This window comes from Vigna unguiculata, chromosome 11, assembly GCF_037176805.1.
Source record: "Vigna unguiculata cultivar grain cowpea cultivar isolate G323 ecotype 2 chromosome 11, ASM3717680v1, whole genome shotgun sequence".
Lineage (NCBI taxonomy): Eukaryota > Viridiplantae > Streptophyta > Magnoliopsida > Fabales > Fabaceae > Vigna > Vigna unguiculata.
The window spans coordinates 1,923,769-1,995,857 of NC_140802.1; the positions used below are offsets into that span (position 1 = coordinate 1,923,769).

The following is a 72,089-nucleotide window of genomic DNA, read 5'->3' on the forward strand; positions in this document are numbered from 1 at the left end:
CTCAATAATGATTGCATGATCCTTTCGTACCCTTCTTGTGTACTAGATTTTGGAATACATGTAATTAACATTTCTCCTTAATGAAGTTCTTAATATTACCGTCTGTAAGATTGATAACATGTATTGAAGTAACAAATGGTACTGAATTTTGTTAAAAGTATCTGTTTTCAATTGGTTTTTGCATTTTACCTCCATGATATATATATGATATTTAGTTAAGGGTGTTCATAAGTCATTGTCTTTTTTTCATCAGAATAGATAAAGAATTGATTTCAATGTAAACATTCATTTTTTTTATTTCTAATATTTAATGTGAGATAATAAAAACGAATGTTATTTCTTATTTTTATTTAATGTGAGATGATAAAAAATAATGTTTATATTGAAAGTGATTTTTTTTGTCTATTTTAATATCAAAGTCCAAGAGTATTTATTAACACAAATTCAAACATGTGAATTAACTCAACCAAAAAAATATTCAATTTGATTTTCATCAATCCTGATATCCGTCGATAAAACTGTTAGTAAAATGATCGATTAAATCTGATGAGATTACTTTATATATTAAGGAAGGGGTAGAAGAGAAGAGAAGAAGAGGAGGAAGAAACGCAAAAGCGACAAAGACACAAACAATGGTTATGTGGCAACACGTCCACAATGGTAACAACCATAGTTGAAAGAGGAGGAAAAAGATGAAAAGGGAAGATGAAGAGAAAAAGGAAGAGTTAGTGACAACAATGGATGCAACAACAGTGAAGTGGGAGGAAAGCGAGAAGGAGTGGAGAAACAAAAATAAATGAAAAATAAGAGGAAAAGGAAAAAGAAAAAAAAATACCAAATTATAACATTTACAATTAATTTGATCGATGTCAAAATTTTTCAGTAATTACTATCGAATATTTATGGATGAATTTGTAGTCAATTAATAATCACTAACAAATTTTGCATCCGTCATTAAAATTAATCGATAACTATTTTATTAATAAATTTTTGATCATCAATAAATTAAACAGTCAAATCTTATGAAATTATTTTATATATTAATAGAAGATGAGGAGACGTGAGAGCAACAGAGACCCGGCGACGATAATGATGTGAATAAACAACAGTAACAATCAAGGTCAAAAGAGAAAAACAGAAGAAGAAGAAAGATAATATATATATATATATATATATATATATATATATATATGTATATATGTGTGTGTGTGACGGCATGTTTATGAATAGTTTCAATGACACCAACAGATTTTTATATTGAATTTTCTGATTTCTTATATGGTTGTGTTACCATTTAGTTAAGGGCGATAATATATAAAAACTATGTTTTCTACGCTATACCTATTCAACAATAATAAATGATATTTGTATTTTAAAATATAAAATAAATTAAAATATAAGAAATAGGAAAGTAAAAAATATTAGTTTATTATTAGATGTTATAAAAGTGTAAAAAAATGGAAGGTTCTGTGTTTATAATTTTCTTTTAATTAATTAGTTTGGGGTGATTGAATTTTGTTGATGGAATACAAAAGATATTATTTGATTGAATTTTGTTTAGCAGTGAAAGGATCGGTCCCATTTGTTGATGCCTCGTGAGTAATGAAGTAGGAGGGACTTCACTATCATAGTTAGATGAGTTAAAAAATTTAGTTGACCTTTTTTTAAAATGTTATTTTTTATTTTAATATATATATATATATATATATATATATATATATATATATATTATACTTTTAATTATATATTTTTTAAAAAAATATTTAATTATTTAATTTATATCTCTAATCAAAAGTGTACTTATCAGCACTGTTTAAGTATGAAATCAAACGATTTCAAGAACTTTTTGTGTCGGTTTTCTCTTCTCTCCTTTTCAAACTCTTCTTGAATCTTTTTGTTATGTGAACTCCGAAGATGGGATACTTATAAACATTTCGACATTTAAGTAATGATTCCATATGAGACATATGTATTAAAGCGAGTTACACACGTGAACTACATAAAGCTCATTTAATTAGCAACAAGTATAGAATTTTACTATCTTAACTTTAACTTTTGAAATGTTGTCAAAAATATACTTTAACAAGTTACTTGAAGCTGTCAACGTGCAGTCATAGATTTAAATCATTGTCTACATAATATTGTTGAAAATAATCAACCTAGGAAAAACATTCATTATAACAGTGATATTATTCGATATGTGATGCAAGAATAAATACCTAATTAGTATATAACCTATTTCTTTATTTTAATAAGAAAAATATGGATTTTTCCTTTAGCTACTCTTAAGTTAAGAGCATCTCCAGTCACATATTTAAGTTATTGGGAATGTATTTTGGCCACTAAAATTATTTGGTTTGTTTTATTATGAACAAATTATGAATGAAAGAGAAGCATTCGGTGGACATTTTCATATTAATTTTCAATGGAAAGAATCTCTACCCCACTTCTCATATCACTTATTTTCGAACAGTGACCTTCGGTGCTAATTTTTTTTTCTTTATAAATAAATAATATGTTTGTAGTTTTTAAATTTAGGATTGAAATTTGTTCTTCTTCCAAATTTTGATACATCTTAATCTTCAAATTTTTAGAATAAATAGATATAATTCCTTTAATCCAACGGTTGTTAATTTTTTTTTTACATGTCATGATAAACGATGTTTCAATGATATTTAACAAGAATATATCAAATAATGTAAACAGCTCAAACACTAGTCTGAAACGTCATTTAACATATTAAAAATCATCGCAATTGAATTAGAAAGACTTTAGCTATTCAATTTTCAAGTTTGAAGACTAAACTATATTAAAATTTAGGATAGAAACGAATTTTATTTCAGCATTAAAGTTTAGAAATTAAAAACTTATATTTAACTTTCTTTTACGGACAATAACAAATATAAATCGAAAGAGAATGATAAAATTGTCAACATTCTTATACAAAAGCCAAAAAAAAAAATATAAAAAATAAAAAATAAATTGAAAGAGAGTGTTTGTGTGACAGAAACAGAAAGCTACTCTTCGAATTTTAGTTTTTTGTGCAGTTGATTTCATTGATTGTGTCTAACCTATGTTTTTACAGACATATACATAAAGATTAGAGTGATTGTAATCAAACTTACAACTATAAGTACAAACATCGTCTTCCTATTATCAATCACTCACTATTAACAAAAGAAAATACATTAAAAAATCTTTTTCTTATTTGTAAAAGATTTATTGAAAAGAAGCATTTGAGATCCCTATACATTAAAAAGTATACATAAATTACATAGAAGTTCTAAATCTATCTATGTAATGCGGCTCCACTCAAGGAATTCGTTTGTCGGGTTATAATATATTACATCTGTCATTATATAAGAATAAAGACCTATAATATTTGGGTTAAAAGTGATGTTAAATATTTTAGGGGAAATCTAGAATCATAGAAATGGGATAATTTTCAAGCATAGGAAAGTTGATCCTATAGAAATCTTTAGTTTTGCTCAAGTGGCAGCTTGGGTGTGGATGAAACACAAGATTCCAGCTGTGAAGTTCTCTTATAGTGAATGGTACATATCGCCTATAACTTGCTTAAAATCTCTGTGACATGATAATGTTGTGTGCCTATGTGTAATAGGAAAGAAAGTGTAGGGTCTTCAAGTAAAGGATTGAAGGAGATTCATATATATGATAGAAGGACTTTTTAAAGAGGACGAAGGTAATATAAACCAATATCAAGGCTGGAACTGCAGAAGATAGATTGGAAGGTGTCAATGGTTGCGGTATGCATGGCCGGAAGGCTGCTCATCAGGAATGAATTACAATATATGAGCCAACTGTTCGAGGAGGAGGCTCACAGTGGAGCCACTGTCAATGGAAAATACTTCTTCCTTCTATAAGAAATACCTATGATAGCAATTAAAATGTGGTTCAGCTGGGTTTGTAGGAAGTATTAAGCTTAAATAAAGGGATGATTACATATTGCTCTCCTTTTATGATTGTAAATCAAGTTCTGGTTAAAAATTCTATTTGCTGGAGATGCAAATTTATGATTGAGAATCACAAAGATAGTACATGTAGGTTTGGTTTAGGCTGAAAATTATGTTTTGTTGTACATATAAAACTATGTAAGAGCATCATTTTGTTCATAATTGTTTGTATAAGGGTTAGAACACCCCTTAAGTGCTCTCTTTAATTTAATTTAATTCTTTGTTGATAAAAAAAAAATTTATATGCGTAAAACCAATGTCATATATATAGAATCACAATCTCTCGATGACTATAATTATATATGAAAAATATATAATTCCAACAATATGAATGTTTATAAATTAGACTACCCCAAATATTTCATTTATCAATATGTTATTTTTATCAGTAAAGAATAATAGCTATAATCAAGCATGGGTGTATTTCATGTGCTTATTAAAAGAAAAAGCCTATTTAGATATGGATGACAATAGAAAATTTTCTGTACAATTGACTGAGAATTCCTTCATCATTGATGCCATTATATATTTAAAAAAACACACACAAAAAATATATTGTGCATTCAGAGATATTATGACTTATATTACGATTGTTTTCGATTTATATACTCTATATGTGAGCAGATTTCATTCTGCATTACTTAACCCAGATAATTGTTTTCCACCTTCAACATATCACAAAGAAAGCATTTGATTACTCTACATCTTCAAAACAATTCAGAGAGTGAAGTTATAAATTAAGTGCATTTGTTTTTTTTTTTTTAATATTTTTTCATGTACTGACAAATAATCAATGGTTTTTGGTATAGCTTAGTTAAAAGTCCATAGTTATGTCTAACCTGACTTTATTTAGAAGTTATAAATTAATATCCAACCCTTAAGTTAATACAATTTAATTTTAAAATAACAAATTATTAAGTTAGTTTAATTTTAAAGTGTTAAAGTGATGGATTGCTGCAATTTTTTAATGGCACATGATCAAGATGAAAAGGGAATCACAAAAAATATGAAAAGGAGATACAAATATCATTTAAGCCAAAAATAGAGAAATATATTATTTCTATTCTTGGAATAATACACATAACTGATATACAACATTATTGAAACAATTGCATTTACTGCATATAATAATATTCTAGCACACTGCACAACATGGGTGGGATAGGGTTTTTGCAGAAACGCCATTGATTTCTTAGAACAGGCGTGACCATAATGGAAATAATAGAATGGATAACATTTTCTAAACCATGGTATGGTTTCACAGAATAAAGATTCTATGATCTTATGTGGTGTGGTTTCTCAAATTTGGAGTGAAAGTGGAAACTTATAACTAGGGTTTTTGAAGGCTTAAAAAATCATCACTATGGTTTTCAAGGGATGTGTTTTGGAATAGGTTTGAAAAATGGAATTGGTTTAGGAATGGGTTTAAAAATAGGAATAGGTTTAACAAAAGGAACCGGTTTTGGCACAGGTTTGATAATTGGAAATGGTGTTGGAACTGGCTTGAAAACAGGAATTGGCTTATAAAAAGGTACCGGTTTTGGAATTGGCTTAATCACTGGAATTGGGGTTGGAACTGGTTTGAACACTGGAACTGGCTTATAAATTGGAACTGGCTTATAAACCGGCTTTGGAATTGGCTTATAAACCGGAACTGGAACTGGTTTAGGCTTGTAAACCGGAATTGGATGAGGCTTGTAAACCGGAATTGGATGAGGCTTGTAAACCGGAACTGGTTTAGGATGAGGCTTGTAAACCGGAATTGGATGAGGCTTGTAAACCGGAACTGGTTTAGGATGAGGCTTGTAAACAGGAACTGGAACTGGTTTAGGCTTGTAAACCGGAACTGGTTTAGGATGAGGCTTGTAAACCGGAACTGGAACTGGTTTAGGGTAAGGCTTGTAAACCGGTTTTACAAATGGAATTGGTTTTGGAACCGGTTTAAAAAATGGTTTCTTGAAGAGTGGTTTGTGATGGTGAAAAAGGAACTTTTCGTCTTCATAGTGTTCATTTAGGGTTGTTTTTGTCAGCTCTTCACTTCCAAGATTCCCATTTGTGTTAACTTCAGTCCCTGAAATAATCGATTTAAATGAAAATAAGTTAAATATTCAATGAAGTGTCATGATATAATGAAAAAATAATACATTAAAAAAATCACTCAGGAACTATATGATTAAATTTATATCACAAAGTAAACAAGATCAGTAAGGAAAAAAAAATTGAATTTGTAAACTGTTATGAAAGTAGGACCAGTTTTTCTCTATGATCACATGCATGCTGGTGCAAAATTAAATTGAATGGTTCGTGACAATAATGAATATAATATCAGTTAATGTATTCAGGTAGTTTTAATTTTCATTTACTGAATGTATACATAAAAAAAGAAGCAATTACTTGGTAAAAAAAAGTAATATATCTGATGTTTAGAATATAAAATGTATTTAATTCAACAATATAGGTTCAATTGCATTAAGATTAACATAATAATCAAATACTATAACACTTTTTTCAACAAAAAGAGTTTCTATATTTTGAATTTGTTAACCAGTATAAGTACTGATTAACATTTGTAATACAAAGAAAGTACAAATATTTTTAAATTATTCATGAGAAAATTAAGAATGTATATGATTTATTACAATGCTAACTATTATCGATGTTGTTACCAGGTTTGGTCGATCAATTTTCAAAATGAATTGACTTGATTATTGACGTGTGACCGAATTTTGAATAATTAAGAGAAAAAAGTTTATCTATAAAGACTCTTTGACGATCAAGTCAATAAGAGATTTTGGATAAATATTTGCAGATAGACTTTTCCTCGTGGTGATTCAGAGCTCGGTTACACATCAATGATCATATTAGTCCTCAGCCAAACCCGATAAGAACAATTGATTATTGATGAACTACGTATGATGAATATTATCACAGAAAAGGAAAAACCAGGAACCTGAAACTTCAGCTGTTGCCGCAGCAGTAACAACATAGCAGAAGGTGATAACAAGCCCAAGACGCAAAATTGCGTTTAGCAGAGAATGTTTTCCCATTGAGCCACACCACGTTGTGCCAATGAATGCTGAAAATGGAAAATGGTGTGAAGGCTTGAGTTACACTTGCCCCATACCTGCATTATTTATAATACCTGGTTTGGTTTCACTCTGCATTAAATGATTATTATTTACTACACTTCTTCATATCTGTGATTAACACAATGCAACAAAGTTGTTGATTTGACTTTTATATCTCTTGAGACAAGATCATGAGAAAATGTGGTTGAGAAAGAAAACCCTAATAATAAAGTGACTGATTAGGTTTTCAATCATCAACTATGTACCAATTAATTACGTTGTATAAAGAAATTGACATGGTGCATTAAGTGTTGAACTGCATTTTTGTGTGTGAATAAAGAATTTGGATTCTCTGTTGGATTTTTTTGTGTTGTTTCACTATTGTGTCTCTATAATACACTGATTATCACTTATTTTAATGTTTTAAAATATATTAAAAAAATATTTAAAGTACAAACACAGTGTATTTTTAATGTTCAGCAGATGACAACATCCAAAATATCAATAAAGAATGTGGACTCGTGATTAAACTATAGTACTGTGAAATTTTAGATTTAGTTTGGGAGCATTATTGGTGGTTGGGAGTATGTTCAAGATTGTAGAGTTTAATAACACCGTTTTTGTAGCTGAGAATGTATGATCTGTGTTGGCTCTAATAAATGAGCCTCATAAATTAGGTTGGTTTTTCTTATTGGGGTTTTAGAAGAATATTTTTGCATCTAACTAGGGAAGGTTTAGAATATTTCTTAGCATATGAAAAGAAAAGAGAACAAAATTGATATACGTCTTTTCATGGTAATGAAAAGGAGGACAATTCTTTATGATGAATTAATGTTCCTTCCTCAAATGAAAAAACATTTTTAACTTGGTCATTTATTTCTTTACAAATAGTAAATTTAATGAAAAGAAAATGACAAAAAGGTACAAAATACTGCCTCTCTGATGTCATGTATACGTAAGAATATATACAAGACCCTTTATTAATAAAATATATTTGTTGATATAATAAATATTGAAAATTAGATAATTTTTTCACTCTCTTACTAGGATTGAGGAGTATGAGTAATATTACATAGTCATTATCCTCTATGAATAATATTGATTAATTAATTAGATGAAAACAAGTAAAAAGAGAGATGGTTGATTTTGAAAAGACAATAATAATAGTACAAATTTTTTATCGATTTAATACCAACGATTAAATTAATATACTTTTCAAAGAACTTGAATTAAGTGAGAGAATCTTGGGAAACCAGAAAAAAAAATGTTGAACAAATTAACACAAAAATAGTAATGTTTTTAGAAAATAACATTTCTCTTCTTTCTTCCAGCCTCCTGAATAATATTATATATCCTTTTCTGCATTCGTTTTTTTTTTTTCTTTTTTCATTTTTAGATTGTTCGTACAATATATAACTACTAAAAAATTAACCATTGAAATGGGTGATATTATCATTATGATATTTATATCTAATTGAAGATTAGAAAACATTCATAAGTGTAATAATTTTAAACCAATATTTATACATACATATTTTAAAAAGTGAAATAATTCCCATTAAATAAACTTTTAAGTATGATATGAAATAAGTTTAATGTTTATTCTTAAACTAAGAATATCTACTCTTTAATTTGAATAAGAAATAATTAACAAGAGTTAGTCACTAATATAAGATCCATATATATATATATATATATATATATATATATATATATATATATATATATATATATATATATAACTTAAATGTTAATTTGGTCATTCATTTTAATTGTGAAACTAAATTATTGTTTGAAGTTGAGCTATACCACTTATTTGTTGAAAGTTGAAGAAAGATTAATAAGTGAAACACTAAATAAAAAGAAAGAGACTCAAAGGTAAATCTTCTCTTATTTAATCTTTAATCGAAAAAATTGTGTCGGTACATCTAAAAATCTTGTATCACTTCAAAGTTGAAATCAAGAGTAATTTAAGTATACCTTTTTTTTCTCTTAACTATTCATTACTTTTAAAGCTACAATATTGGAGCTACCAAAATGAATAATACCTTTAAATAAATTTTAAAGCCTTTGTGCATGGTTTGAGGTCCTAACTTTTGTATTAAAATTAAAGATTTCAATTTTAATATCATATTTTCTAATTATGAATGATACTATGAATAAATATATCACTATGAGTGTGTTGTTAGGATGGTGTTTACATTTTTGTAAGCATGTGCAATTTAAAGTTTTTAATATTTTTCGTAAGAGAAATCATTGGTACGTACTCATAAGTTGAAAGTTTCACATCAATTAGAAATTACAATAACAAGTGGTTGTAAACATTGTCTTACAATCTGATTTTGTGAAGTTGAATTAAATTTAAAGTCCACTTCCTAACATAGTATCAAAATCATTGTTAGAGCCTATACTAGTGAGTTTTGTTGGGCATATTGTTCCACATGCTATTGGACCATCCATAATGTCAAGTTCCACGGTCCTCGATGCGACGGGGGTTATGTTAGAAGTTCTACATCGACTATAAATAAGACAAAATTAGAGTATATAAGAGGGTGCAAACCTAACTTTACAAATTGGTTTTGTGGGGTTCAGTTAGACTTAAAATTTACATAATTATAATTTGTGTATGTTTTGTAAAATATAATTTTTTTAATGAATTTGGCATGATGTCCCCATATTTTTTTAGTTTATTTGTTTTTAATAAATTATTATGTGATAATAAATTATCGATAAACTTTGATACGGAATATTTATAAATGATAAAAAAAATATATCAGTGATTAAAATTATTTTATAATATCTTTAACGTGTATGTAAGATATAAGATTGAATCACGTTCGATCTTATATCTAATATAGTATATATATATATATATATATAAATAAAAGCCTAGAGATATACATGAAGAAAATGAAAAAACTTTACTCCTTTCACACTGTTTTGACTGTGAGGTGATAACTTGACCTATAAATGTAACATGGTGTTCTCACAAAGACAACAACTTTACCTGTGCAAAAGCTATTGGATGAGAAAAAGTTGGAAGAAGATGAATGAAATTGAGATTGTGGTATACATTAAAAGTAAGATGAGAAATAGGGAGAAAGATGAAGAAGCATGTGGCATTATGAGAATTCCAGGTTGGAAAGAAAGTGATGTACCATCTCTCTCACCTCAATCACTTCTCATTCAACAAAAAACTGTATGGGAGGTGCATTTCTCATCCAATATTAATAACAACTCGCTTTTTCATCAACACTTTCAAATACTCTTATAAAATAATAATACATTAAATACGTTTTTAGTTCTAAATTTTAATTTATTTTTTTCCAAACTTTATATAATTTCGTTCTCCAATTTTTAAATTAAAGAGATACATTTCTTCTAATTCAATTGTGTAAAAAAAAAAGTTACGTTTTAAAAAAATTGTGATTGACTTTTACACAGACGTCCAATTATAAATCAATTGACATATTTCGATTCAAATATCAATAGTTTAATACATAAAAAAAATTAATATCGTTAAATTAAAAAAAAATTGTATTCATCAATCTTTTAAATTTGAAAATCAATACATATCAAAATTTGTGATAAAAACAAATTTTAACTTCAAATGCAAATTTTAAAATTAAAAATATATTTAATCCTAAATTTAATATAAACTAAATATAAAATAAGTTTATTATATATTAAAATATAAAATAAATTTATAATTTATAAATAAATAAAAATCTTATCTTATGAATTGACTTTTTATATTTTATATTTGATAAATATATTAATTTAATTTTTGAAATAATTTTATTACTTTTAAATTAACTGGGTTTATATATATATATATATATATATATATATATATATATATATATATATATATATATATATATATATATATATATATATATATTGGACACTGCGAAAATTAACATGTCAACTTAATCAATTTTCAGAATAGCTGTCGGAACTAAATTTACATATTAAATTTGGGTATAAAAACACTAAAAATATTTTGAAGATACTAATTTTATTTAACACAGGTCATATTTTTAGAAACTAAAACTTATTTAAACTATTTTTTGTATGTACAATTATAAGTTAAAATTCATAATCTCATGTATTCTGCTTGAAAACCTCTTGTCCTAGGATCAATGCTAGACATTTTTACATACAAAGGATGTATTTGGCAAAACAAAAAAAAGTAGACATATAATATTTCATAAAAAAAGTAGACATGTAATTTTATTAATTATTATACATTTTATTACGTACAAAATATTTTATTTATCAAATGTTTACATAATGTTATTTAAAAAAATGTTTAATTTTTCTTTTGAAATTAAAAGTTTTTTTTTGTCAAAAATACTTTTAAATTCTTTTTTTTTCATTTACATTATTAAAGTGGGTTTTGTCATTTTTAATAAAGCAAATATTTTATCAGACTTGCACGAGGTGGGGTGTACCTAAAATATAGCACTTGTAATTAAATAACAAAATGCATCTCTAATCTTCTTTTTTTCTCATTTCTTAGAAAACTTTAGAGAAAAGGATATGTGAAAGAAATTTCAAAGATGGGACAGAGTTTATAAAGCATTCATATCTACAAACCTAACAGAAAGAAAGGTACAATGATATGAACTCTATGAGATTTGCTAAATTTAAGAATATGGTGGATTTAAAAAAATAATAATTAGATCAAATGATGATACGATAAAAAGAACATTGATATACCCAAAATATTGTAGAAATGAAGATAGGAACAATATATATAAGAGTAAAATGAGTCAATCATTAGTGGAAATAATGAAAATTAAAATAATTTCTTGAACACTCCATCTTCAAAACATTTTTGGAACACCCAATTTAAAAATACATTTTAAATTGTTTAATTCAAATTAATAAAAAATAATAATACAAATGCATCTAAATTGTACAATTCAAAAAACTTTATTTTTGTTGTTCCTGAGTGTTATCCTAAACATTTTTTTATCAATTAATCATTTTTTTTATATCCCATAGAGTTGTGAAAAACATCATGAAAATTCAAGTGAAAAACCTTTAATCGTATAATGTTGCTTATTAGCTTGCTTTACCCTTCGATTGTTATAGTTTTGGATTTTCACAAATGTGACTAAGGCTTTTCTTTCTACAATCTCATAATTGCTATCAGCACCCCATAGTAAAAGCAGAGAGACCAAAATACCCTTTGAATTTAACTTCAGATTTAGTGCGTGTTTGGTTACGTGTTAAATTGACGTAGAATTGGTTTTCTAACGCGAAATCAGTATGTGTTTAATTTCCAAAATTAGATAAAGAGTAAAAAATTTACATTAAATAAAAAACAATTAATTCTTACTTTTGCTTTGGAAAATTAATTCTGCTAGAATCAATTTTTCAACACTGAACCAAACACACCCTTAATTATTTTCATTGCGATATCTTCATCTTTCTGGTACACAATTCATTGTTGTCGCTTCAGATCGTTCCAAAAGTTTTTCAGAATATTCAATCTAAAGTACTAATATTTGGAATGTGTTTTCTAGAGTCAAAACTAACATTCCACAAAATATAATTCAGAAGGAATTTTTTTTTTTCAATAAATACCTTTCGGTGTATATTTTGAAATTGATGATGCAGAAATATCATCAACAGTCATTCAAACAAGAAAGAGTTAAATATTTTTTTTTTTAAATAATATTTTATACGATTTTCATAAAAATACAAAAACTCCATTATCCTACTCATTCGTACTTTTTCAACCTATCAGAGTCTACTTAATCTCATACTAACATTACCGCTATCACTACCTAAACTTGACAAATTAGTTATAGTTTGAACCAACTTCCAAATACAATAGAAAGGGTAGAACAGGTATTTTAGAAGTATTAGGGTGGAGGTAGCAATTATGGAGTTGCAAGAAGAAAAAGCCTTGTTGCCTTTGCTGCCAAGTCCGCCATAAACGTTCATTCTCCCCCCTTCGAAGCAGCCTATTTTTCATCACTGTTGTAATTAATTTTATATATCAGCGTTAAATAATTAAATTTTAAGTAATTAATAATTGCATCTAATTTGAAAAAAAATTATAGGTGAAATGGATTACTAGATATTTGTGTGTTTGTTTAGCATGATTAGTTAACTGAGTGTAAAAACTTAATATAAGGCCTAGAGAAAATTATTTATTAGCCATGACACTTGAATAACTTTTACACTTTATACTACTTACATATAAATAATAATCAACAAATGTTAGGTAGGAGTAATGATTCTGGCAGACAGAAGTAAATGAAAATATAAAAATTAAAAAAAAAATAAGATTAAATATATTTGTAGTTCGTATGCGAAATTGAAATTTGTTTCTCTTACAAACTTTGATACATTTTAGTCTCTAAACTTTAAAATTGAATGGATATAATTCTCCAAACCGTATGGCACATGTTAAATGACGATTCAGGTTTGCATTTGAATTGGAACATGTCAAACTGTATAAACAACTCAAACGTTAGTCTGAAACAACTCAAACAATCTAAAAATATTAACGCAATTAGATTAAGAGGACTATACTTATTCATTTTGAAAAGTTGAAACCAAAATGTATCAAAATTTAAGACAAAGACAAATATCAATTTCTTGTCAAAATTTAGGAACTAAAATCATATTTTAAAAAAAAAAGAAACCTATTTATATCATCAACAATATGTCTTATCATTACCTCAACTCATTGATTACATGCATAAAATGATATTATAAATTTGACTGCTATAACCAAGATAACAACTGCTATCTTATTCACTATACACCAAGTTCTTTCAGTTTCATAGGAGTATCAAACTACAATTACTATAGACAAAAATCAATTCAGAATAACAGATAAATTGTCTTAGTTTCAATCTTGAATTCTGATCATTCTGAAACAACAAAGAGTACAGAGTCTAGACCATCAAATGCAGATTACAAGCAATCCTAGAATAGCATGACGAGAGAGAAGCATGTTTCACTCTCCTTCTGGACCTCTCCCTAACAAAGTCATCAAAAAATCTTTGTAGTCCCCTGAGGTATCCCCTATAACATCATCATCAAGACTGCACTTGAACATGTTAGAATATTCAAATCTTACTTTCAACAAGTCAACTTCGGCTCGAGTTACGATAGCTCTGTTCAGTGAATCTTCATCGGTTCCAAAACCAACAATTGAATCTCTTATAACCTTTTATATGCATAAAATCCAAAAACAATGAGATTAGAATCAATTGCTGCTTTTTAGTATTCTCAAAATGAATGATACAGGAATGGATTAATAAGTCAAGCTGAAGAAATTAGGGTTTACCTTTGCAAAATGTTTCTCAGGGGAATCTATACACAATATTACCAGCTGTAGGAGAGTTTCCAAATCACCATTACCACAACTTTTTATGCCCTGTCAAGAAAATAATCCAAACCCCTTATGGATGCAATACAATAATCCACTATCAGTGAGATTTTCTAAACTATTAATTACCAAGATACTGTCACATCATTGTGGTAAGTAACTAATGTTTTCACTTAAGGTTAAAAAAAAGTTCTTGTTTCAGGTGACAAAAATCAAAATCTTATACAAGAACCGAAAATTTGAAAGCAAAACCTGTTCCAATGTATTCCCATAGAGGTTTTTGTAGCATGCAAAAGTTTCCCGAAGCTGGAAAAGATTCCTGGTGCTAAGTGTCCACACAATATGATCATCATCCAATTTTTTGTTGTTGATAGCTTCATGCAGTTTTGATGCTTCTGACTTGGCAACCTCCAAATTTACAGCAACTTTATCATATCTATATGAGCTTACCAAGCTCACTAAAAGCTGTGAAACAGTATTATGCAATCACTTTTCCAGAGAAAACAAACCATGGAACAAATTGGAAACTGAATCTGATAGTGAAGTTAGTCATTAATACAACATTACTCGAACTTTTGTAATACCGTATGAAAAAGTGAACTTTAAATTTAACTCGACTTCGTAAAATCAGCTTGTAAGGTAAGGTGAGGTTTATACTTATGTATATGTATTATGAATCTCACTTATCTTTAGGCGATGTAGGATCTCTGACAACTTGAGCCTTAAACTAAGAATTACATAACATTTACCTAAAAAACAGCTACTTCTTACTAGATTAGACAAACTCAGGTAAATGTTTTTGTTCTGTGTGTCTACGAAAGTTCCATGTTCTTACCTTTTTGAGAGGTGCAGCAACATTGGCAATAATGTCCTCCTCGAGTGAAGAATCGAAGAGAGAGCAATAAGCCTGCCTCACAGCCACCAAATGGTTAGGATTTGATGCACATGTTATTTCAACCAGAACCTGAAGCTGTTTGATCCCTTTTCTCTTAGCTTTCAATGCACTGTTTGCTAGTCTTGCGTGCCTTTCTGGAGGCTCATAAGTCCACAGAATTATAGCATTCTGTCATGCATCACAAGTGTGAGTCATAGATCACATGATCACTTAAAAAAAATGACATGATTTTGGAATATGATTGAAGTTTAGCAGTGAAGTGAACTTCATCCATGGACAACAAAAAATGAGTCCAGATTTTCTATTTGGTTTCTTAATGTTGTTCTCTGCTGAACACTAACAGTACACCGATGTTGATACTAAAATCAATAAAATCAGTATCTATGAATGTATTTTGCAAACAAAAATAAGAACAGTTCTGAACAAAATACGACAGAGAATCCAAATTCTAAAAAATGTGTCAAAAGCCTTATACAATTGTTAGTGTAAATATGAATGACATACTCTAAAATCACCAGACAATTCTGAATGGAGACGATCAATGAGTGATTCATTGTAAAGCTGCTTATAAGTTTCTGCAATTTCCTTCCTCTGTTGAGCATTCCTGTGTCCCAATACCAGTATCAGTGCTCTCTCATCTGTCCCAAATCCTGCACCAAATTTCCCACAATCATTATAAAGCTTCTAATTTGACATTAACCAAGAAAGAAAAATAGGACTAAATAACAAGAAAAAGCATCCATTGGCAATACCTCCAATGTCCCATTAATCAAATTCCCATCAATACTAAGAAAGCTCAAAACTTTGTCACAGACTCAAACATTCGACTCCATTGGGACGATAAAAAAAACCCACACAATTGCAGACAAAAATCATGTCTGCGGAAAACCCATCAGCCCAGAAATTAAAAACTACAAAACTTGATGTTTTTTTAAACAATTTTGCTTCCTAAATCTTGTATCACTTGGATCATGACAGAATTCGGTTTTTCAAATGTATCTTCAGCTTTAACACTCGTTTTTTCTTTTAATGTTTTGAGACAAAGATAGAGAGAAACCTTGAAAAGCCTTTCTGAGTCTTTCACTGTCTTGGGTAGGAGAAGGAACAAGCTCTGGCAGTTTCAATGAAGCCATTTCCCTGAGACAATGAACTTGGGTTTTTCAGTGCTTACAACAAATCCACGTTAAAAGAAAAAACACTTCACACGTGTTTTTGAATGTTTCAGTTCTTGTTCCCTCCTCAACGAAGCTCGCTAAAATTAAGATTTCGACAAGCCTTAAAGATTTACCATTTTGCCCCTGTCGCTGCTCGGTTTTTCAACTTCGGAAATTCCAATTAAAAGTCCTTTGCTTTTATGAAATTGAATAGCGCACCTTCATTCTCCTGAATTTCTGGGTAGCACCCCACACTTTTCACTTATTTAATTTTTGGACCTGACTGAGAAACTGATCAGGTTGCTATAATTATGATAATTATGACATATGTTACTTCTAAGTGGCATTCTGTGATGTTTCATTTTTAAGAATTCGCTTTCAACAATGTTATAATAAAACATGTTCCTATTAATTAAATATATCCAAAAGTTATGTTTGATTAATTTAATTTTCAAAAAAATACTTTATTAATTTTAAAGCAAATAAATCTACACGCTGCTGACATGAGAAGTTGACATAAAAATACAACTTTTCTCATTTTCATTATTTTGAAAATATCAGAAGATTATCCAAAACAAACGATTTTTTTCAAAAATTTCTTATTTTGACCAGTCTTTAGTTGTAAAATTAGATAACTGAACTTTTTACAGTTAAAAATACCAAATGGAGTTATTTTTCGTTTAACCTTGTCTCTTTAAGTGCAGGGGAAAATTCAGAAAATACTCAAAAATTCAGATGAGTGTGTTTTAGCAATGATAGCAATTTACTTTATAGTAAGAATTGATGTGCTTCTTTGTCTACGAATAAAATAAAATAAAGTTGCATTCATTAATCACACATTTCATAATCATATCACCTACCATCTACCAAAACGTGTGGAACACATCACTCCCTATTCATAAAATCTTAACAACCACATATAAAAGATAATTGTAATATAGTTACACCAAAATAAGATAATTAATTGTAAGGACCAGAAAATGTTTAAGAATAGAAGAAGATGATTGTAAGCAAAACTCAATTGTTTTGTTATTAAAAACTTGAATTATAAATAGAAAACCGATCAAGTTTTATTTTATTAAAATTATTATTTTTCTAGATTTTTTTCTACCTCTTTATTGTTAGTTATTTAAACGTGTGAATAAACAGTCCTATTTTATAGGACTGAGTGGGTCTGTTTAGTTGCTAAGCTCTTGCCTAGATTGTCGCCATGCAGTTTTTACGTTTCTGTTTCATTTTTATTCTGTTTGAGAGTCACGTCTGTAAGGCTTATAAAGCCATCATTCTATGATTTAATAAAGTATGCAATCTCTTCATTTTATCAGAGTGTTATTCATACATTGAGTGTTAACAATTGGTATCAGAGCTCCGCAAGGGGCCTGATCCAGGGAGACTGAAGAGAGCATCAACTGTGAGTTTAAAGCCATGACTACCTCAGATAAATTTGTTCAACCAGCCATTCCAAGGTTTGATGGGCACTATGATTTCTGGTCCATGACTATGAAAAATTTTCTACGCAGCAAAGAACTATGGCAGCTCGTGGAAGATGGAATTCCAACGCTTGGTGCAACGTCCACGGAGGTGCAGAGGAAGAGTGTAGCTAATGCACAATTAAAGGATCTGAAAGTGAAGAACTTCTTGTTCCAAGCTATTGATCGAGAAATTCTTGAAACGATATTGGACAAAAGCACGTCACAAGCAATTTGGAGATCCATGCAACAGAAATATCAGGGATCAACGAGGGTCAAACGTGATCAACTTCAAGATCTTCGACGTGAGTTTGCACTATTGGCGATAAAGGATGGCGAGAAGGTTGATAGCTACCTTGGGCGCACACTCAGCGTGGTAAACAAAATGAAATCTAATGGTGAAGTAATGGATTCCAGCATCGTGGTGAGCAAGATACTTAGATCTTTAACCACAAATTTCAACTATGTAGTGTGCTCTATCGAGGAGTCTAATGACTTGAATACATTGAGTCTTGATGAACTCCATGGCAGTCTGCTCGTTCATGAACAATGAATGCAGAGTTCTCAACCAGAGGAACAAGTTTTGAAAGTTATGCACGATGATAAAGCGGGTCGTGGTCGTGGTTGTGGAAATCGTGGACGTGGGCGAGGTCGTGGCAAACAGCCTTTCAATAAGGCATTAATTGAATGTTTTCAATGCCATAAGCTTGGCCATTTTCAATATGAATGCCCTGGAGTTGAAAAACATGCTCATTACACTGAAGCGGCAATTGAAGACGAAAATGAGATTTTGTTGGTAGCATATGAAGAGGTGACACATCCTGTTCAAATGGAGGATTGGTTTCTGGATTCTGGCTGCAGTAATCATATGACGGGAAATAAGCTTTGGTTCACAAAAATAGATGAAGAAGGACTCCATAAAACTGTCAAGCTTGGTAATGATACTACACTTGAGGTGGCTGCTAAAGGAAGCATTCGGGTTCAGATTAATAATATTAATCACGTTATTTCAGATGTTTATTACGTTCCAGAACTCAAGACCAATTTATTAAGTCTTGGACAACTTCACGAAAAAGGGCTTACCATTTTGATCCAACATGGTGCATGCAAAATATATCATCCAGACAAGGGATTGATCATTCACACTACCATGCGAGGAAACCGAATGTTTTATTTATCAGCTTCAATGTGTCCTCAACATTCTCAATGTTTCCAAGTGGAAGATACGTCAGAACAAGAAACACAATTGTGGCATAGACGATTTGGACATCTCAATTTCAAAGGACTTAATACACTTGCACAGAAGCAAATGGTGATCGGGCTACCCTCACTGAAAATTTCTACTATTGTGTGCACTACATGTCTTGTTGGTAAATAGCACCGTGATGTCATACCAAAGTTAAGTTCTTGGCGCGCATCAACTAAATTACAGTTAGTTCATGCTGATATATGCGGTCCCATCTCACCCGCTTCGAATAGCCGCAAAAGGTACATACTAAGCTTTGTTGATGATTATTCACGTAAAACATGGGTTTATTTTTTGCATGAAAAATCCGAAACCTTCAATACATTCAAGAGCTTCAAAGCCTGTGTTGAAAAGGAAGTTGGGACTCATCTTGTTTGTTTGAGAACCGATAGAGGAGGGGAGTTTCGGGTAAAATGAGACACTTTTTGGGAATAGAAGTAATACAGAATGAAGCATGTATTTTCATTTGCCAAAGGCGATATGCGCTTGCGATCCTAGCACGTTTTAATATGTTAGACAGTAACTCAGTACGAAATCCCATGGTACCGGGAACCATTTTATCCAAGGATGATGCAGGAATTCCGGTAGATATTACAAAGTTTAAACAAGCAGTTGGTAGTCTCATGTACTTGACAGTCACACGACCAGATTTGATGTTTGGAGTCAATTTAATTAGTAGATACATGGCCAATCCCAAGGAGTCTCATTGGGCAGCAACAAAACGACTTCTCAGATATTTAAAAGGCACTATTGAACACGGTCTCTTCTATCAAAAGGGAAGGAAGATGAGTTTCGCAGCCTATAGTGACAGCAACTATGCAGGGGATTTGGATGATAGGAGAAGTACTACTGGATCAGTGTTCATGATTAGACCTGCAGCTGTATCTTGGGCCTAAAAAAAACAGCCTATGGTAAGCCTATCTACCACCGAGGCTGAATATATTGCTGCAGCATATTGTGCATGTCAATGTATTTGGCTCAAACGAATTTTAGACCATCTTGGAGTAGAAGGAAATGAAGCTACAGAGATCTTCTGTGACAATAGTTCTACCATACAACTGTCTAAGAATCTTGTTTTTCATGGTAGGAGTAAGCATATTGCAGTAAGGTTCCACTTTCTCAGAGATTTAGTCAATGATCAAATTATCACACTGAAGTACCGCAATACAAATGAGCAGGTGGTTGACATTATGACAAAAGCTTTGAAGCTTGACCAATATGAAAAACTTAGACGTATGCTTGGAGTACTTGCAATCAATGAAATAAGCTAAAGCTTAAGGGAGGGATTGTTAGTTATTTAAACGTGTGAATAAACAGTCCTATTTTTTAGGACTGAGTGGGTCTGTTTAGTTGTTAAGCTCTCGCCTAGATTGTCGTCATGTAGTTTTTACATTTCTGTTTCATTTTTATTCTGTTTGAGAGTCACGTCTGTAAGGCTTACAAAGCCATCATTCTATGATTTAATAAAGTATGCAATCTCTTCATTTTATCAGAGTGTTATTCATACATTGAGCGTTAACATTTATAACTCTAATCATTTTAGCCATTTATTTGAATATGAAAGTGCACAGTAGAAGCTTTGGTGTAAATGACATTATTCTATCCTATCAAAATTTGAATTAAAATAACTTCATATTTTACTTATTTTAGAGTGAATTTGTGAGATGCTTGTATGTGTGAGAAAAATTCTTAAATGTGTCTCTTTTGGGTTCAAGATGAATCTCTACATGTTAGTGATCATCAGAACATCGTTTAAAGTGAATTCGTGAAATGTTTGCATGTGTGAGAAAATTTCTTAAATATGTCTCGTTTGGTTTATGCATGTTAGTGATCACAAAACATCACTAAGATAATTAACAAATTATTAATTAATTGAACACATTTTCTTCTAGATAACTAGGTGAATTGTGCACATTTTTTTTATTTAAAAAAAAAATTAATGACCTTGGCAATTGTAGACCAACTTTATTCCGGTTCATAATTATCTCAGCGTAGCTTTGGATTATCTTACACAAATTCACACTTGTTTGTTGACTAAGTTAAAATGTTCAATCAAATTCATATGAACACCTTCAATTACTTGGACAAATAAATGAGGTTCACTTTTATAGAGACAGTGACGTGGATGAATAATTTATAAGGTATAATTTCTGACCACGTTTTCCTCAACATAATTATAAAGGACACGGGTTCCATGTTGAACACTCTAAAAAATATTAACATATGTTACATGTCACCAAAATATTAGAAAAAAATTGAATATGTTTACATAATAATTATCTTTTAAGATTTTATACCTTGGTTGTGTTTATATGTGTATGAAACCAACCACAAGTTAAAGGATAGAGTCATATTCAAGTTTGTGTCCTTAAGGATGATTTTGAATTTGAATATTGCATATGAAAGATTATGATTGAGGATGGAGATTCTATTAAAAAAAATCTTTCAATTTTTTGGATCAATAAATATTTGGTTCAATAAAAGAAAAGATGGAATCAAAAAGAGTGTTTATTTTTAGATTTAAATCTTAAATTTCATGCAAAATGTTATAGTAAACTTACAAAAGCAAAATGAGTGAAAACTATTAATTGGTGAAATTAAATAATGTAGTTGTTATAAATAAATAAATAAAAAGTCTCTGTGAAAATTTTACTTATCTTGTGGCCTTAGGGTCAATTTTTGAGTTCGTCAATAAAAATGAATAAGTGCATTCTCATTGTTTTTAATTATTGAAAAGAGTGGAAATAATCACTACTAAAAAAATTCATATTTTTTGTTAATTTTGTTTTGAAAATTTTTTGGTAGGAAATACTTGTAAGTTTTATAAATTTGTAGGAAATAATTACTCACGAAGTAATTACTTGTCAATTATAATTCTTAGAAAAATAACAAAAAAAAATATTTTTTTCAATTTATTTTAATAAATTTACAAGAAAATCTCATGTAATATAAAAATTTCTAGTAATGAATTAGTATGAATAATTCTTCCTAAAAAAATATAGTATTCAATATTAAGAATATCAAGATACTTATAAGTGGATAACATGGTAGTATTTAATTGAAATTTTAAAAGATCTTTTAGAATCATTGATATTTAGAATAAGATATTTCAATGATTATTTTATTGTTTAGATGTTGATGATATTTGTGTGACTTTTTATTCCATAAAACATTTTCTAACTTAAAAGTAACAATAATAGAGTTACTTCTTTCCAGTTTCAAATTTTTTTTTTACTCATAAATAAGTGCTTTTAGCAGTTCATTTCTGAGATATTGTTTTTATGATTATTCAGTCAATAAAAAAACAATGTTTTTCTTTTTCTTATACTTATTTAGGTTTTATATGTTATGTTTTTTTTATCTTACTACATTTTTTTTTAATTTTCCCTTTAATCACAAGATCGAATTTTTTTAACATGATTTAAACTTTTTAATGTTCAACAAGATGAAATTTTAGTTATTAAGAGTTTTATGAAAATCAACAAACAACAAAGAAAAACTAATAAATAAAAGACAATTATTAGACTAGGGTTATAAAAATTCTTATCAAATATTTATGTGAAAATAATATATATATATATATATATATATATATATAAAGTAAACTAATAGATCCATTTTATAATCACTTTAAACCTTCTGTTTTAAAATAAAATATTTAAACTAGTAATTAAAACTTTCAGTCTATATTAATCAAATTTGTTTATGTTTTATATTATTTAATTTTTGTGTTCGAAATTTCTTTGAAATTTATGAAAACAAACAAGTGTTAAATGGCTGGTTGATATTTTGAAAGCTTGGTCTACATGTCCCATCAGGTACAAAGAGTTGACATGAAAACAACAAACAATTATGTCCATTCATGTTTGGAAAATTTAAATCCATGTTTCTCACATGGATTCTTTAATATATCATTTTCCAACCTACCAATTCTCACTTGATTTCATTCAAGAATGCATCTAACAAAGATTGTGCTTATCCTAGACTCACAATTATAGAGATTCACATTTTTCTCACATAGGAAAAAAAATTAACAATTGAATTTTATATTTATCTCAATTTTATAAAATTAATTTAAAAATGAAATTTATATTTATTTATATATTATAAATTTATTTTATTTTTATTGTTAGAAGTGGGCTTTTAAAGCCTAACTCAACTCCAAAAAATCAACTTGTAAGGTGAAGTTTGCACCTCACTTATATACTATAAAATTGTCTTATCTTTAGTTGATGTGGGATTTCCATTATACCCCTCGTGTAGAGGTATATATATATATATATATATCGTGCGTGGGGTTACAAATTAATGGATAGTCTGTTAGCGGTCCAATAGCAGGTGAAACAAAATATCCAAAAAATCTCGTTAGGATATGTTTTTTTGTTTTGAACAATAGCTCTGATATCATGTTAGAATCATAGATTAGACATTAATGATAATTTAATAATAAATGATACGATAAAATTAACAAATAATAAATTTTATCAAAATTATTAAAAAATTAATTTGAAGTCTAATATAATTTTATAAAATAAGTTTTTAAAATAAGATCTACACAAAATATATATATATATATATATATATATATATATATATATATTTATATATTGGTTTTCTTCTGATATACTTTAGTGGATGTCATATGTAATAGTTAAATTAAGGATTGTAAGCAACTTATCATATAAAGTTCTGGGTTGCACTTCTCCAAGGTCAAATTGAATTAAATATTTGATCATGAACTTAACTTGTTTGCATACGTTGAAAATTATTGTATATGTCATATTACATAAATTTCAACAAGCAAATGTTCCTAAACCATAATGAGTTTCTGAAAAAAAAAATGTCGGTGGGATAATAAAGCTCTTTCAGATTCTACTCTTGCATGCTTGATATTTGGATTATTTATTTTTATCATGTGAAAATAAAATTTTGAACCTTGTAACTAAAAGTTATATATATGAACTCATTTTTAGATTTTTCTTTTCATTTTATTTTAATTATATTTTAACTATAAAATCGACTATTTGTAAAATTTGATATGTTCAATTTAATAATTAATCCAAACACACGAAATCTTGAAAAATAATTTTTTTTTCTGATAAGAACAGAATGAAAGGTAAAAGGAAAAACACCTTGATCAAGGAAAAAAAACTATAAAAGTAAGTCTATTCAATGGTTCCCTTATATAAAATTCAGTTCAATTATTCCATTGACATCAATGATTGCATTATATTTAAATATTAGCATTCTAAGTGGTCATAATAGAAATTAAATCATCTCAGTGGCTTAGTTGTATACAGCAAAAAATGAAGGGCATGTCTGCAACTACTTCAATAACTTCAATAACATAAAAAATAATTAATATTTTTTCTCTCTCACCCCTTCTCTCTCTCTCTCTAACTTTACATTGTTGAACTGGCTTTATCTATAACTGAAGTCTAAATTTATTGTATTAATTTTGAGTTATGAATTTTACCAATATTTACTGTTATCTCAATTTACAATAACATTTCAACTTCATTAAAATCATTACAGTTTCAGAATAAACTCCACATTAGCATAATTTCACACTCTTATTTACTAATTCCACTGCCACATAATTATTAAGTTTATGAATAAAAAAAATACAATTATTAAGTTCAGAAACAAACAGTATATATATAAAGGATAAATGAGTCTTTTTAAGTACTCTGTTTGGTACACACATGTAATTCTCTGTTATTTAACATTTTCAAGGGTTCATCCATTGGTCAAAGGTGGTAAGAACACAAGAAGCTTCACTTGATTTTTTGTCAATTGCGTTTTAAATGACGAAAATACCCTTGGAGGGTCCTATAAAGTGACCGTCTTTAACTCTATCATCTTCAAACTTCACACACAGAACAATCACAATGGCTTTCCATCAAGAGTTAGAAGCAATAACCCAAGCTTTCTCAGGTTCTTTCATTCTCTTCGACCACCCCTAACCTCGTACCATGTTCCTTCACTTTTAATATTATCAAACATGCATGTCCTTATCAAACATGCTGAATTAATCAAAAGGGTTTATTAAAGTTTAGTTTTTTCTTTGTTAAAATGCTTCTACTTAGTGTTTTTCTGCTGTGGGTACCAGCACTGAATCAGAAATTGATCTTGTTTACTGATAATTTTATACAATGTGCTGATTTGGTGTGACAGAAGTTAATGATTTTGTTTAACCAAGATTGTTTCTGAGGAACATTTTTGGGGAAAACCATGTGGTTGATGATTAGTGGTGTGGGTGGTGATTTCAGGGCATGGAGTGGATGAGAAATCGTTGGTAACATTACTGGGAAAATGGGATCATCTGGAGAGAGAATCTTTCAGGAAGAAGACACCACATTTGTTCACAGAGGATCATGAACGCCATTTTCAGAGGTGGGATGATCACCATGTTCGTCTTCTCAAACATGAATTCGTGCGTTTTAAGGTACATTTTTCCTCTTAGGTTACTCTGTTCTGTGTGTATATGATGTTATGTTTATGGTTACTCTGTTCTCTAATGTCAAAAGTGAATTTCCTTTGAGAGTTGAATATCCTTGGAAACTGTGAAATGTGCTTCATGGCCAGATGTTGATGTTACTTTTTTTTAATTTATTTGATGATAAAATCAAAGCTGAATTGTGCTCATAAGAGTATTTGTTGATGATATAAGGGCATATAAAGAGTGTTAATTTGAGATCATTAGTTTATGTTTCAATTTGATCATATACTAAAGAAGTTTGTTCAAACTTATTTATATATATATATATATATATATATATATATATATATATATATATATATGAGATTTTATGAAAAGTAAAATTTGATTTTTGATATTGTAGTGATAAAAAGAACTTTGCATTTTAAAGCCAGTCATAAATATAATTACATTTTTTTTTCAATAGTAAATATAAATTCTCAAGAAAATAGGAGTATGTTTTCCTTGTAGATTCTTTTCTTTTTCCAAAGTTCAAACAAAAACAATGGCACTAATTATTTTTAATTTTGTTATATTTCCAGTAAAAAAAACATAGACAAATTGACTCTAGATTATTTTTATAATCATGAACTCAATAAATATGTGCAACAAGAAATATTCACATTTTCCATAAAATAAATTTCCCATCTTGTATTTTATTTATTTTATCATTAATGTATATTTTGTCGTCGTTAGATTAAGGAATTCATGGAAGAAAAACTCTTAATTATTATTATTACGGTTAAATTCTTTTTTTCAATATAAAAGAAGAAAAACCATGGCAATTTCTGGCTGATATAACTTGGCTATGTTCATTTTTAACACTTCCAAAAAACAAGATCCAAACATGAAAATACAAAGAACAAAAGTTGGAAGAATTGATCTGATATGTGGTCCCTAATGTGAGTGGTTTAACCAGAATGCTGTGGTGTTGTGGTCCATGCACCCTTGGGAAAGAGATGCTCGTTTAGTAAGAGAGGCCCTAAAGAAGGGCCAAAATGCATATGGAGTTTTGGTTGAGGTTGCATGCACTAGATCCTCAGATGAGCTATTAGGAGCTAGGAAGGCCTATCACTCCCTCTTTGACCATTCCATCGAAGAAGATGTTGCCTCTCACATCCATGGCACTGAAAGAAAGGTGAGGTACACTGCACCGTCTTATCAGATAAAGGGTTAAATATGTTTCTCGTTCATGAACTGTTATAAAAAGTTTACTGAGTCAAACTAACCCCTACTATTTGTGTTAACAGCTATTGATTTCTCTACTAAGTGCCTATAGATATGAAGGATCCAAGGTTAAGGATGACACTGCAAAATCTGAGGCTAAAATCCTCTCCAATGCAATCAAGAATGCTCATAAGAAACCTATTAATGAGGATGATGAAGTGATAAGGATATTGGCAACAAGAAGCAAGCTACATCTTCAGACAGTTTATAAGCACTACAAAGAGATTTCTGGAAAAAACCTTGATGAGGTAGGTATTCACAATATCTAAAATTTTCTCAGATTACACCTTATATCTCAATACAACAAAGGGATTATGTCCAATCTTATAAAACTTCAAAAAATATCAATTTGAGCTAGAATGAACACTACTAATGTACTAATACTGTTAGGCTTTAAACCCACTTCTAACATGGTATCAAAGTCAGGTTAGAGCTTATCCTAGCAAACCCGCTAACGGACCACCCATTAATTTTTAGTCTCACGCACGAGATGAATATACCTCGGCGTGAGGGGGTGTGTTATAAGTCCCATACCGATTAGAGATAAGACAAATTCATAATACATAAGTGAGGTGCAAACCTCACCTTATAAGTCAGTTTTGTGGGGTTGAGTTAGGCTTTAAACCCACTTCTAACAAATACATTTGAGTTCTCTCATGGTATCTTCATATGATTCTATAGTTTTGAGATTCTGTTGTATACTTCAAATCAAACATGATGAGATTCTACTTCTGACAAAACCTTCACTGCTTGTGGCTAGGATCTTGATGATTTAAGACTTAAAGAGACTGTGCAATGCCTTTGCATCCCACAAATATACTTCAGCAAGGTTAGATGAAGTTATGGTATTTGTTCTTACAATTGTTTCCCTTTTTCCATGATGAAATTTGTTGTAACTTGCATTCTTTCTCTGTCTCCTTCAGGTTTTGAATGCAGCATTGAGAATTGATGTGGATAAGAATACTAAGAAATCTCTTACTCGTGTGATTGTTACTAGAGCTGACATTGATATGAAGGAAATAAAAACACAGTACCAAAACCTTTATGGAGTTTCTTTGCCTCAGAAAGTTGAAGAGGTTGCTAGAGGAAACTACAAGGATTTCTTGCTAAACTTGATTGTCAGAGGAGGCTGAATGAAGAAGTTAAGAGGAGAAGAAAACCTTGGAAGATGAAATTGGTTTTGATTTCTATACCATGTATTGTTTTTTCCTCCCAATTTTCCTTTGCTTGTTGCTGCTCATTTTCACTGCATGATGCTTCTTCATCTTGTGTTATTATTATTGTCACATGAGAAAAAAAGTGAAAGGTGTAATCAAATAAAATCATCATGGTATTTCTTCCAAGACAAATATCCTTTTTGGTATCATGTTACAATTTTTGTTGTGCTTTATGCTAGGGTTTGTTTTTTATGTCCCTCAAACTTATTATTGTTTATGCTTTAACTCTTTCCAGAGGTATTAAATGTAGATATCTTTTAGGCTTTCCTTTAAACAGTGGCACAACAAAATAAACAAAAGGCAAAAGACAAAACTTGTTGAAAACTCCTCATTTTGCATCTACAAAAAAGAAATCATAATGTTGTAAAAAAGTTTAATTACTTTTTTTTCTTGCTTTTGTTCAAAAATGTTTTAATTTAGTTCGATTTACTTTGTTGATGTAATTAACATAATCTTAATGTCAATTTTGATGAAAAATTATGGGTTAAATATGTTTTTGGTCTCTCAAGTTTTAATGAAATTTAGAATTAGTCCATTTTTAAAATTTTGTTAAAAATGTAGTCTTTCATCTTTAAAAATGCGGGAATTTAATCTTTTTAACCAAATTTTATTAAATTTATCTGACGTTTCAAGCGTATTTCACGATAGTATTTGAATTGTTTACACCGTTTGACAAATTTTCGCTTCAATGTTAACTCAAATATTATTAGAAAATGCGTTTAAAATGTCAAATAAACTTACAAAATTTGGCAAGAAAGACTTAATCCACGTATTTTTAAATATGAATGACTAAATTGGTATAAAGTTTCGAAGAGGGACTAATTTCAAAATTCACTGAAACTTGAAAGACCAAAAACAAATTTAACCCAAAAATTATAGATTCATTTCAAAAAATTTAGCTAAAATGACTATATTGTATCAATTTTTAAAAAATCAAGACCAAATTGAAATTAAAAAAAATTGGAGGACTAACTTAACATTTTTGAATGAAAAGAAGACCAAAAGAATAATTAAACCTATACAAAAATACAGAACATGTGTAGAAAAGGTATAATGTTTTGATCTACTTAATGTCAACAAACTCTAGTTATATTGTTACTTTAGTAATTTTTTTTTTCTTGACACAATTTTTAAAAGATAAAAAAGTAGAGAAGATGCACTATCTCCTTGCATCACATCTCTAAGTATTTTAAGTGTGCAATTGTATTGAGTGTTAAAAACATTGTCTTTTACATGGCAATAGGAACCTCTCAATAGAGATTCTTATAAAAAGTTTAACACAACCTTTGACACTCTTTAAAACACATCCAATGTTGTAATACTTGTCATACTAAAACAAACACTACAACTTGAACTTTATACTGAGTTTTGATTTTTCATCTTCAGATCTAAAATTCTGCTAATGATTACAAAACATAACCATTAACAACATAATAAACTTCTGACATTTAGTAACCGATAAAAGAGACAAAACTTCTAATACATTAAAAGTACCCATTAAAGTTGTCCACTTAAGTGTACCTAAAATGTAGATCTTATGTGAGTCGTGAGTCATAAGTCGATTTATGATAATTGTGGATTTAATGAGTTTTGAGTTATGAATCAATTTATATTCAAGAAATGTGAGTCAATTTTTACCAATTTTTTTAAGATAATTAATTTATGGGTTTTTCTTTTTTATATTCATTATTTTATTTAACTTGACATTCAATCCGCACTTAACTTCTAATTAATATAGTTGGAGTAATTTTGTAACATTCTATTTTTTCGCTTTTCCAGTATTAATAATTACACAAATAAAATAAACATATCTTAAGAAGTTACTTAAAAGTAAAAGCAACACTTTATTTACATTTCAAATAAATAAAAATTCAAGTCTTACATAAGGTACTTTATTAATTTGACAAAATTAAAATAAATAAAAAAACAGTCAATTTTCTAAGACTTCCCGAGCATTAACTGATTTTTAAATCTCATTTTTCACATCTTCTCCACCACCTATATGCTTCCATATAAATTATGATCACTACAGGTTAAACAATAGTTGTCACAACAACAATTTTCACCACATTATAAGTTTGAAAATACTTTTCAATGAAAATCATAAACTTAAACAACACATATAAATACATATGTTGTCTCTAGACAAAGATCACAATCTACATGTTCCTAATTGCAACTCATTCACTCACTTACCAATCATATATGAAATCCATAGTCTTACCAACGAAGTTCACTCTCCACTAGTCTTTTGAAGATGTTTAGAGTGAAGTTCATCAATTGTATCACCATGTAAAGTTACAAAAAATCCAAGAGACACACACACCCATACATCAATATATAAAATAGTAATTTTATTAATTTGTCAATTAAAAAATAATTAATAAAAAATTTTGAAAATATTTAGATGATTAATAATGCTTTTTAATGTTTGAAAGTGATTAGGTCATTTTTTTTAGTTCTTTTCAATATTTATGATAGTTGAGCTATGCTCAAAGTATGACCTATTTTATTATAACTAATTTCTAAATTTGTCATTTTAAATTATCTTTAAAAGAATCTTTAAACATCTCTCAATCTTTACCTACTTAAAAATGATAAATAAATTCATTTTTCTCATAAATAAATTTTGTCTAATTTTGACCGAAAATTCTCACATATTAACAGAATATATATATATATATATATATATATATATATATATATATATATATATATATATATATATATATATATATATATTTATATATTGTCTCATTCTCATTTTCAAACTCAATAACTCAATGTCACTTTTAAATTATTAAAACTCCTTTAATTTTTTTAGTTAATTTACAAAATTTATATTAACTTTCTTATAATATTTGGTTTTGTGACTTAATTTTAAAATACATTCTAGCTCTTTTCAATAATTATTTAATTTTTATTTAATATTTTTATCTAATATTTATATAATTATTTGACATTGAAAATAAAATAAAGTATATATTTTTTATATTAAATATTTTATTTTATTTTATATTTTTTGTAAAAAATATTTAATTAATATTTACAATAAGAAAATAATCGGTACGAATGTGATACAGTCCGGCCCACCATTTTACCATATGCAACCAAATTTTTCGGTTTCTTATCCACTTTTTTATTTTTTCATTTCAGTTTTTTCTCCACCGACCATTCTACTCAACCAAATCGTACAAGAGAAATAGAATGGTGGGTGAGTAATTGAAAAAGAAATAGAAAACTTTATGGGTTGATTGTAATTAAAAAAAATTAAAAACTGTAAAATTCATATTTTGTTTTATTTTCATTTTTCTTACTTTTCTTTCATTACTCGTTTTTTTTTTCATCCATTCTTTCCTAACATTGTCAGCCTTTGTCTCTTTTACTAGAGAAGAAATAAATAAATAAATGTGATACAAATAAGTTGATAACTGAAAATAGATAAGACAAAAAAAAAATTGAAGGTGTTTGATTGAAGAGACAGATAGATGAGGAAATGGATAAGTATAAAAAGTAGAAACAAATAAGAATAATTCAATAAATTTCACCATTTTATTAAAATTATTTTTCACCTTTCTCTTTTCATCAATTACACCATATATTTGTGTTCTTTTCTTTGCTTTTCCCTCCATTAATCTAAAAAAGGTTTTGAAATTTTGGTAGTGTTGTGATGAATCATGAAGTGTACATTGGTAAAGCACCAATAATTGTACTTTATGGTTGAAAGTGTTTGATGCATAATTCTTCTCTGTTCTGAACTATAGCACTGATTTTTGTTTCTTTCATTTGTAGTTTTACACAGAGACCTTCCTTGTGTGGCTTCTTATATAGTAACTTTCTTAGCCAAAATTTCAATGTGAAGTTTGTAGTTCAAACTAGCTACAGAGAACTCATGATTTTTTTTCCCATGTAGCACACTTTTTCCAAAATATTTCCCGGATAGCATATTGTGCACAATACTTACATTCATAGCACAGTTTTATTTTACGTTGAGAATTCGGTTTTCGGGCAACTGAATTCTAAATTCAATTTTGCAATTTTTTTTCTTATACCAGTCTGAATTCGGTTCCCAGGAACCCGAATTCTGTACTGGTTTTTTTTTTTTTTTTAAATGATGGAAACATAAAGTTTTTTTAAAATAAATATAATTAATTTTTATTTTTGTTATCAATAAAATAGAAATAATTAAATAAATTATTTTAAATAATAGAATTATAAATGTGTTATTAGTTATTAGAAAAAAAAATAATTTTATTTGTTTTTGAATTTGTTGATTTCAAAATTGATATAATTATTTTTTTTTAAAAATAGATAAGAGTAAAAAAAATTAAAAAAATCGAATTAGTAATGTTTTATTAGTTATTTGAGGTGTTATTTGAAAAAATAGTAAAATAAAGAATAATTTATTGTGTTTATGAATTTGTAAATTAAAAAAATGAATTTGTATTGTATAGTAAGTGATTTTATGTGTAATTTCAAAATATAAAATTCAATTTAATTTTAAATTTTGTTTCATAATTTGTGAAGTATGAATTTTTTTTTAATATGTGTTAACAAAAATTGGAATTATAAGCTTCTTTTAATTTTGGATAATTGTTAAAAATTTTATATTTTAAACATTGTAAATTTGTCTAAATTAATTTAGAAATGAAGGAAATAATTAAAATAATTTAAAACGATTTTATTATTGTATATGAAATTAATTTTTTATATGTTTTTGGTTTATGTAAAATAAGTAAGAATAAAAGATAATAAGAAAAGATGTGCCATTGAATTGAATGAAGTTTATATTTATTGAAAACAAATCAAAGTACAACATAAACTAAGTGGTTTGATGCAGATCATGAAAGTGCAGAGTTATTAGGACAATGATTTCTTGTGTGCCCTTCAGTTCTACAATAGGAACACTTTCTTGATTGTCTTCCTTCCTTAATGTCCATCTCAGTCCTAATTCTACTTGATTTAGGACGACCCTTCTCAGTCCTTTTTGTGGCAGGATGAGGCCAAACCTGTGGCCCTTGGTATGGTGGCCAATATTCTTCATGTCTTAACTCGCCAAATAAATTGTCATATACTTTGACGATGACATCCAGCCTGTAATGTGGACTTATGTACATGCTAAATTCGTGATGTGCATGCTTGCAAGCTGCAATAACATGTGAACATGGTAGATGTAGTTTTTGAAACTTTCCACAATCGCACCACCTTTCATCTAACCTGACTACAAATTTTCCTACCGAACGAACTCTCTGGGATTGACCATCTCCTCCATTCTAAATCTTATGGTATTTCTATCAAATTCAAAGACGTGGTGTGTGTTGGACTTGGAGTCTGCATCTTGTAGGAAGTTCGTCGCATATTCAGAATACACATGACCAGCACTAAGCATTGCAGTTATTTGTCTACCTCTTTTGGTAAAGTATGTGTTGCACCTGGTGTACGTGGCCAATACTATGGATGAAATTGGCAAATTTCTTGTCTTCTTCAAGATAGAATTTATTGCTTCAGCCAAATTTGTTGTTACGTGACCCCACCTTCTTCCTTGATCATATGCAAGACACCATTGTTCCCTTGGGCCACTTCAACACACAATGGAGTACATGTCATGGTATACTTCAAACTCATTTTTATATTTGTCAGTTCCAAATGTTAAATGATCCTAAAATGCATCGTCAATCAACATCGACAAATGTCCCTCCACCACCACAAACTACGCATGACTTAAACACTCCTCCTCCACCACAAGGTATGGAGGGAACAAGGAATTCAGTTTCACCAAACTCAGAACTAGGCATACCAAGTATGTTTGCAACTTATGATGAAACTCCACCTTCTGCACAACCGTGGTTGCATACATATTCCCAAAGTCCAAATTTCTTTGAAGGTCCGCATCAGCCACAACAAGACTCAGTTTACTACGTCCACAATCCTTACACACAAGCATCATCATCTGCTGCAAATGATGATCATGAACCTGATGAGGAACATGAACGACAATCTTCACTGGTTGAAGAACCTAGACCTGAAGTGCATAGGAGGAACCCCACCAGAAACATGCGTCGACCTCGGTGTGGAACTAGACACCATTATGGTGATTAAAAGGACAAATATGTACTTTAATATTGTATTACATATGTATTAGGTCGTCTTTATGTGTTTGTAAGAGTTTGCCATGTTTAACACAAATTCGCATATCAGTAATGCAAGAACTTAATCATTCCAAATGCTTCATTGCTAAATAATGAACAACAACTTCTTTAGATAAAGTGAACAAGTTCAACCATCTTAAAGTACAATGTTAAAACATATAAAAGAAAACTAAATATGAACAAAGTTGTCACACTTCTCAAGGCATGAAAGTGCCACTATTGAAGTTCATGTGCAAAACATTGCACTTGGGTTACCATTTACTAAGTCACGGGTTGACACATAGGGAATGAATTCATATGTTGTTAATTAAATTACAAAAATTTTATTCCTTAACTCACCAACATATACTCCCCACTGGTAATGACGGGAGTGAAGATTGAAATAAGTTTTGTACATCCTTTTACACATGTTCAAAATGTATACCACAGGTTAGCACTTATGTAACAATGGGTAACCAAAAATACTGCAAACTGGTAGTGAAGAAGAAATATATACACCTTTATTTTCCTTTTCCAAACAACAAATAGGGGCAAACTAGACTCACTTGAAGGAATATGAGTATGAAGATTTAACTTTATCATATGAACTCAAGGCATAAAAGTGCCACTATTGAAGTTATTGAAGAAAGAAAAAATTCATGTGCAAAACATTGCATCTGGGTTACCATTTATTAAGTCACGGGTTGGCACATAGGGAATGAATTCATATCTTGTTAATTAAATTACAAAAATTTTATTCCTTGACTCACCAACATATACTCCCCACTGATAATGAAGAGAGTGAAGATTGAAATAAGTTTTGTACATCCTTTCACACATGTTCAAAATGTATACCATAGGTTAGCACTTATGTAGCCATGGGTAACCAAAAATATTGCACAGTGGTTTCACACATCCTTTCACACTTTCTGTTTTTTACCTTCCAATTTGCATTTCCACCTTTTGTTTTTTCTCTTTTTGCTTGCTTCCAAAGAAAACCAACGTGAAAATTGAAAAAAATTAAAAAAAAAGAAAGTGATAATAAAACGTCAAGTTGTGAGTGAAGTTCTCAATAAATGGATGTTAATATATCATTTTCCTTAAACTTAATACCTACTATAAATTCTAACAATAAATTTTACATTATTTATTTTTGTGTAAAAATAAATATTTTATCAATAAAATTCTTATAAACAAATCAAAATATAAATATATAAATAAAAAATAATTCGTACTTCAAACAAATTTTTTAATTTAAAATATTTAATAAACATTAAAAAATAAATAATACAACATCACATTAAACATTATATATTAAATAATTTATTTAATTATTTCTATTTTATTAATAACAAAAATAAAAATTAATTATATTTATTTTTAAAAAACTTTATGTTTTCATCATTTAAAAAAAAACCAGTACAGAATTCGGGTCCCTAGGGATTGAATTCAGACTGGTATAAGAAAAAAAAATTGCAAAATTGAATTTAGAATTCAGTTGCCCGGAAACTGAATTCTCAACGGAAAATAAAACTGTGCTATGCATATAAATATTGTGCACAGTATACTATCCAGGGAATATTTTGGAAAAAGTGTGCTACATGGGAAAAAAAATCAGAAAGAAAGAGATATAAGCTAATTTTGGGGGAACAATCTTTCTTTTATTTTTTCTTTCTTCTTCCCGCAATTGTGAAATTTGTCACGGGCACAACACATGGGCACCATCACTCATAATCAGAGACCATACATAACTTCTCATCATTACACTCTAACGCCTTTTCAGTTTTCTCTCCTTATTACGTACCAGAACACAGATCCAGGATCCACTCCATTTTCACTCTTCATACACTCCACCATCAAGGTTCGTCTTCTCCACACCGCCTAACCCTTGCCGGAGTGGCTACTTCCCGACAAAAGCCACCGGGCGCCGCCCTTGCCTTAGCCTGTTCGCTTCTCCTCTTGGCGTCGCTATAAAGCGTCGGAGCTCGGGCTTGCCTCTACCGTTTCCAGCGTCAATGAGAACAATCTGCCTCCGTTCTCAGGTAAGCCTAATCCTCTCCTGGCCTTGCTCTCTATCCCCTGTTTTAATACCTTTATCTTTATAGTCTGGTCTCTATCAGATTCGCTGCTTACCATTTTGTTTCATAATTGTTCGAATTTGGTGTTTTTGGATAGATGTGATTTTAGTTGGTACATGTTTTTATGATTCTGAGTTTTATTTGGAATCGGAGGAAGCCTATTTTGAATGTTGGTGACGTGACCAGTTTCCAATGGAAGGATGCTTTTGTAAAATTAATTAAGGATCTTTAAGAGTTATGATTCTCACTCCATAAAACATAATAGAGCACTAACCTTGATCCATGAGAGATCCTGTGAATATGCGTTCTTCAAATTTGTAATCTTGTGTGCTCTTCAACCACCGTTTCTCAATCTATCTCTTTCCCTTTCTTTCTCTTCTCACACGTTTTTGATGGGTTACCGTGAAAAGAACCTTATGGCCAGAGACAGAACCCCAAAATCCTTTTATACCAACGTCCATCAAGTTGGTTTTATTTTATCTTTATCTTTATTTTATTTTATTATCACTTCCCATAATAATAACCAATAAGTCTTTATATTTTTTTATTAAATCACAGTTGGGTCCATCATAATATTTCAAATGAGTCACTAATAGAATTAATTGATTAATTTGTCAATTAATTCTAACATTCTCCCACTTGACTCATAACATTATGTGATTTAATACATAAACATAATGCACAATAAAAGACCTTGCATAAATTGGTTCCATCATTATTCATAATTAAAGATACAGAAATAATAAGAGTCATGGCGGTCACACATCATTTGAGATATGATCCCTTCCATGTACTACTATATCATCCCTTTCTTCTTAACATGACCTTAAAAAATGAGAAGTCCATAATGGGTTCAAACATAATATCATTTTACAAAGCAATAACATAACATAATTTGTTTTCTTCATCATAATTTGCATGCATAAACATAAAGAAGAAAACACAGATTTCAGAAATTTATACATTAAGGAGCTCAGAGTGTCACATAAATATTAAAAAACATTAACATTCAACATTTAACATTCACTAGTAGACATAATGCCCATATTCTTTACACGACCAGCATACAATTTGGGCAGTAACCCTTTTGTTAAAGGGTCAGCAATCATAAGATTTGTGCTAATATGTTTTATTGACACTTTACATTTCTGAACTTCTTCTTTAACGGCAAAGTATTTCAACTCCATATGTTTAGCACCTTTAGAATACTTGTCGTTTTTAGAAAAGAAGACTGTTGCGGAATTATCACAATAAATTTTCAGCGGCTTGGAAATACTGTCGACTACTCCAAGTCCTGAAATAAAGTTCCGCAACCAATTAGCCTGAACTGTGGCCTCAAACCATGCCACAAATTCAGCTTCCATGGTGGATGCAGCAATGACAGACTGCTTTGCACTTTTCCATGAAATCACTCCTCTGGCTAAAAGATACACATAACCAAATGTAGACTTTCTTGTATCCACACGGCCGGCAAAGTCTGAATCTGTATAACCTATCACCTCAAGGTGATCAGATTTTCTATAAGTAAGCATGTGATTCTTTATTCCTTGTAAGTATCTTAAAACTTTCTTTGCAGCTTTCCAATGCTCCAGACCTGGATTACTTTGGTATCTACCAAGCATACCAACTGCAAAGCTAATATCTGGCCTCGTACAGGTTTGAGCATACATCAAACTCCCAACAACAGATGCATAAGGGATATTTTCCATCTGTTTCCGTTCCAAATCATTCTTTGGACATTGCATGAGACTAAACTTGTATCCTTTTCTGTATTGGAACAGGAGATGCTGAACATTTATCCATTCTGAATCTCTTTAAAACTTTATTAATATATGCATTCTGAGACAAACCTAACAGTCCTTGTGATCTGTCACGAAATATTTCTATTCCTATCACATAGTATGCCTCACCCATATCTTTCATTTCAAAGTTATTAGAGAGAAACCTTAGTCTCAATTAATAGACCAAGATCACTAGTCGCAAGCAAGATATCATCAACATACAGAATCAGAAATATAAACTTACTCCCACTGACCTTCAGATATATACACCGATCAACGGTGTTTTCCTTAAATCCAAAGGACATAATAGTATCATTGAACTTAAGATACCATTGTCGAGAAGCTTGTTTAAGTCCATATATCGATCTCTTAAGTTTACACACCATGTGCTCCTTTCCTTCTTCAGCGAACCCCACTGGTTGGTCCATATAGACATCTTCTTCTAAATCCCCATTCAGAAAAACAGTTTTAACATCCATTTGATGCAACTCAAGATCATAATAAGCTACTAATGCCATGATAATTCTAAAAGAATCTTTCTTAGAAACAGGCAAAAATGTTTCCTTATAGTCAATGTCATCCTTTTGAGTAAAACCTTTGGCAACAAGACGGGCCTTGTAACGTTCAATATTGCCTTGAGAGTCACGCTTAGTCTTAAAGACCCATTTACACCCAACTCTCTTGCATCCTTCTGGCAATTCCACAAGGTCCCATACGTCATTATGTGCCATTGATTTAAGCTCATCTTTCATGGCATCTAACCACTTATTAGAATTATCATCATTAATGGCTTCTGAAAAAGAAATTGGATCATTATCAATGCTTAAGTCATTTTCTGGCTCTTGTAGATAAACCACATAGTCATTCGAAATAGCAGACTTTCTATCTCTGTGAGATCTTCTTAATATTATTTCTTGTGGTTGTTCTACTATCGGTTCATTATTAACCTCGGGATCATTAATTTGTTGTTCTTCTTGATTGTTGTGAGTTTCTACAACATGTGGAACAACTACTCTTGATAAAGAAGTACTAGTTATAGGAACTTGTACTCTAACTTCCTTAATCTCCACATTTCGTGAAGTTTCACTCTCACTGGTTTCACCATTTTCAATGAACCGAGCATTTCCAGTTTCAACGATTCTTGTACTATGGGTAGGACAGTAAAACATATACCCTTTTGATTTTTCTGGATAACCAATGAAAAATCCACTAATTGTTCTTTCATCCAGTTTCTTTTCTTGCGGATTATATATTCTTACTTCTACCTAACAACCTCAAACATGCAAGTGTCTCAAATTGGGTTTCCTATTCGTCCATAACTCAAAAGGAGTCTTTTGAACAACTTTACTAGGAACTCTGTTCAACAAATACATGGCAGTTTTTAAAGCATACATCCACAATGATACAGGTAAACATGAATTACTTAACATACTCCTAACCATATCTATTAAGGTTCGATTACGCCTTTCTGATACACCATTTTGTTGTGGTGTGCCTGACATTGTGTATTGAACACAAATACCACGTTTCTCAAGAAACTTAGCGAACAGATCAGGGTGTTGTCCACTTTTATCATATCTTCCATAATACTCACCACCTCTATCAGACCTTATGATTTTCACCTTTCTGTCTAATTACCTTTCTACTTCATTTATATAAACTTCCAAGGCATTTACTGACTGAGATTTCTCATGCAGTAGATAGACATGTCCATAACGCGAAAAATCATCAATAAAGGTGATGAAGTACTTTTCTTTATTGAAAGAATTTATATCAAACAGACCACATATATCGGTGTGTATGATTTCAAGAAGCTGAGTACTTCTCGTGACTCCTTTCTTTGTGTGTTTAGTTTGTTTGCCTTTAATACAATCCACACACACATTCAGATCAGTAAAATCTAAATCCGGAAGGATTTCATTCTTTACTAATCTTTGCATTCTTTCTTTGGAAATATGTCCCAAACATTTATGCCACAAGTAAGCAGATCGTTCATCCATTAAACTACGTTTAGTGCCAACATTGTGATGCAAAGTCATAAGTTTATGGTTCGGGTTGTAAGAAATCCCTGCATCACATTAGAAACATGAGTCGTACATCCAGAATCAATCCACCACGTATTATGGGGAACTTCAGTTAAGTTTGATTCAAAACATACGTAAGCATTATGCTCACCTTTCTTTTCGAACCAAGCCTTATGCTTTATGCAGTCCTTCTGGAAATGTCCAGACTTCCCGCAGAAATGACATTTGTCATTTTTCTTCTGGATTTTGGTTGAGGACTCGTCAATCTTCAGTGGTCCTTTACCCTTTCCATGTTTCTTAGCAACTTTCTTTCCAACAGCTCCTTGATTCTTCACATACTGAATATAGTGGCTTCCTAAGTTCTTCAGTCGGGTCTCCTCCTGAACTAGCATACTGTGCAACTCATGCACATTCCACTTGTCTTTCATGGTGTTATAGTTCATTCTGAACTCAGACGGTAATGAGTTCAGAATGAACTGCACGAGAAAACCTTCATCCACTGCCATTCCTAAAGACTTAAGTTTTGCTCGATATTTGTCATCTCGATCACATGCTCATGCATAGTACGCGAACCGTCAAACTTCATAGTGGTCAACGTACTCATCAGTGTCCCAGCGAGAGACTTATCAGTAGTTTGGGAGCGCTCTTCCACAAATTTCATAAATTCTTTTACGTCATCAGTTTTGGGAAGAGCTGACTTTATATTGCTTGCTATGTTCATTCTCATAAACATTAAGCTAAGTCTGTTTGATCTTGCCCAAGCTTTGTAATGGGCTTTCTCTTCATTGCTACTAGCATCCATGATAGCAGCCGACTTTTCAACTAGAAGAGCTAGATCAAGATCCAACACACCTAAGTGAAATTGGACTTGCTCACTCCAGTCAGGGAAATTCAACCCATTAAAGACTGGAACAGACGAAGCATGCAAGTGTAAAGATACCGGAACAGAGACTGCAATTAACACATGCCTAACATCAATGCTTTGAGTCATAAAACTAAACGTAAAAAAAAAACAGATTCAGATATAAACAATCCTTCTATGCATACTAATGTTCTCCTTTGGGAGATCCACTAATACACAAACATAAACATAATGATGTTAATCACATTATAACATTATTGATAATTAAAATATGCATCAACTAGAATCACCTACTACCTTTGGGTATATAAATAAAACTAGTGACATATACAAAATTATCTACAATCATGTTCATTAATTATGAGAACAATTAATCAACCTTTGGGCGATCCTTAAATGTCTTATAATTAATGAATTTTAATTAACCCATAAATTTAATTATTCATAATTTAGCAACCATACTATGCGTAATTAAAATAAAAAACATTAATAATTTGAAATCATATAAACTTTAAAATTTTGGCCACTTTGGTGACTAACAAAATTTATCATACTTAATTTCAAATAAATAAATACACATTTAATTGCTATAAACTTTATATAGCATCTTCATTAATTTTAATTTAACAATAACAAACATAAATATTATTGTAAATTAAAATAAATTATTAATTATTTATATAAATAAAATAATTAATATTATTTATATAAATAAAATAAATATTATTGCAACTTAACTGATGCACGATGCACACATTGGCAGTTCATTCCATTCACATTCCACACATTATCCATTCACGTTCACACATTATTCCATTTATTATATTTGATTCCAAAAGAAAAAACAATTGATGCATTCACGTAAAAACGATATCATGTGACTCCACGCATGCACTATTCAAATCATGGAAAAAGATAAATCTCCTTTGACATACGCACGTAATGGAGAAGCTTGATCCAAAAACAGTGACAACGTTTTAACACGCTGCTTTATCCTATGAAAAAGAGAAACAATTATAATTTACATGAACGCAAAAAACAATTAAACCCTTAAATCTTTAATTAGGGTTTATAACATTAGGGGAAAACATCATAAGGGATCACATAATAGGAGAATCATAAATCCTACAATCTTGCTTTGATACCACATGTAAAATTAATTAAGGATCTTTAAGAGTTATGATTCTCACTCCATAAAACATAATAGAGCACTAACCTTGATCCATGAGAGATCCTATGAATATGGTTTAGGGTTCTTCAAATTTGTAATCTTGTGTGCTCTTCAACTAACGTTTCCCAATCTATCTCTTTGTCTTTTTTTCTCTTCTCACACGTTCTTGATGGGTTACCGTGAAAATAACCTTATGGCTAGAGACAGAACCCCAAAATCCTTTTATACCAACGTCCATCAAGTTGGTTTTATTTTATCTTTATCTTTATTTTATTTTATTATCACTTCGCATAATAATAACCAATAAGTCTTTATATTTTTTATTAAATCACAGTTGGGTCCATCATAATATTTCAAATGAGTCACTAATAGAATTAATTCGTCAATTAATCCTAACATTCTTATTAATATAAATTATTATAAACTTTCTTTACTTATTATCTTTGTCACGTATTCAATTAATTAAATTAATTTTAAATATTAAATTAATGAAATAAAACTCCAACAAACATATATCATTAAAACATTAATGAGATTACAACTGTAACAACCAATATATTTCTGAATATTATTCATCATGAAATTTATTGTCAAATAAGAAAATTTTGTTTTTCAGAGTCACTAGTACTAGAAATTATATTTTTCACAAATTCTCAACGGAAAATAAAATTATGCTATGCATGTAAATATTTTGCACAGTATGCTATCCAGAAAATATTTTGGAAAAAATGTGCTGCATGGGAAAAAAATTCGAGAACTCATCAGTTGGAAAGTTCAAAACCAATTTTTGCAAAAAAGGGCATTCTCATGATATATTTTATTTTTTAGTCTGTTCATAATTTATAGCCACCAAACAGCTCTCACATCACCACTCATAGCACAAATCTATGTTCTCGTGCAGAAATATACTTAAGGGAAGAGCAAGGAGAAAAACAAACTAAAGAAAAACCAACACTGGAAACACCAAATTACACAAGTATGAGTTGGGGTGTTCTAAACTCATGATCACAAATGCCCTCAAAAAAAAAACTTAGTCCTCTTTCCCCAACAGAGTGAGAAGGAACTTCTTGTAATCCCCTGAAGTTTCCTTGGCAATAGCATGCTCAAGAAGAACACTGTTTCTCTTGTAGTAAACCTCTGAGATTATCTTCAGATCCTTCTCAGCCCTACTCACAATCACACGGGTGACTGCATCTTCATCAGTTCCAACCTTCTTGATAGCATTTCTCACCACCTAAGCATTGCAAAAACAAAAATCAAGGTGAAACATCAAGTTAACAATTTCAAAAGTGAGTTCATGTTTCATGACATCAATCAATATGTTATAGGAGCATCTAAAAGACTAATGTTGTGATCAAAGTGATCAAAGTCCAGAGTTCAGGTTCTCTACTGAATTTTTTGTTATCTTCTGTGTGGAGAGACAACACCAAAAATCCTGGATAGGACTATTATCTTGATGCAAGCCAAAATTCAATGATGGAAATACAGTGAGATTGGATAGGAATTAGAGAAAAAAATTGAGTTCAACCATCAAACCTTTTCATAGTACTTGAAATGATCATTGATGGAACGGATGGTGGTGTACAATGCCTGCTCAAAATCATTAGATCCTTCATCCACCAGTTTCTGCAAACATAAGAAATATCAGATATAGGGTCATAAAGTAAAGCATTTAAACTTTTACTTGTTTCTCTTTTGAATGGCATATGTAGAAAACTATGATAATTTTGGTGATATGTTAGTGTTTCCATTTTGTGTACCTTAGAGATGGAAGTGCCATGGATCTCTCTGTAGCGGTTGAAAGTTGCAATCAGTTGAGTCTTGCTCCTTGTAGTCAAGACCCTGATGGCCTCTTCATAGGAACCCTTCTTCTCTTTCACAGCATCATGAAGAATTTCAGCCTCACTTTGTGCCAATTTTGGATTGATCTCATCACCAACATATCTAAATGATGTCACCAACCCCACTAGAAGCTGCTCAATATCAGCCACAAAAACTCAAATCATAAGCACCATAACATTCTGTTTTTTTTATAAAGTCAGAAACTTATACTTACAATTACATATGATATCTGATTAAAATAGAAATTGGTTAAAAAAAAATAATCTTTTCTATCTTTTCACACTCATCAATTAGGAAAATTCATCCAAAGGGACTATGATGAATATCTGGTGTATCTGAAAAACTAGCAGCTCACACAATCAATCAATCCTCATTGTCCAAATGAACTTTTCCAAAAGTAAAGTGAAGAAAAAACTCAGATCATATGCACCATAACATTCCCTTTACTTATAATTCAGAAACCTTACCTAACTACTTCTGATCAAACCCTTGTTTCCACATGTCTAACAAAAAAACCCATCATGCAACTGAAGCAAAATTGGCATCTGATTTGGCTACTTAGCCTTCAATCTTAAATGTGATCAGATTGTAAACATTGAACAAAAAGTGATCTCTTAAGAAATCGATCAAAAGACCCTTGCTTTTTCAAGACAGAGTGGATCAAACATGTATTCAATGCAGAAGAACTTGCCTGGCGTGTATGGCCAGTGGTGTGTGCTGCAAGATCTTCTTCCAAAGAGTGCTTGTAGCGGTTGAGATAAGCACGTCTAACAGCCAAAAGCTCTTCTGGGGAAGAGATAGTGGCAATTTCCACAATGACATTGTAGTTTTTGCCACTCTTGATAACAACATTGGCCAAAACAGCATCACGATCTGCAGGTTCTAGAATCCATCGGTACACAGCTTTCTGTTCAGTAAGATTAACACAGAACACAGTTCAATTAGCACACAAGAATTTCAAAAGAAACATGCAAAACTAACAAGAACTTGTGAAGGTACCTCAAAGTCTCCTTTGATCTCAGACTCTAAGCGCTTCACAAGATCCTCCTGGTAAATTTCCTCGTACGCTCTTCTGATTTGTTGTCTCTGATGAACAGTTCTATGACCCAGTATTGTTATTATAAGGTTCTCATCAGTACCCCATCCTACAAAATTGAAATCAGTCGATCACAATCATTCCAAACACCCATTCATAGATACACAGAAATACATCAGGTTCACCACTCTCAAGGCAACACTGAAATTACATGGTTAATCAATATTACGATCACAGTTTTCTCATCCTACAAAGATAAAAATCACTTGAGATCGTTCATTTTTAAAGACCCTTTTCAAGCATTTACACAGACATATCAGATTCAACACCTGAGATGCAAAAAAAAAAATTGTACTTTATAGTTTAAACTGGTTAATCAAGATTGCAAATTTGTCACAGATTTTCATTAGATGAACTATTCAAAATCAACCAAGTTCATGAATAAGTATGATCCAAACAACAAAGGGGATCGTGATGATGGTGTGATAAGCCACCTTCAAAAGCCTTTCTGAGAGCTTCAGCATCTTCTTGGGGAGAGTGGTTGCTGGGAGCAATAAGGGTAGCCATTAATGAGAGTGTGTGTGTTTTCTCTAAAGTGCTCACTATGATGATGTGATGAAGAAAGCTATGCTCACATACTTTCTATTTATAACAAGGTATGTAGACAAATACCTTATACATGTATATAACTTTTACTGTAATTTTTCTATTGGGATGAGTAAAAATCTATCTAGTACCAATCCAAGGCTTGAAATCCGATAAGGTTTCTGGCTTTTTTCAGACAATAATTTATTAACTTTGATTTTCTTTCCTTTCTCTTTCACACTATTTTCAAACTTCAAGCCATTCTGGCATTAAGTAATCAACTGCAGAAATAGTTTATTTATTGGTGAAAATTTTGTGCCGACCCATCTGTGATCAAATCAATGCCACATGGAAGGTTGAAATTTGATTCAAAGAATAAAGCAGAATTGTAATCATGGGAATGATGTGGCGCATCTAGAATTTTCTGAGATGTAATCAAGTTCTTAATTTGCTGTTACTACTATTTGGGAAATAAAATAAACACCATTCATAATTGATTACTACCTTTTCTTAATCCTTAATTGTTCTTAATTTCAACACTTAACAATGGGATTACTGAAAGGTTATTACTGAAAAATAAAAAACATGAAATTATTGAATAATATTTAGAAGCATGGCATGGGTAAGAATGGAATGATTGAACAGTGCAATGAATCTGGTCAAGATTATGCTTTGATTCATACACAATTTTCATTCTCACATGCAAAACGAGCTTTTGCAGATTGCTTTTATTTAAAATATTATATATAATATTTTAGGAGTCTCATTTTATAAATTACTTAATATTCAAAACTAAATATAACTTTTTTTTAGTCAATAGCTTTTTATTTTTTTTCTGACCGTACATAGAAAGTTAGGTCCAAAAAGGAAAATATTACCCAACTATATTTTAAAAAAAAGAGTTCTCTAATTTTTTTTTCTACAAAAGGATATATTGTACCAAATTATTTTAAGAAAAATGCTGTTGGAAGCCACGAGTTTTTGCTTCATCTTTAATTATTAACTCATTTCATTTGCTCACAATGAAAAATAAAAAATAAAAACCTTAAAATTAATACAAATTCCTAAGTAATTCACAATATAAAGTTACTCTTTTCTTCAATTTTCTCCTTCCTGGCCGTCAAAAGACTAAATAAATTCTTAGTAAAGAAAACTTCATAGATTTTAAAATTATAGGCTAATTTTATTGGTTAAATATTATTATTTTACAAATTTTATTACCTAAATATGAATCTGTTTATTACTTTTTAGGAATTGTCAATTATCTAAAGCCGTACTTCTGTCTCAATATTTTTTAAATAAAAACAACTGCTAAAATCATGTCATCAGTGGCGGAACTTGAAGAAAATATTTAGGGGTGCCAAACTATATTTTTTATATATAATTTTCTTAATTAAAAAAAAATTATTTCTTCTTAAACCATGCAATTCAAATTTTTCAATTTTTAATCTTTCTAATTTATTGAATTCACATGAATGAGTATTCTAATTTTTATTTCAATTGAAGACTATTCAACTAATTCATTACATGCAGTTGAAAATACAAAACATCAATGGGTTATACTAATTTGAGAAAATATAATTAGGCTTCATGCCAATTTCATACAAAAAATTCCTAAAATCATAATTAGGGTTCATACTAATTTGGGGAAACTTAATTTGGGAGAAATATCGTAATAGAAGAATCATAATCTAACATACATATATCATACTAGGATACTTATTCATGAGATCGTGTGAGTATGCATTATTTATCTTCTATATTTTCCAATTTCTTTTTCCTAATTTGTCTTTGTTTTATTTCACACTTTTTTGATGACTTATTTTGAAAAACCTTATAACCAGATATAGAACTTTAATTTCTTTAATCCAATTATTAATCCATCAAATTAATTTTTATTTTACTTTTTAAACACTAAAAATAATATATATATATATATATATATATATATAACTTAATAAAAATAATATAATAATATAAAATTTAAATATATATATATATATATATATATATATATAATAAAATTAAAAAGTTTGGGGAAGCCATGGCTCTCCCTAATCCCTAAATAGGTCCGCCAATGCATGTCATGTTACTAAAATTTATAACAGAACAATATTATTTCAATTTTTTTTTCACATGTCAACACTTCGTTGAGTATTTAAAAGATTAATAAAAGTATATAATTTAAAAAAATGTGATACTAAAATAAAAGAAAAGCAACTAGTAAATTCCTAAAAAATAATAAATATTAAAATATAGAACTAAACTCAGATTGAATGGATAACTATTAAAAATATTAGAATATCTCTAATTGCAAGATTTTGTAAAATTTTCTTCACAATCAAGTCTTATTTTACATTAAAATGAATTTTACTACATTACATTATTTTTAAAACTTTTGTTCAGGTCTTATTTTAACGGTAAGATTTTATTGGAACAACATTTCTACAATATTTCAATTTGCAATTCAATATTCTAAAATTTTAAAAATTAATTTAATTATATAACTAAATATTTTCTGTTCTTAAAATGGGCAATATGAAAATAAGACCAAAATTAAGATCCAAAGTATCTCATATCAACAAGTTTCATAATATTTAACTCTTAAATTTAAGAATATTGCCATTAAAATTCTTTGATGATGATAACATACAACTCATAACCTAATCTGGCATGACGTGGCAATTAAAAAAAGTTAAATAATTTTAAAAAAATGAAAATGGTACGTTACGTTCTTATTGAAAACGAACACTTCATCTTATAGATCCAAATAAAGAAATAAAAAGAAAAATAGTTACAATCATGCATTGTTTAAACTTGTCACATGGTAGGTATATTCTAATTAAGAATGTTTTGGTTTGTTCAACTAATCTTGTTCGAATTTTCAAGAAGCTCTTTTTACTTTCTTTTCTTTATTTAATCATTTTTTTTTCATTTTGTATTAATTATTTTCCTGACATGACTTGTTTAAATCGAAGATCAATGTATCAGACATTATTATAAAGGGAAAAGAATGTAAAATCTACTTAATTTGAAACGTTAATATATTTTAAAAGAGAATAAAAAAATCAACTTTTCATAGTGACTCATACCGTGGAATCTTGAGCTGTCTGTTTTTTATTTTCTTTTTACTTTTTTTAAACTATTTGTTTACTCGGGACTCCTTCATGTTCAAGGAGACATTTTGTCCACAAATTTAATTAGCTTAATTGATTAATTAAGAAAACACTTGAATTGAACAATAACACGTGAAACTTAATTATTTAGCGTAGGATGAAATTATACAAATTAATGGGTTAAATAATTTTTTTATCTCTTAGTCCATTTCGAAACTTTAGACCAATTTAGTTCTTCATCTTTCGAAATAAGTTAATTTAGTCATTTAAATCAAATTTTGTTAAGTTTATTTGATATTTCAAACACATCTCATGATAGTATTTGACTTAACATTAAAGCAAACATGTATCAAACATTATAAACAATTCAAATACAATTCTAAATATTACAAAACATCAATAAACCTAATAAAATTTAATTAAAATGACTAAATCCACGTATTTCGAGAGATGAATGATTAAATTTATCCAAAGTTTAGAGATGAACTAATTCCACGATTCACTTAAAATTAAGGAACCAAAAACATATTTAACTCGAAATTAAATTATGGATCTTTTGAGTGAGATATAATACCAATAAGATATCAGTTTATAAATCATTTCTAACTTGAATTCTTAAAACAATAAATATATGATTTTGTTTACATAATATTAAACTTTTTAATTTTATTCTATATAAGACTTAAATTTATATTTAAATTTTTTTAATATTTCAATTCAAATACAATTACAATTAAAAGTTACATGAAAAGTAATAAAGCAAATGTACATGCAAAAAATTAGAGAAAAAAAATATGAATAATACCTTGGAAGGAGTTGTGAAGAGTCTCAGCATCTTGAGAAGGTGAAGTTAAGAATGAAACATGAAGAGTAGCCATTGTAGATGACTAGATTTGTTCATGTTTGTGATTAATTTAATAAAGTTAAGAAAATTTTGTTGATGGATTTGTTAACTATGGTTAAAGGTGATGGTGATGTTATGATTTATAGGTATATGGTAATTTTGGAATTAATATCATGGTTTTGAAATTTGGGTGTTACTTTTTATGAGTAAATTAATTATTTTATGCGTTAAAGAATGAGCAACTTTTGGTTTCAAAAGTTAAAAAAACTGATGAAATATTTCGGAGTTGTTAGTTTTTGTCCCTTGTGAATGGAAATGAAATGGAGGATTCTCATCGCTTGTACAGGGATTTGGAGCAAAAACACAAGTGAGTATTTCTGTCTTAAAAAAAATAAAAAAATAAAAACAATTATGTATTTATACGTGACACATAATTAATATCATATTAATGTATTATTAAAAGAAATGATCCGATTGTAACGAAATTTTTAAAATAAAAACTCAATTAAATCAAATAAAAAATGAAAGATCTATTTAAAATTTTGAAACAAAAATTAGAACATTTAAAATGATTTAACCATAAAAATATTAATTTTAAATCATTCATAAGTTATTTTTTACTATAAATATAAAAATTATAAGAAAAAACTTACAAATTAGAAACCATACAAAAAGAACATATGTGAAAACAAGGACTAAATATACTTCCTAACCATGTAATGAAGGAGTTTTCACTTTTTCTATGATTCGGTATAAACTCAAGTACCCGTACAAACAAAAAAAAAATAGCATTTATTCTTATTTATTGTCATCGCACAGTCAAAACGACCTTCTGGTGCCGACGTTTCCAAAGATACTCTATAGCATAAATAATGGGTTTTTGTAATAAAAACAATTGATTTATTTTTTGCTAAAATGTCATTCAAAATAAACATAAAATTCATACAAGAACATCTATAAATCAATTTGAATGTGATAAATGAAAACTCACGATTAAAATAAAAAACATGTATTACACGAGCGGGACAGGACAAGAACCAAAGACACGTAAATAATAGTAAAAGAAAAGAAGATAAGGTTTGAGGCTCATAATAATTTAATATTGTCTATAAAAACAAAACATAAAATAAGTAATAATATAACTTTTTTTACAAAATACTACGATACTTTTCTCTTTAATTGAAAAGGAAAAAAGAATAAAACTCTATACTAAAAATAGAAAATATAATTACAAAGAGAACCGTTAAAAGAGAAATTAGTTATTTTTTTCTCAAATATTAAAGCAATAAAAAAAGATTTTGGTGTATTTTTAATAAGTTATTAATAAAGTAGAAAAAAAAAAGTCACCAGTTCAAAATACAAATTTTTATGTCATTCTTCGTTTTTGAATTTTGAAAAAAAAAACACGTAAATAGAATTAAAAGTTTTTAAAAAATCCGATATTTACATATGAAATGGTAATAAAGGAGTTTCTGTGTCTAAACAAAACAAAAAATGTGCATATCATTACTAAAACTTCATATTTATTTAAAAATAGAAGAAAAAAAATGCATGAGTGTGTTGAAAAAGAGATTAGCATAATTTTCTCAAAATTTATTATAGTACTCAAACATCACAAACAGAGATCTTACACAGAAGTTTACACTGACATAACAAAGACAACAGATACATAACTGATAAAAGCACACTCAGAATTGGGAAATTAACCAAATCATGCACAATAAACCAACAACAATAGCAGATACAAGAAATGTTTCAATGTTGTTGTCGAGTGCAATCACTTCAAACATCCTTCCCCAACAAAGTGAGGATGAATTTCTTGTAGTCCCCTGAGATTTCTTTGGCCACTGCATCCTCAAGATGAACACTGTTTCTCTTGTAATAAAGCTCTGCAATGTTCCTCAGATCCTTCTCTGCTCTTGAAACCACCACACGGGTGAGTGCATCCTCATCAGTTCCAACCCTTTTCATTGCATTGCGCAGAACCTACACATCATGGCCAAAAATTAATGAAGTTTAGGATTGTTAAGATACAAGATTTCAATTAAAACTTGTTAAGAATTTAAAGGGTGTAAGAAGTCTCATCGGATAGAAATAAGTAAGATGACTAATATATAAGTAAAATGACTCATAAACTCATTTTTTAAGGTTTTGAGTTAAAAATGATGTCTTAATCTCTTATAGAGACTTGTTTTACGACTTATTAGTATCGAATCTCCTGGTGTTCTCTATTTGGGAAAACCTCACTCTAGTAAGATACCGAGGGAGGTGTTCCAAGAGAGACTTACACTTGGCTCCCCTCTTGAAAAAACCTCATAAAACAATGTAAAATTGCAAGCAAGAAAATAACATGGTTCCTTTTAAAATGATGACTGGTATACTTAATGCAGGTATAAAGATGGAATCTGACCTTTTCATAGTACTTTTTGTGGTCATTGATGCATCTAATAGCAGTGTGCAATGCCTTCCTGAAATCATCGGATGCATCATCCAACAATTTCTGTGACAAGTACATAAATGTTCATACACATGTTAACTATTTATCCAAAGATGTATATTGAGCAATCAAGAAAGAAAAGTGTTTTGTATTGTACCTTAGTTATGGAAGCGCCATGATCATCTCTGTAGCGGTTGAAAGTTGCAAGAAGTTGAGTCTTGCTCCTTGTGGTAAGGATCCTGATGGCTTCTTCATGGTTTCCCTTCTTCTCTTTGATAGATGAATGAAGAATATCAGATTCAGTTTTTGCCAATCTTGCATTGATCTCATCACCACCATACCTATATGAGGTCACCAACCCAACCAACAGCTGCATAAACCAACCAACCACAAACTTAAAAGTCAAAACCATTAGCATGCACCTAACATTTCATTAAGCATGTACTTTTGACCACCAAAGTTTTCAAAATGGTCCAAATTTGGGATAGTGAATCATATCCACAGTGTTGACATGAACAAACAGATTATGATACTATGTTAAGAAGTGGACTATAAACCTAACTCAACCTTACAAAATCAACTTATAAGGTGAGATTTGTATCTATTTATACTATGCAATCATATGAAATCATATACAATCATCTTATCTTTAATCGATGTGAGATTATTCACCTGTCGAAGATCACCAGAGGTATAAGTAGCTACATCTTCTTCCAAAGATCGTTTGTAGCGGTGGTGATAGGCACGTCTAGCTGCCAAAAGCTCTTCAGATGAAAGCACACAAGCAATCTCCACAATCACATGATAGCCCTTGCTTCCATCCTTGATTGCCACATTGGCCAAAACAGCATCACGATCTGCAGGTTCCAGCATCCAACGGTACACTGATCTCTGTTTTGTTGTTTTGTTCAGACCCATGATTCAAAATCATTAGTACTCTTGAGACTTTATGTCACAAAATCATGTGATGTTTTACTAAATTCTGCTTTAGATCCCTCCATTTTCAGTCAAAACCAGCTTTAGTTTGATCTCAATATGTTCAAATTCAAACAAGACCATGATTTCAATCATCCAATTTTTTCAGTAATTGCAAAGCCATGATTCAAACACAACTCAACACTAATTGATAGGTATGAACACTAAGATCAATTGTAAGAGAAACTAAGGGACTCAAAACAAATTTTATAGTATTTTTTAAAGAAAAAGCCATGTTTTTACAATGGTTACCTCAAAGTCACCAGTTAGTTCAGACTCTAGGCGTTTGATGAGGTCTTCTTGGTACATTTCTTCATAAACCTTTCTGATTTGTTGCCTCTGATAAACATTTCTGTGACCCAATATTGCAATAACAGTTTTTTCATCAGTTCCCCATCCTGCACAGTTCAAAACCATAGATTTTAAATACTGTATTTGTCAAAAGTTACACCATATTGATGATCAATTTTTTTAAAAAAATGGTGGAAGGTTTGAGACAAAAATGTTTTTCCATCACAGAATCCTTGATGGATGTTCACCATGGCAAGAAAACGATAACAAATTGGTAAATCAGAGAACTTTTTTTTTTTTTTTTAATTCAAGGAAAATGGGAAGAGAAATTATGCACATATATATATATTTATGAACCTTTGAAAGCTTTGTTAAGAGCCTCTGCATCTGCACCAGGTGAAAAAGTGATGGGGGCAATGAGGGTAGCCATTGTTGATTATGATTTCCTCAGAAAGGGGTTTGGTATGTTAGATAGAGTTTGGTTTCCAACTCTATATTTATAGTGTAATTAATACAATTTTTACAGCTCTGAACTCTGCCTTTTACAGTGTCCAAATTTATTTTATTTTATTTTCATTTCAGTGACAATATCAATAATTCAAATTATTAATCTTCCAGAAAAGTTTACCTACTTTTGTTAAAAGTTTTACAAAATTTACCCAGAAAAGTTTGTTTAGAACAATGCCAAGAGGCTGTCACTGTCTATATGAAGCTTCTTGTGATACAATGAATAACCTATAGCTACACAGCTATTATGTACAATGCTTTTACAGAGTCTAATTTGGTAAAGAGCAATGCCATAATCTTCAATTGTGCGGTATTTTTTGACCTTATAGCAGAGGGAAATCGAAGAATCGTGTTGCAACATTATTCGAATTTATTGGTATTAAGTACCATACCAATTCGTTGAAATTGGATGGAATATAAACTTCTTGTACTTTAAAATAGTAAAAAAAAAAAACTAAAAACAGCACTTTTTAAATTTTATTAAAAAGGTAAAAGAACTTATTATTATATTATAATATAAAGTTAACTTAATGGTAAAGACTAAACGGAATCCATGACAAACATATGAGACTACAAGATTGATTTAAAGATAATAGATCTAAGATAGGTTGGGAGTTCAGTTCTCTTGGTATCAAAATATTAAGACAAATTTCAATTCAAAACTAATACAATAAATTCATACATTTTGTTCATATATAATTAGAGACGTCACACGAGCCGGACCGCAAGCTCGTCACAAAAAGGACGGGCCGTATTAAAATCTCTAACCCGCCAACATACTGTAGTATGGTCTGCTTAGCCTGCTTAACTGGCGGACCAAAGGCAAACCTGTCCATCCTGTTTCGCTAATTCATTTTTTTTATATTTAAAAGTTTTAAAAAATTATATTATATATATATATAATTTATAAACAAAAATTTAAAAAAAAAACAAAAAAAAGGTGACGGATCAGTTCGCCGACTCGTCAACCTCTTTAGGCGGGATGGATTGAATTGTCCAACCCGTTTCTTAGCGGCGAGCTAGTCCAACCTGATCCGTTTTTTGCATACCAAAAACAGGATAAGTCAAAATAGACTGAATTGACCCATTTTGTCATCCCTGTATATAATACTCAACTTTATCATATTTTCATATTTGAGACTTGTAATCGCTTCGAATTTTAACCGTATCTCTATCATTCTCTATAGACACATCTAAATCCAAAGAAGACAAGCACTTTTTTTTCTGGTTTAATTTTAATGTAAGAAAAACATTTGTGTTGAATAAGATGAATGATACCTTTGACAGCCTTATGTAGAGCCTCAGCGTCTTCAAGTGTTGATGTGTGATTGGGAACAGAAAGGGTAGCCATAGAAGCTCTCGAAATTGAGCTCTTAATTTCTGCACTCTGAAATTGACAAAGATATGTTGAACTATTATTATGTGTGATGTTATAGTTTGGTTTCTTCGCAGCCCCAAATGAATTAACATTTATATTGCGTTTGATTCCTAGTTGTTATCGCCTTAACACGGTCATTAAATCTCAACGTTAATTTTCATGAGATAATTATTCATTAATTAAGTGCATTAAATATTAAGTAATTAAGAGCACTAACTTTGCCATTAGGAAATAGATTTTAAAGTTTAGAAACTGCCATCAAACGGTGCAATGAAACTTATTAAGGTAGAATTTGACTCTTTAAGAAACTGCCATTTTTATGAATACTTTACAGAGTCTGCACTTTTCATATGAACACGAGGCACGCACAAAGAGCGAGTGAACACTGTCCTCTTCCACATTCCTAACTTATATTATATTATCTTGCGGAAACATATATCCTAATGAGTTGGTAGGTTCGCATTCTTTTATCTTAAAAAATATAAGAGTTAAATATGTTTTTATCCTCAAGTTTTAGTAAAATTTGAAATTAGTTTATTTCTAAAATTTTTGATCAATTTAGTCATTCAATTTTTAAAATACGTGAATTTAGTTATTTTAACTAAATTTTGTTAAGTTTATCTGACATTTCAAGCACATATCATGATAGTATTTGAATCGTTTACCCTGTTTGATATATTTTCGCTTCAATATTAACTCAAATATTATCATAAAATACGTCTAAAATGTCATAAACTTAACAAAATTTGATAAGAATGACTAAATTCACGCATTTCTAAAAATAAATGACTAAATTGGTATAAAGTTTCGAAAATGGACTAATTACAAAATTCAGTTAAACTTGAGAGACAAAAACATATTTAACCCAAAATATAATTTTAAAAATAAAATATAGATAACTTGAGGAGCTGTGTTGTTATTTTTTTATTTGAAGAGTTATGTTTTTTTTTGCTTTTTAATTCAAGAGACTCCACGGTTATATATATTTTATCGAATAATGTATTTGTTTCAATTTAATAAACTATTTATCTAGTTAAATATACTAAAAACAGTTATAAAAATCTTAGGACTTGTGTGTTTTTTTAATAAAAGATATGGAATAGATATAATTAAATTTAAATTATGTTTATGTTTAAGTATTGATTTGCGTTTAAGTAGGGGTAGTGTGCAAAACAAATTGAAATATACGATTAAGGTTAAGGGTGATATAATGAACCATGATAATATGATTGAGTTGGAATTTTTAACTCTTCAGTTCCATTTTTATTATCTACATTTAATTCGTTAAATTAACATATTAAAAGCGAAATATGATAATTTTTTTAAACTAAAGTTAAAATATGTGTGCGTGAGTTTGATATCAATGGATATTTTGCATATATGTGATTGATTGAGATTGGTAATGATTTTTGTTAGTATCAATGATTTTAGTATTTGAATTTATTGATCAATTGTGGATGTTTGTTTGTTTGATCTTGTGCTAATTGGGAAAAAATGGAGATTTGAGTCATTGATCAAATTGGTACCAACTATTATGATTTAAAAACTGTTTTGGACCAATACCTAAAAGAGGAGTATCGATTTGAGCCATGAAACATGTCCAGATTGCCCAAAAATCACAAAATGCATTTGTTGATATCTGATATGGCTCTGAGCGGCAAGTTTCACAGCTAAGCGCAACATTTTGGAAGTTGATTGGCGTTGAGTGTCGCCCAAGTGGCGTTGAACGCTAGTGACCACTACAAGTGTGGCAGCATTTTGGCTCTTGGAAGTTGAGCGATGACTAGGGATGGCAACGGGTCGGGTCGGGCACGGATAATGCCTACTCGCAACTCGACCCGCCAAAAAAAAATTCGCTCGCTACCCGTCGGGTATCCATTTAAAAAATACTCGCGGATATTTTTAAAATTCGCGGGTACCTATGGATACCCGATACCTGCAAATATTTAAAAAAATATATATCTTATAAATTTTTAATATAAAATTATAAAAATTAAATTTTAATTATAATTATAATTAAATTTGACATAATAAAATATACTGTTAATTTTAATTTTAATTAAATTTAACTTAATAAAATATAAATTAAATTTTAATTTTAATTTTTTGCGGGTAACGAATCTGCGGGTACGGATAGTATGATACCGTACCCGACCCGTTTATAAGCGGGTATTAAAATACCCGCTACCCGTTGCTCGCGGATAATAAATACCCGCGGGTAGTAACTATCCACCACGGATTTTATCCGTGGATATCTGCGGGCACGAGTATTTTTGTCATCCCTAGCGATGACATGCTAGTGTTGAACGCCAATTTTTGCGAGGCAAATGGCGTTGAACCTAAATGCCCTATTTTTCCTATTCTTTATTCTTTGCTATTTTTGTATGTTTTGTGATTGATGTGAAGCATGCTTATGGTTTTCATTATGATAAATTTAAGAGAATATGTTGTTGTGAGCATGTATGACGAGGTTTGAAGAATTTCAAGGGAAATTCTTAGTGATGGTATTGGTAGTGTATGCCTTGATATAGGAGATATCTAGAAGGAGGTATCCTGAACTCTAATAATCATTCACACTTAAATAGAGTCTAATGAGTTATGTGGTGAGAGTAATAAGAGATCTTAGTCTTTAGACTTATTTGGTCCTAGGTGTGAAAGAGGATTTACCTTGTGTGGTTAGGTGATAAACCCTTGAGGCTATGAACTATGCGGAGTCTAAGAACCATCATAAGTGCACACCCCTAGTGAATTTTATATCAATGGCATGCATTTGGATAATTGAGTTAGCGTCAACTATGATTAGTAATATTTAATATGCTTTAATTGTATAGGATAACTCTTATATATAATAGCTTACCATTTTGTGTGCTTGTGTTATTTGTCTTTTTCTTTTGTAATGATCATCTACTTGGTGAAAGCGAATGAATATGCATTTTTAGAGATACCTATGGAGGAGGAGGAACCATCATCTAGAGTAGTAGAAGATTTCAGGGAGATCTAGTAGTGGTTAGTCTTCAAATAGTGTTTTATTGGTTTTAGATAGTGTCTATAAATGTTATATTTTTATAGTCTTATATTTTATAAGATTGTATTAATATTTATACTTTGGATTACATGTTTTTGAATATTATGATGAAGTGTCCTATTTTATTAGTTTTAAGCTGCTAAAATGGGGTGTTCAATTTTCATGTAAAGTTAATGAAAAAAAAAACATATTGAACCCTTTAAATTAAAATAATGATCTTTCTAATTTTACCCATTAAATAACCATTTTCTAAAATTTTACCATTTTTTTTTACGATTGTTTTGTTTTTCTAATTTTACCATTTTTTCAGAACTAAACTAACTATTTATAATAAAAAATATTTATAAAATAAATAAATTGTCTTTTTATTATAATCATTATTTATATATTTTTTTAATTATAACTTTATTATTTTTTATTATGGTGAACACCCGTACGCATAGATGCGTTTTCCCTATTATTAACATACAAGAAATGGTGGCTTATTTGAGTCAATCTTATTAAGTGGATCAAAATCATACTTTTTTTTTGAATTAGGTCAAGGTGGATCAAATTAATTCATTTTATCACTCATAATTTTTATACTTTTAAAATTTCACACTATTATATTTTTAAAGTTTAATTAAGATTTAAATTCTTAATAAATTTAAGTTATTTTAATTGAATATCTATTAAATTTTCTTGATATGTCAAGTACTTAAAATATTTTTTACTTTTCAACTAAGCAATTTATTTTGTTTACATTTAAACAATGTAATTTATTTTTTTATTTTGTTTTCACATTCTTTCTCCATTTCTAATCATTGTTTTTTATTTTAAATCCTTTTTACATTATTTTAAAACGTTTAAGAAAAAAAAATCATCAATCTTACCCGGTGAATTGATATAAATGACCTTACATATTATAATTTTCAATTTTCGTAAAATAAAATTAATTAATTCCTTCCTTGGTAAAAGAAAAGTAATTAAATCCCTGCAACTATTTCTGACCACGTTTTTGTTTGTTAAGTTGGTAAACTTTAGATATATAAAAAAATATATTGAAAGTTTTAGACTTAGTAATCGAACCAAGACTCCATGGCCCAATGGATAAGGCGCTGGTCTACGGAACCAGAGATTCTGGGTTCGATCCCCAGTGGAGTCGTTTTGAATTTTTATTTTCTGCTTTTTAATATAATATTATTTCTTATTGTTGAGTTCACGTTAATTCTAACTCTTGTAAAAATTTATTATGTTTGTATACTCTTTGTATTTTCTAATACTTAGTCATTTTGATTTCTTACCAAAGATAAATATGTATTTTATTAATATATAATCTACAAAACTAATGTTTTTTTTTAATGAAAACTAAAAGTAATATTATTTTAAAGTCTTGAAAAAAACGAAATATGTTCTATTATAAAAATGAAAACTACGGCTATAATTTCATAAAGGGTTAACGAAAAAGATGGGAGTAATTAAATACATTAATTTTATCTGGAAAAAACGTTATATATTATTTACACTATCATCCATATTAAATTATATATATATATAGATATAAGTTTTTTAGTATTTATATTTGTAACACTTCAGGTTAATGAAATTATCATACTAATTTAAAGTATTCCATAATTAGTATTGAACAATATCCCTGTACATGTTTAACCTAAGTATTATAGTATTCCATGTTCATAACAACTTTAAATAAAACAAAAACCTTTATCAAGTAAAGAAGAATTATGTAATTAAAAAATAAAAATAGAAAATAAAAGTAGTTTATAAAGGTTTGCACTCTATTACGAATGATGTCTCTCACTTGCATTATCTCCAACTTTTGTTTTGGCAAAAAGAAACACACTTACAAATCAGGATAAGCTGATATATTTAATATATTTAAAAGTAAATAATTCATAATTATTTAAAAAGAATTTATATATCAAACATTCAAAATCAAATCATATATTATAAACACAAATATTTAAATAAATTATCAGCTCTGCCTCTAGAGAATTTTTTTTGTGTTAATAGAACTCTGTGATTATGCACCTGTTATGAATCCAGATAGAGTTAGGTACGTTTTACCTAGGTCCTACCTAACCTTAAAATGGATCTAAGTCCATTCCATATAACATGGTTAGTTCACTATGACATGCTAGAAAGGTTGTCTTTCAAACCAATTTTCATTATAGAAACCTTCATGAACTTACACCATCTAAGTATCTTATTTTATGCGAGTTAGAACACTTAATAGAGTCTGTATAATCCCCTGTAGAATCCTTATTCGAGGTACCACAACATATTGTACAATTTTCAATTGGGTCGGCCTTGCTTGAACGGTCTTGAAACAATATTTTCACCCCTCATTTGACGATAAAGTTCCCCTTAAAAAAAGATATTGTAATTATACATTTCAATTAGAAAAAAAAGAAGAAGAAGAAAATACTATGTAGAGAACTGAGATCTAAACCTAAATAGCTAAAGTAATGCCGATTACGAAGTGATTGAACCTCAATTAGACCTAATTGATAGTCTAGATAAAATTTCATCACGAATTAAATAGATAGTCTAGATAAGGTATTTATGGCTTTTAAAAATAACATCTATTACAACCTAATTGAAAACAAACTTGAACATTAGAGTGAGTCATGCAGGTATTCTTTAAAAAACTGAAAAGACTAAAAAGATAACAAAGCATAAAACTTCTAAAAAAACGTAAATTTAAAAAAACCAATAATTATTGAGAGACAATCGACTTTATAGAAATAAAACCTATAAATCAAAACATCACAATTTGCTTAATTGAACAATTTAAAAACATCCTATTCTTATTCATGCAAATAAAGTAAGAACTTTAAAAAAAATCAACTTTAGAAGAATTCGAACTTATTCAAATCAAAGTTCTAATTCTTCTATCTTGATCTATATACAATTACATTATAAACTGTGGAGTCTAATCATGAAAAATAATAAATAATCAGTCCATAATTTTAAAGAGAATATACAACAATTTAGAATTCATACTAAAATACTAAAATGACATTTTAAAATTTATTAATATCTCGTTTTTGTTCTTCATCTATTTAAACTTTATTTTCTTAAATCTAAATAAACTGGTTCACACAAAAAATACACTAAATAACAATACATCCTTCATTGAAAAAAATATAAAAGTAAAAAAGATATACATAAAGTAGATGTATATTCACGAGACCCGTTTTATTTTAACTTTGCTTCAACATCCTTTATGATCACAGTCAAGTTTATCCGATTTTTTTTTCCTTCAAATAATTGATTTTATTTAAGTGTGAACCAAACTAGATTTCTACAAATGAAGTTTATATAAAATTTGAAAAGATAATGATAAAATTTGAAATCCAAAAAATGATTTTTAAATCTATTTTTACTAACAATAACCCATACACCCCGTTCAACTTCTTTTATGAGCAATTTTTTTTTTTTATAAAATAACTTCCTTTTGTTTGATACTCAAAAAGGGAAAAGAGTGAGTGAATTTTGTTAGCTTAGTAAAAAGAGAAAAAAAGGATTTAGAAAAACAATACAATTCAATGTACTATTTTACATATGTTTTTATCAATCTACTTTTTTACATTTTATCAGATCAATTAAATTGCATAATTAAATAATACGTCAAATAATTTTATTTTATTTTTTCTACTTTATATTAGATTTATCTTTTTCTTCTTTTTCAACTCAACCAAAAAAAATCTTCTTTTCTCAAAGGTGCTAAGTAAAAAAATCCTAATTCCATATTGAATTTTGTAAGTTTTGTTTTGACCATAGAATCAGACCAAGAGCTAGTTGATAAACACGAACCTGTGGGCCCCACGAAAGCAACCTCTGATGCTATCTAAGCCACTATATAGGCCTTCACTGGGGCCCACTGCGGCCCACTACGGCCCACTGGGTCCCACATTCGAACGGAAACACAAAAGTAAACAACCAGTAAGGATTCGGCATTTGATAGACTCGCTCAGAGCCACTACTTTAGATACGCACGCTCACACGTGTCAAGTCGCGCCTCACCTCACGCGCGCTCTCTCTCTCACTCGCTCCGTCGCCGTTTCACTCAAAACACACTTTCTCTGAAGTCTTGAAACTGTTCTCTCTAATTTCTCTCTTTCAGCCTATCTTTGCGCCGCGCGTCATGTGAAGCACGATTTGAATCCTCCGCAACGACGTCGTTTCGTTTCGTTTTTTCATGGTCGTGTCCTTGTTGTTATTGTTGTTGTTCTGCTGCTTCTCTCTGTGTGAAAGTCTTCTGAGTTTGTTTTTTCTCGGCGATGAGTAGAGTAATTCATTCTGTGGCGTTCGATTACGTGTTTCGCTTGTACAATTTCTGTATCTCGCATGTAAGAAATGTTTGATTGGAACGACGAAGAGGTTAGTCTTGTTTTCAAATTCTTTTCTTCAACTTTTTGTTATCATTACTATTATTAGATCCTAGTTTGTTAGATGCTTGTTGTTAATAATTTTAATAAGTGTTGTGTATAAGTTTTTTTTTTTTTTTGTTTAAAATAAATTGAGGTGTATTTTGGTGGTTTGAGATTTGAGTTCGGAACGATTATAAGAAATTGTGATTAAGGTGAGGATGTTGTATTTTCTTATTGCCTTTTCTTTACCCTTTTTGGGGTGAAATGCTTGCAATAAAGTACAATATTTCTTGGAAATTGAATATTGTTGGGAACTTTGACCAACGGTTGGTGTAATTAGTTGTGCTTTTGTGTTCGAGGTTCAAATGTGAGCAACAAGGAAGGAGGAAAGACTTTGTTGCCTTCTTGATTTGTTTAATCCTATTTTAGAAGTGTAGGCTTCTTAAATATGGATTTGGTTACTAGGTTTTGAAAGACTGTGTTAGTGTTAGTGCTTCGTTTGTCCTTGCTTTGGTTTTAGGCTTGATATCAAAGTATTTCAATACGGAATTTAGGAGAAGTGGATTGTGGATTGTGATAGTTTATGCCATGCGGTGGAAATTGGTTGATGGTCTGAAATTTGGTGAAGGGATGAGGAGTGGACTGTGGACTCGATCTAATAAGCAGTGTTTTGGAAAAAAGTTGAGTGGAGTGCGGAAGGAACTTGTGGTTGCATTCTGGTTGAATTCTGAGAGATCCTATCATAATTGTTCTGGACCTTAATTTACCGTTTGGTTCAAAGGAGGGGAAGGATGTTAATGGAGAGGAGGGATGAGAAGGAGAAGGGAGGCGAGGGATTTTGATTAGACATTTTTGTTTGGTTAAAAGAAGAGGAGGGGACTAGAAATTACATTGTTCTTGTTTGGTTCACAAGGGAGGGAAGGGGAGGTAATAACGATAAAAACAGAAAAAAAGGAGAATAAAAGATAGAGTAGGAAGTGAAAGGAAAACCGGAAAAAGATGGCGGCTAAAACTGAAATAAAAAAATAGAGAGGTAATAACAATAAATATATAGAAGAGATAAAGAAGAGATTGTGAAGACAACAGAAGGGCAAATGAAGAAGATTTGAGAAAAAAACAAAACAGATAGAAAAACTAAAGAAGAGGTTTTGCCAGAGTTAGAATCACTGTTGGGTGGTGCAGGTGAGAATATGAGTGGTAATTGTCCCAACAGAGATAGTGGGAGAAGAAAACACAGAAGATTGGTGAAGGTTTTGAAAACCTATTGAAAATTCTTTGAAAAGAAATTTAAAGGATAAAAAGACGGTCCATGTCAATCATGGATTCCATAAACTGCCATGGCGCAATGGCAATAACACCCGCAAAATGTGAAATGACAGAAAGCACTCTTATAGTGTTTGCACAGTATTTACTTTATTTTGTCCATGAATTTCTCAGCTGCCAGTATCTGAAGTATTTTATTTTTCTTGTTGAGTTTCCTCATTGATATTTATTGTATATTTTATTCTAAAATGGATTGTTTTCAGCTTGCTAACATAGTATGGGGTGAGGCGAGCGAGAGTGATGATCATATAGTGCCTTATGAAGAGGCAAGTGAAGATCTTCATGATGAGAAAAAATGGAATCAGGAAGCTTCTCCCAGTAAACTGATTGAGCAGAAGAGGAGGACCGAGACTAAAACTGACTTTTATCAAGAAAAGTTGGGAAGCAGTTCCAAATTTGATATTGTTGAGGGTCAATCTGCCTCAGAATCTGGCACAAACTCATGGCCTGACTTGTCTTTATCCAGTGCAGCTAAAACTGATCAGGGTTCCTGGGGTGCTGAAGTATCGAAAAATTTAGGTGAAATTAGCGAATTTGTTTCAGCAAAGAGGTGGTAAAATTACTTATTATTGGAATTACGAGTAGACTAGATAGCATATCTATCAGTGTATTTGTTTGTGTGCAATTGTATCTCTTCATGTCCCACCATCATTAAATGAAAAACAGTAAAGTATTTTGTTATAGTTTATCATTTCTAATTATATTTATTTATAGGTGTGACAGAAGAGACTACGCAGTTAGAAAAGGACGTAGAAAAGCAAGGTGAATTTGCCAACTTTGCTTGGGATAACATAGGAAGCTTTGATGACCTAGATCGAATTTTCAGGTAAAGTATATTACCTGTACTATTCTTATGTGGTACATATATTTTGAGGTAATTGTTAATATGATTTTAGTTAGATTTTTTCTGAACTTGATCAGTAATTATAGCGGATAAAATTTCACTTTACTCTTTTTGAAAACTTGTTTTTGCAAATTAAGGTACACGACAACTTTCTCAATGATCAGTCGGAGTATAAGTGCCCTTAAACTTGTTTCTGTCAAATTTAGATGAAGCCATGTGTATGCATAATTGTAACAGCAATAACTGTTAATAGGTAACATTCAAAATGAAAGGAGGAATTCTAGCAATAGTAAATTGGGATTAAGCTGCACTAAATAGGCACTGGGACCCACAGATTAGTAAGTCCTAGATGAAATTTATCCAACGATAAAGAGTGTTAGGGTTTATTAGAGAGCTTGTGTTGTTAACGTTTCTAAAATTCACAAAGTGATGATATTATGATGTCAAATTTATGAAAATCTCTTGTTCTTCACTTATTAAAACTTACAACTTAGACCTTATGCTGTCAACTTTTAACGTTGTCCATAGGTATTCTACAATTCCTGGGATTAATTATATTGTACTCATGATGAATAACATTAACGTAAGTGCTAAGATTCCACTTTAGCACTATATATTATTGAACTTCATCACATCTGTTTTTGCGTCTGTTTAGTACTCAGTTTTTTGAGCTTTTGTTGTTTGCAATAGTATACGTCTGACTGAATATTCTCGCAAGTGATGATTTTGCAGCAATGATGACCCTATATTTGGCCCTGTAAGTCTTGAGAATTCTGCTGAGTTGTGGTCTTCCAAAGACACGAGTAACTGTTCAGTACCCATACACTTGGAAGCACCGAACCAAGCAAGTGCTTTAAGGAACAGCTCCGAGCCTTTGGAAGTTAAAACAGAATATGTTCAACAGAATGGTCAATCATTTTCCCCTTCATTTAAGAGGATTGGCGATTCTTCATCTCATGACGTTCAAAATGCTCCCGGAAACACATTCAATATAGGATATTCTAGAGATAGAATTACTCCTGCTGAAAAGGAGCAACAGGTATGTCAAATCATATTGGAGAATGACTAGTGATGTAAAACGGAAACAAAGAGCCAAAAGAAATCTTAATAATGAAAAATATATTTTGATATCATTATTAAGCTGATGTCCATGCGATAAATAACACGTCTTTTATGGGGTAGACAGAGACCCTAAATCTTTAAAGTTTAGGAAGTGAGGCAACCTAAACTTAAGCCTCAAGTAATCCTTGTCTTAATCCTAATTTAAGAGAAAGCTATAATTACTTATCTCAAGCAAGACCCAAACCTTTAACCCAAAATTCTAAATTTTTTTAATAATCCTTAAATCCCAAATTATACACGTTGGACAAGAGAAATGTTGCCACTAGCTTATCTAGATAGATTAGCCATTAGTAACCTCTCCTTCATCAACTTTATAGCTTTTCAGGCAATGCAACATCCTTTTGCTAAATTTAATTATCCAAACAAGGAATTTTACAAATGTAATATTTTTAGTGATAACTTGAACTGTACTACCTCCAATTTTTAGTTTCAAGCTCTCAGCCAAAACATTTTAGAGGTGTATGGGTAGCATAAGGCTTTTTATCCAATCTATTTTGTGCTCTATGAGGTCAGAGATTTATGTGTATGATGTTAATTTTCCTTCATTGTTAAATTACTTGCAAATTTGGCATAAATTCATTGACATTTTTTTGGAACAAATTATTTTTATATGGAGGATGTGTTTCCTGGTTTGAATTATTTATTTTCTGTGCTCTTTTTATAGAACTAGACTGCTGTTTTGTCTTTCTATCTATGTGAATGTATATCAAAATTTTGAAAGGTTTGTTACCCATTCTTAGCATAACTATGTGCTGCCTCTGGAAGTGGCCTTTTTCCTTCTCAAAAGTCAACCAACCGATTGATCTTTTCATTCTTGTTATTCAGGATTTTGGGCAAAAGAATCAGTTGAAAGCTCGGAAAAAAGCACAAGGTAAAAAAGATGGAAAAGCATTGCAGGAGTTTTATGGTAGCTGGTCTCCCTCACCGACCACATCTGGAAAATTTCAGAATCAGCTGGGGTCTTCAGTCATGCAGTCTTCCCCCGCTTCTATTCTCGGGCAACAGAACCAGCTTCAAGGACCTGAGACAATATACCTGGACATCACAAATACATATATATCACCCCCTGCATATGGGAGCCTTACAAATACATATTCTTCTATTTCAGTGCAACCACCGGCTCAGTCAGGAGTTCTTATGCAACAGCCTGCCCTTTCTGGGTATGAAGCATCTCTTGGTGTAATGAATCCTTTGAACAAGTCCGTGGGCTTAGTGAAGCCTCTCACTATGACTCCCCAGGAAAAAATTGAAAAATTAAGGAGGCGGCAGCAAATGCAGGCAATGCTCGCTATTCAGAAACAACAGAAAGAATTTGGCCATCAAGTTCTTAACACTAATAAATCAATTAATAAAAGATGTGCCGTAGAAATGCATAATCAGCATTGTGATGGAACTGATCCTGAGATTGAAGATTTAAGAACTCTTCCAACTCTAGATCTACCAACTGAGCAAGATGATTCTAGTACAATATCTTCGGCAATTGATGATCATTTTGTTGAAGACACAATTCTGTACATGCTTCAGGATGTGATATCAAAGGTGAAATTGCGTTTTATAGTGGTTTAAGCTGTGTTGTATAATTTTTTCCTTTTATACAAAGACAGACATATCTACAATCCTAAGGCCAACATTTTTTACAGTTAGATGTCAATATAAGACTCTGCATTAGAGATAGCTTGTTCCGGTTGGCCCAAAGTGCAATGCTAAGGAATTGTGCAAGTGATACAAGCAGTACAAACAACAGTAGCAGAGAAGAAATTTTAGCTGTTGCCAGAGCAGAAAGCAGTAGCAAAAACAGGTTTGGAAAACACTTAGATGCATAGCTACTTTAATTTCATGATGACTAGTTTATAAAATTGTTATAAGCAAGATTATAAAATTGAGATTTGAATGTGAATCAATGAGCAAATTTTTGAATCATAAATCATAATAACGTGTATTATATTTGTAGCATCTAGAAACAATGAAAAATTATTCAAATGTATCATACAGATGATACATATTGTTCATCCTAAATGTATGTGTTTTTTCTAGATGATAAAATTTTGATATAGGAATCTAGATAAGAGTATATGCATTGTAATTTTAGTGAGAAACAAGTAAAATGATTTGGGAGATTGGAGAAGATGTAAACCATAGGTATCTAAGTTTTAGTATTTGGGATTAATATTATAAAATGATGGAAAAATTAGTGAAGATGTTACACAAATGATACAAGTTGAGTGGTTAAAATTGATAAAGGTATCAAGCTTAAAGAGAAGTTTTATCGTATAACTACAAGTCCAACTATTGTCTATGGTAGTGTGATGAGCTTTAGAGAGACAATGTGAGAAAAAAAATGGGAGTAACAAAAATAAGAATGTTAAGATGGATATAGATGGCTATTAGTGTTAAATCTGCAGTTGGGCCATAGTGATCTTGACCAGCGTGCATAAGAGGTGCTTAAGGTCATGCTGGGTAAGCATCTTGACCAGGGTGTATAATGGTTGAAATTGCTGGTCCAAACGATGATAACAGAGAACCATTGTCGACCAAATTTTGAACAGATGATAATGGGTAGAATAACGATCACCACACTCTCAACCTTGACCAAATCGTCCACCATACCCACAATTTATCTCACGAAGGGTATTGAAGGTGTAGTATGAGCATCGCCTGTAGCTGGACTGAGTCTGAGTGCGGTAGATAGAGGCCAAATCAGTTTGTCTTGCGCTGATACTTCCGAATATGCATTTCTTGGATGACAATGAAGACTTTGGCATCCTCATTTGGCATGGGATCAATGATCAAGATAATTTGGATCATAATCTGAGGGAGCCCTTCATCCGGGCGATCCTGATGGGAACGAGTGCCTTTATGAGGAGCAAGAATTCAGAAACAATACAATAATCTAGAGAAATTTGGTGCAGTTCAGAGTCAAGCTTGCATGCTTTGGCATGGGTTTGATGGTGCAAACAGGCACAAATCTTCTCCAAAATTTGATGGAAATGGGATCAACCAACAATCCTAGAAATAATCACACTTGAGAAAGACGACTGGACTAAGCAAGGAGCATTTTGTCCTGATGCTCTCGTGCAAGAAATGTGGGGTTGATTTGATTCATATCTCAATTAGAGAGTGAGAAACTTGGGTAGCATTTGCGTCGAAGCAAGAACTAGACTAAATAAATTGCTGCTTTTGATCGAACAGATTAGAGATGTATCGACTTATAATTAATTACAATTAATTACATATTTGTGACTTTTAATTACGGTTAACCGTATTAAAGATGACCTTACTGTCGCCGCAAATCAATAGCGGCTTTTGGTTATTGAATATCATGATTTACCTTTTGAGACTCTAACATCTTTTCCCTGTATGAATCGTTTCACAGATATGCGAGGACTACTGATGTTGAAACGAAGACAAATCCCATTGATCGAACTGTGGCGCATTTGCTCTTTCACAGGCCTTTGGAGTTAACTGAGAATTATTCGGAAAAACTGGAGTCACCTATTTCTGCTAAGATACAATTTGAAAGCAAAAAAGCTAACCTGGAGAACTTTCCAATAGAATGCTTGCAAAACGAGGACTTGAAAGGTAATCAACAATTTTCTAGACAAGGGCTTGAGCATCTGCCAGAGGAGCCATTTAAAACCAGTCATTGCATAGACACTTCAGAGAATGCTTGTGACAATGAGGTAGTTGGTGCCGGAGATGAGGTGCTTGAAGCCTCTCAATGAAGAAAACGATTCCCCATAAATCGGAGGGTAATTCCTTCCTTTATTATTTCCTTAGTTATTGCTATGCTTTCCTTATTTGATTATATATGCATTTACTGGTTATTCAAAAAGTTCTCTGTTATTGTCAGTTGTATGGATCATAATCAAGGAAATCGAGGAAGCCTAAATCTCAGAATCTTGGAGACCCGTTTCGCACTTCCACGTTATGAATAATATCTATGTTTCATCTGTCAAAACCATGAGAGTATGTATCTCAGCATATGAACTTACTCAGCTTGGTAAGTGAGTGCTGACTTATGTTAAAAATGACTATGTCAAATTATGCAGTAATAAGGTCACTCATGACAAAGACTAAGTCATATTTGTGTACCTTAAAGTAATGCCACTCACGCCAAAAAGTCAAGTCTTGGCCAGAATGGTTTGGACCAAGCTTAAAGTTCTTGCTATTTTTCTCTTTACATTTGCCCCATATCATATTGAGATAGAGTCTTAATATCAGCTTGTGGTTGTTTATGAAATTGTGTATGTTTCTTACAGTATTGTTTTGAGGGTTAAACTGCATCTTTACAAGCTTGAATTTTGTCCAAAGTTTAATTACTGAGAGGATACGGGTCAAATCATACAAAAGATTAACTTTCTGGATGAAAGATTTCAAATGCATTATATTTGAATTATTTATAATTACATTTTTTTTATTTTCTAAATATTTTGTTTGAATAGAATAATTAAAATATCTTGTATTTTATTTTTTTTATTTGGATGAAGTAATTGAGTTTCTTTTTTAAGATAAAATTTTACCTTTAGAATATGTATTTTATGGTTAAAATTTAAAAATATTAGTTAAATTTAAACATTCAAATAATATTTAACAATTTAATTTTTTTAATATACATACGTGTATGTATAATATATATTGAAAAGAAATAACTAATTGTGAAATTTTAATTTATTTCTTTTAAATTAATTTTAAATTATATTGTTTTAATTATTTAAAAGATTTTCTTAACATTTTCAAATTTTAATTTTCTTTTAATTTTGTCATCTAAACAATTTATTTTATTTTCAAAAATTGAAATTCACTAAATAAATGAATATTTCTTCTCATTATCTCATCCAAATACATTAAAAGATTGAGTACCATGATTTCTGTATAACCTTGGCTTCCATACTTAAGAGGATACCATAATAAGAAAGCGTTGACATGATTATGAAGACATGAATGGGCTTCTTTAACGTTTTCTAAACCCATGCGCCATAGGCCATTTATTTTCAATCAAACCGTCTGAGGAAACCAAAAAAAAAAAAATGCTTTGGAAAAGGTTGAAGAACTGCTTCTCCTTGCACCTCTCATTTTTCCTCCTGCACCCCATAAATTATAATATTCTCAATTTACTCTTCATTACAAATATATTAAAAATCCTAAACTTTTTCACCCTTTCTCAGCACTGTGGACTGACATGCACCTCACTCCATCGCTTTTATCTGCAATTCGAGTCTCCTCTTCCCCGTCAAAAGAAAAAAAAAATCCAAAACGCGTATTTTGAAATGTATTTTGAATTCAGAAATATCTTTTAGAAACATTTATTTTGAATTCTTTTTTGTATTTTGAAAGGTTTTTCCTGAAATATCTTCCGAAACCTGGAACAATTTTTGTGGAATATAATTTTTTTTCTTCTAAAATGAATGTTTTAGAAAGTATTTCTGGATTAAAAAAATGAATTTCGGAACGTGTTCTAGATTTTTTTTCTTTATATATTCTGAAAGGTTTTTCTTGGGAAATATTTTTCAGAATATTAATATTAATATTATTTTTAATATTTATTAAAATATATTTATATACATATATATGTTAACATATATTTTTAATATTTAATTTTTAAATTTTTTTTCAGAATATTAACATAACTTTGTCCAAATGGTCAAACTCAATGTACATGTAGACTGAATATTAATATTTATTTTCTTATATATATATATATATATTTAAATAGAAGAGGTATAATTGAAAGTAAGTATGAATATTATTTTAAAATATTTAAGAAAAAATTGAGATGGTTAATCATATTAATGATAGAGCTCACAAAAATAGATTATCACATAATTTTGGAAATGAGTCTTGATTATACTAAAAATAATCTATACCGGTGAAGGTTAAAACAACAAATTTTAACCGTTAAAAATTATCACAAATAACATTTTTGTTGGTTAAAAAGGTTGTCAAAATTATATATATCAAAAATGGTTTGTAATAGTATTTTTGTTAAAAAGTAAATACAATAATTGAAAAATCACTACAAAATATACTTTTATTTTTTATATTTTATCATTTGACAATTAAAAACTAGGGTTGGATTATATATATATATATATATAAAGAAGGTAAATAATAAATTTTGAATGAAAGTATAAATTAAAATTAGCCATAAATCACTTAATAAATGTATTGAATTAATATATAAATTATGTAATTTGATAGAAGTTTATTGCTCTTACAACTCTTAATACATTTTGAAAGGAAATCTGTGTTAAATGGG

General features: G+C 30.0%; 6 protein-coding genes and 1 non-coding gene across 7 annotated transcripts in view; 3 read left to right on the forward strand and 4 right to left on the reverse strand.

Moving 5' to 3' along the window:
- Positions 1-7,088, reverse strand: part of LOC114170587 (uncharacterized) — an 8,957-nt gene extending 1,869 nt beyond the window's left edge. The window contains exons 1-2 of the mRNA XM_085669054.1: positions 6,925-7,088; positions 5,357-6,045 (exon numbers count right to left, since the gene is read on the reverse strand). Coding sequence (XP_085525180.1) covers positions 5,357-6,045; positions 6,925-7,021 — 786 coding nt within the window. The 5' untranslated portion in view covers positions 7,022-7,088. The remainder of the gene's footprint in view (positions 1-5,356; positions 6,046-6,924) is intronic.
- Positions 7,089-13,758: 6,670 nt separating this feature from the next.
- Positions 13,759-16,552, reverse strand: ANNAT3 (annexin 3). Its single transcript, XM_028053789.1, has 6 exons — positions 16,355-16,552; positions 15,802-15,947; positions 15,238-15,465; positions 14,655-14,867; positions 14,361-14,450; positions 13,759-14,240 (listed from the first exon to the last, which is right to left on the reverse strand). The coding sequence occupies exons 1-6, from the start codon at positions 16,428-16,430 to the stop codon at positions 14,028-14,030; spliced, it is 966 nt and encodes a 321-aa protein (XP_027909590.1). The 5' UTR covers positions 16,431-16,552; the 3' UTR covers positions 13,759-14,027.
- Positions 16,553-24,933: 8,381 nt separating this feature from the next.
- ANNAT4 (annexin 4) lies at positions 24,934-28,223 on the forward strand. The gene is made up of 6 exons (XM_028053349.2): positions 24,934-25,103; positions 25,439-25,614; positions 26,567-26,785; positions 26,898-27,122; positions 27,635-27,703; positions 27,798-28,223. Exons 1-6 carry the CDS (start codon positions 25,058-25,060, stop codon positions 28,005-28,007), a joined length of 945 nt encoding a protein of 314 aa, XP_027909150.2. The 5' UTR covers positions 24,934-25,057; the 3' UTR covers positions 28,008-28,223.
- A 14,696-nt stretch (positions 28,224-42,919) lies between these two features.
- Positions 42,920-45,807, reverse strand: LOC114169746 (annexin-like protein RJ4). The gene is made up of 6 exons (XM_028055030.2): positions 45,508-45,807; positions 44,977-45,122; positions 44,669-44,884; positions 43,896-44,108; positions 43,672-43,761; positions 42,920-43,369 (listed from the first exon to the last, which is right to left on the reverse strand). Exons 1-6 carry the CDS (start codon positions 45,578-45,580, stop codon positions 43,166-43,168), a joined length of 942 nt encoding a protein of 313 aa, XP_027910831.1. The 5' UTR covers positions 45,581-45,807; the 3' UTR covers positions 42,920-43,165.
- A 5,323-nt stretch (positions 45,808-51,130) lies between these two features.
- LOC114168614 (annexin-like protein RJ4) lies at positions 51,131-53,769 on the reverse strand. Its single transcript, XM_028053500.2, has 6 exons — positions 53,619-53,769; positions 53,223-53,368; positions 52,668-52,886; positions 52,153-52,365; positions 51,969-52,058; positions 51,131-51,544 (listed from the first exon to the last, which is right to left on the reverse strand). Exons 1-6 carry the CDS (start codon positions 53,689-53,691, stop codon positions 51,341-51,343), a joined length of 945 nt encoding a protein of 314 aa, XP_027909301.1. The 5' UTR covers positions 53,692-53,769; the 3' UTR covers positions 51,131-51,340.
- A 5,473-nt stretch (positions 53,770-59,242) lies between these two features.
- Positions 59,243-59,315, forward strand: TRNAR-ACG (transfer RNA arginine (anticodon ACG)). Its single transcript has one exon. It is a non-coding gene; the product is annotated as a tRNA-Arg (tRNA).
- A 2,897-nt stretch (positions 59,316-62,212) lies between these two features.
- LOC114169455 (protein LNK2-like) lies at positions 62,213-70,073 on the forward strand. The gene is made up of 8 exons (XM_028054609.2): positions 62,213-62,554; positions 64,071-64,386; positions 64,582-64,693; positions 65,444-65,750; positions 66,659-67,372; positions 67,474-67,631; positions 69,207-69,582; positions 69,684-70,073. Exons 1-7 carry the CDS (start codon positions 62,531-62,533, stop codon positions 69,553-69,555), a joined length of 1,980 nt encoding a protein of 659 aa, XP_027910410.1. The 5' UTR covers positions 62,213-62,530; the 3' UTR covers positions 69,556-69,582; positions 69,684-70,073.
- Positions 70,074-72,089: the final 2,016 nt, after the last annotated feature.

Coding starts and splice junctions, on each gene's coding strand:
- LOC114169455 (XM_028054609.2), top strand. CDS start 62,531: ATGTTTGATTGGAACGACGAAGAG. Junction 64,387..64,581: donor TGAAGTATCGAAAAATTTAG/GTGAAATTAGCG, acceptor ATTTATTTATAG/GTGTGACAGAAGAGACTACG. Junction 64,694..65,443: donor GACCTAGATCGAATTTTCAG/GTAAAGTATATT, acceptor ATGATTTTGCAG/CAATGATGACCCTATATTTG.
- ANNAT4 (XM_028053349.2), top strand. CDS start 25,058: ATGGCTTTCCATCAAGAGTTAGAAGCAATAACCCAAGCTTTCTCAG. Junction 25,104..25,438: donor AATAACCCAAGCTTTCTCAG/GTTCTTTCATTC, acceptor TGGTGATTTCAG/GGCATGGAGTGGATGAGAAA. Junction 27,123..27,634: donor CTGGAAAAAACCTTGATGAG/GTAGGTATTCAC, acceptor GCTTGTGGCTAG/GATCTTGATGATTTAAGACT.
- ANNAT3 (XM_028053789.1), bottom strand. CDS start 16,430: ATGGCTTCATTGAAACTGCCAGAGCTTGTTCCTTCTCCTACCCAAGAC. Junction 14,451..14,654: donor ATGGGAATACATTGGAACAG/GTTTTGCTTTCA, acceptor TTTTCTTGACAG/GGCATAAAAAGTTGTGGTAA. Junction 14,241..14,360: donor CTGAGAAACATTTTGCAAAG/GTAAACCCTAAT, acceptor TGCATATAAAAG/GTTATAAGAGATTCAATTGT.
- LOC114168614 (XM_028053500.2), bottom strand. CDS start 53,691: ATGGCTACCCTCATTGCCCCCATCACTTTTTCACCTGGTGCAGATGCA. Junction 52,887..53,222: donor AACTAACTGGTGACTTTGAG/GTAACCATTGTA, acceptor ACAACAAAACAG/AGATCAGTGTACCGTTGGAT. Junction 52,366..52,667: donor CCTCTGGTGATCTTCGACAG/GTGAATAATCTC, acceptor TGGTTTATGCAG/CTGTTGGTTGGGTTGGTGAC.
- LOC114169746 (XM_028055030.2), bottom strand. CDS start 45,580: ATGGCTACCCTTATTGCTCCCAGCAACCACTCTCCCCAAGAAGATGCT. Junction 45,123..45,507: donor TCTCAGAAAGGCTTTTGAAG/GTGGCTTATCAC, acceptor TCAATTTTGTAG/GATGGGGTACTGATGAGAAC. Junction 43,762..43,895: donor ATGGCACTTCCATCTCTAAG/GTACACAAAATG, acceptor TTATGTTTGCAG/AAACTGGTGGATGAAGGATC.